This window comes from Eretmochelys imbricata, chromosome 2 (assembly GCF_965152235.1).
Source record: "Eretmochelys imbricata isolate rEreImb1 chromosome 2, rEreImb1.hap1, whole genome shotgun sequence".
In the NCBI taxonomy this organism is placed as follows: domain Eukaryota; kingdom Metazoa; phylum Chordata; order Testudines; family Cheloniidae; genus Eretmochelys; species Eretmochelys imbricata.
The window spans coordinates 268,391,567-268,463,655 of NC_135573.1; the positions used below are offsets into that span (position 1 = coordinate 268,391,567).

At 45.7% G+C, this 72,089-nt stretch overlaps 1 protein-coding gene across 4 annotated transcripts; it reads right to left on the reverse strand.

Annotated features, from left to right (window-relative positions):
* Positions 1-6,997: 6,997 nt before the first annotated feature.
* Positions 6,998-57,687, reverse strand: LOC144260042 (stonustoxin subunit alpha-like). Of its 4 annotated transcripts, none has more exons than XM_077808541.1 (5): positions 57,580-57,687; positions 55,350-55,474; positions 41,104-43,149; positions 10,749-10,850; positions 6,998-8,503 (listed from the first exon to the last, which is right to left on the reverse strand). In XM_077808541.1, the coding sequence occupies exons 2-5, from the start codon at positions 55,447-55,449 to the stop codon at positions 8,415-8,417; spliced, it is 2,337 nt and encodes a 778-aa protein (XP_077664667.1). In that variant the 5' UTR covers positions 55,450-55,474; positions 57,580-57,687; the 3' UTR covers positions 6,998-8,414. The 4 variants fall into 4 exon arrangements, with proteins under 4 accessions (XP_077664667.1, XP_077664668.1, XP_077664666.1 ...); XM_077808543.1 differs by lacking the exon at positions 6,998-8,503 and adding an exon at positions 32,977-33,050 and having other exon boundaries at positions 10,766-10,850; XM_077808542.1 differs by lacking the exon at positions 10,749-10,850.
* Positions 57,688-72,089: the final 14,402 nt, after the last annotated feature.

A 72,089-nucleotide genomic window follows, 5' to 3' on the forward strand; every position in this document is an offset into this window, starting at 1 on the left:
CATGGGCATAGGGGTCTGGGCATACGAAAATTCCTGGCTGCCATCCAGTATGAGAAAGGAGTCCCCTGACCAAACCCAGATGGCTAGAAGGGAGAGGGGGAGCCTCCTGAAAGGCCCGATTCTCCTGTGGGCAGTTGGCCGTTTCTGCCAAGGCCTTCCATTTATGGATTATTCCTATGGGCAGGCATGGATGGCAGGCACCAGTGACAGGAAAAAAGGGGGCTACCAAATTGACTATCCCAGTGTGGATAAATGGAGTGTGGGGACCCAGAAACCCCCAAAAGCCCCGCTAGTCCCGCTCCCAATAATCAGGTTGCCATTCGAAAGGATCAGGATGGATCTGTTGGGACTGCGGAAAAGACAACAACTGGCTATGAATATTCTCTCAGAATATCAATGGTGAGGAACACCCCATACTATACCTCAGTCAGAAGATGTTTCCACAGGATATTTCCTATTCAGTCACCAAGAAGGAAGCCCCAACCGTAAAATGGGCTGTGGATGTGCTGAGGTGTTACCTGCGGAGGAACTCCTTCAAGCTAGTGATAGTCCATGCCCCGCTGTGCTGGCTGAACCCTGTGAAGGACACCAATCACAGGGTCATGAGATGGCGCCTCTCGTTAGAGCTGTATAGTTTTGAATCCTTCACCGGGCCAGGAAGGACAATAAGAAAGTGGATTTCTTTTCATAGAATCATAGAATATCAGAGTTGGAAGAGACCTCTGGAGGTCATCTAGTCCAACCCCCTGCCCAGAGCAGGACCAATCCCCAACTAAATCATCCCAGCCAGGGCTTTGTCAAGCCTGACCTTAAAAACTTCTAAGGAAGGAGATTCTGCCACCTCCCTAGGTAACGCATTCCAGTGTTTCACCACCCTCCTAGTGAAAAAGTGTTTCCTAATATCCAACCTAAATCTCCCACACTGTAACTTGAGACCATTACTCCTTGTCCAGTCATCTGCTATCACTGAAAATAGTCTAGAACCATCCTCTTTGGATCCACCTTTCAGGTAGTTAAAAGCAGCTATCAAATCCCCCCTCATTCTTCTCTTCTACAGACTAAACAATACGAGTTCCCTCAGCCTCTCCTCATAAGTCATCTGTTCCAGACCCCTGATAATTTTTGTTGCCCTTCGCTGGACTCTCTCTAATTTTTCCACATCCTTTTTGTAGCGTGGGGCCCAAAACTGGACACAATACTCCAGATGAGGCCTCACCAATGTCAAATAGAGGGGCACGATCACGTCCCTCGATCTGCTGGCAATGCCCCTACTTATACAGCCCAAAATGCCATTGGCCTTCTTGGCAACAAGGGCACACTGTTGACTTACATCCACCTTCTCATCCGCTGTCACCCCTAGGTCCTTTTCTGCAGAACTGCTGCCTAGCCATTCGGTCCCTAGTGTGCAGCGGTGCATGGGATTCTTCAGTCCTAAGTGTAACCCTTCTGCCCGTCAGAGTTGGCAGCAACAAGGGCCGGGTTCAATATCTAGGGGATCCATTCCAATAACACAATGCAAACCGGCTCGAGCCCCCACCCAGTGACCTGGGACAAATATATACCACCCCCGCTGGGCGCCTCCAAGAGGCAATACTTCCCCTCTCGCAAGCACATAGTCTGAGTGTAGCAAAAGCCTTTTAATAACAGAGAGAAACAATGTGGCATTATGTTGGGGAAACACCACCAACAGGATTCATAACACAACCCATGAGCAAAAAAAAAAACCCACCCCAGGCAAATTGGGGCATGCCCTTTTCCCTTTGGTTCTTGAGTCCAGCAACCCCAAATCACCCAAAGTCCCAAAAGTCCAATGCCCCAAAAGTCTCTGTCCCTGGTCAGGGCAGCCCCAGAGTTCGAAAGTTTATCTGCGGAGCTTTACCTCCCAACCTGGGTGGAAATGGGACGGGGGTAAGAGGCACCTTACATGATCTGAAGCTGACCGCCCCATAGCTCCATAGCGGTGCTCCGCTCCGCTCCACCAGCCGCCCCACGAACTCCTTCGCTCAGCTGCGCTCCGCTCCGCCAGCCGCCCCACGAACTCCTTCGCTCAGCTGCGCTCTGCTCCGCCAGCCGCCCCACTAACTCCTTCGCTCAGCTGCGCTCCGCTAGCCGCCCCACGAACTCCTTCGCTCAGCTCCACAGCCCACAAGCAGCTCCTGCCATCCACACGCTGCTCCGCGTCGAACTGCTTCACCAGCCGTCCCACAAACTGCTCCACAATATATCTTCAGGCTCCCCCACTACTTAACACAACACTCGGTGATTTCAGCTCTTAGGTGAATTCAGCTTGTAGTAGGGGAGCCCCAGTGCTGGTGCACTGTCAGCCCAAAGTGAGCTCAGCAGCCTATAACTAGACTTCTAATGAAATCAAAATTAGCTCTGATATTCCACAGTGGAGAGAGGAGGAAGTGCAATTAGCATGTAAGGCCCTCACCAAGGGGCCCATGCCACCAAGTATTCATACTTGTCCCCAGCCTCTCTCCCTTCACACAGTTTTGGAACCCATGACCCTTGCCTAGCGAGTGCTACTTAGTTGATGGTGAATCCCTCCATCATAACAAAAGGCCACGTACAGTTCCAAGCACAGTTCCCATAATCAGGGTAATAACAATTTATTCTTCCTGTCCCAATAACAGAGACGCTGGGGATCCCACAGCAGCCAAAGTGACCATTTGGGCAGCTATGGTCTCATTCTAGGCGTGGTGGGTGTGCCTATGCAAATGAGATCGGCCCCTGAAGTTCTTTTCCACAACTTGCCACACCTCACCACCAGATGTCAGGGTGGAGCTCATCCTGACACTGCTTACATAAGTGCAGGACTCTGCACTTGTCCTTGTTGAACCTCATCAGATTTCTTTTGGCCCAATCCTCCAATTTGTTTAGGTCCCTCTGTATCCTGTCCCTACCCTCCAGCGTACCTACCACTCCTCCCAGGTTAGTGTCATACGCAAACTTGCTGAGGGTGCAATCCACACCATCCTCCAGATCATTAATGAAGATATTGAACAAAACCAGCCCCAGGACTAACCCTTGGGGCACTCCACTAGATACTGGCTGCCAACTAGACATGGAGCCATTGATCACTACCCGTTGAGCCCGACAATCTAGCCAACTTTCTACCCACCTTGTAGTGCATCCATCCAGCCCATACTTCTTTAACTTGCTGACAAGAATACTGTGGGAGACAGCGGCAAAAGCTTTGCTAAAGTCAAGGAATAACACGTCCACTGCTTTCCCTTCATCCACAGAACCAGTTATCTCATCATAGAAGGCAATTAGATTAGTCAGGCATGACTTTCCCTTGGTGAATCCATGCTGACTGTTCCTGATCACTTTCCCTTGGTGAATCCATGCTGACTGTTCCTGATCACTTTCCTCTCATCTAAGTGCTTCAGAATTGATTCCTTGAGGACCTGCTCCATGATTTTTCTGGGGACTGAGGTGAGGCTGACTGGCCTGTAGTTCCCAGGATCCTCCTTCTTCCCTTTTTTGAAGATTGGCACTACATTAGCCTTTTTCCAGTCTTCCGGGACTTCCCCGGATCACCATGAATTTTTAAAGATAATGGCCAATGGCTCTGCAATCACATCTGCCAATTCCTTTTCAAGAGACCGGGGGGAGAAGAATTGCAAAAAGGCACCCCAAGCCTCCAAAAGGGATCTCAGGAGGAGGGTGTATGAGATGGGATGTATAGACACCTCACTGGCCAGGAGGAGATTAAGGAACAGTTATGGGCTAAGGAGGCCACACCCCTTAGCCCTTGCTGAGCATGCTCAGACTGGAAGTGGGGTTTAAAACCAGCCACTCAGCTCAGTCTAGGCCTGATCAGTCAGGGAGATGCACATACCCTGAGAGCTCCTGGGAGGACTGGATCTGAGCCTAGTCTTCTGCTGGCAAGCCAGAGAGATACAGCACCGGGTGGCAGGAACAAGGGCTGGGAACCCCAAAGGTGACATTCCTTAGCCATTGGGTGGCAGCTAGATGGGATGCAGACTGGAGTAGGAAGTGGCCCATGGAAGTTGACAGGAAGCTGTGCCTTTGCTAATGTCTTTAGCCCTGTCTCTGGACTAAGTCCTCATACTCTTCCGGGCTACCTATAAGTCCATGCCTGCCCTGGTATGCGGCAATGCCCCCAGGGCCTTCTCTCTGGAGACTCTGTGCCTTATCAATTCTTATTACCCCAGCTTTCCAGCCAGGTCACTTCTTCAAGTTCAGTCCCTGTTTAAATTCCATCCCTTTTTTTGGGCTCCAAAACAAAACTTATTCCCTCCTCAGGGCCAGTGGGTGCCCACTACTCCGGATCCCAAACCAGGGACCTTACAAATAGCAGCCACATGCTGCTTTCTTTAACAGCTGCTGCTGCTGCATTCCCTGGGCTGCTGCCCATTCTGTCCCACAATCTTTACCCATTACTTTAGGATTACGGTCCTTGGATTCTGTGTCTGTTCCCAGTTTGCGCAGAGTTTCTCCCCCGTCCTCTTTGCCTGGAGATTCCTTCTGTCTTATCCCTTCTGATCCTAGGCAGGAACTGACCTGCTCAGGCCCAGCAATTCCTTTTAACTGAGCTTGCTGTGCTCTGATAGGCTCCAGGGAAGCAGCCATTCTAGGCAGGTCTGGAGGACTCACCTTCATTGCTCCTTTCCTGGGACAGGGTGTGTTAGGAACCCCGAGGTCTCCAGCAGGGGGCCTCAAAGGTCCTGGTACACCCATCACAGAAGGTCTAGGCTTACTTGGTCCTTTCCCAACATGGGGGAATGCACTAGATGATCTCTCGAGATCCCTTCCAGCCCAACATTTCTAAGACCATGTTCAAGAGAGGGCATATCAATGATAATACAATGAGCATAAATAAGATACTACCACTCACCCCACTATCCACCGAACCTGCACAAGGGACTATGCTTGCGGACTGCCTCTACCCACTACTGGCTCTCTTGTTTTGCCTTGTGCCTAGTATTCACCTAAGACCACTGTTTCCCTCTTTGTGCCTCCGCTCAGGGGTTTATGCACTGTGGCCAGATTTATAGAGGTATTTTGGCATTGCACCATGCAGCATTGTGAGGCCTCAGAGACTTTGATCGTAGAATCATAGAAGATTAGGGTTGGAAGAGACCTCAGGAGGTCATCTAGTCCAATCACCTGCTCAAAGCAGGACCAACACCAACTAAATTATCCCAGACAGGGCTTTGTTAAGTCGGGCCTTAAAAGCAGCCAAGGATGGAGATTCCTCCACCTCCCTAGGTAACGCATTCCAGTGCTTCACCACGCTCCTACTGAAATAGTGTTTTCTAATATCCAACCTTGACCTCCCCCACTGTAACTTGAGACCATTGCTCCTTGTTCTGTCATCTGCCACCACTGAGAACAGCCTGAATCCATCCTCTTTGGAACCCCCCTTCAGGTAGTTGAAGGCTACTATGAAATCCCTCCTCCCTCTTCTCTTCTGCAGACTAAATAAGCCCAGTTCCCTCAGCCTCTCCTCGTAAGTCATGTTCCCCAGCCAGCTAATCGTTTTTGTTGCCCTCTGCTGGACTCTCTCCAATTTGTCCACACCCTTTCTGTAGTGGGGGGCCCAAACCTAGATACAATATTCCAGATGTGACCTCACCAGTGCCGAATAGAGGGGAATAATCACTTCCCTCAATCTGCTGTCAATGCTCCTACTTATACAGCCCAAAATGCCGTTAGCCTTCTTGGCAACAAGGGCACACTGCTGACTCACATCCAGCTTCTCATCCACTGTAATCCCCAGATCCTTTTCTGCAGGACAAGCGGCAAAGAGTCCTGTGGCACTTTATAGACTAACAGATGTATTGGAGCATAAGCTTTCGTGGGTGAATACCCACTTCGTCGGATGCATGTAGTGGAAATTTCCAGAGGCAGGTATAAATATGCAAGCGAGAATCAGGCTAGGGATAACGAGATTAGTTCAATCTGGGAGGATGAGGCCCTCTTCTAGTAGAGGAGATGTGAACACCAAGGAAGGAGAAACTGCTTTTGTAGTTGGCCAGCCATTCAGAGTCTTTGTTTAACCCTGAGCGGATAGTGTCAAATTTGCAAATGAACTGAAGCTCAGCAGTTTCTCTTTGAAGTCTGGTCCTAAAGTTTTTTTACTGCAGGATGGCTACCTTTAAATCTGTTATTGTGTGTCCAGGGAGATTGAAGTGTTCTCCTACAGGTTTTTGTATATTGCCATTCCTAATATCTGATTTGTGTCCATTTATCCTTTTAGGTAGGGACTGTCCAGTTTGGCCGATGTACATAGCAGAGGAGCATTGCTGGCACATGATGGCATATTTTACATTGGTGGACGTGCAGGTGAATGACTGAGGCCCTTGTGGCCAGATTTTTGAAGGTCTTTAGGTGATTATAGATGCAGACAGGTATCAAGATGGATTTTCAAAAGTATCCAGGCACTTAATTTCTTAACACTCCAAAACTGTTCGAAGGAAGCTACAGGGAAGCAGTGGGACACTATGGTAGCTCAATTTCACTGCCCCAGGGGGTAGGAAGGAAAGGTTTATGCACATGGCTAGTGGACATGGCTAGTCAAAAGATTCTGGACTCGTGCACATGAGGCACACACACACCTAGTGGGGTCTGTGTGGACAAACACTCAAAAAAGAATTCTCCTTGAGCCCCCCAAAGAGGACTTTATGACCCTGTGTGCTCCCACAGAAGTATCCAAGGGCTGTAGTAGAAGGGAGGATCCCTTCACTCATTTATAAAAGAAAGCAAATACTAATTTTAACTATAAGGAGGCAATAACTGATCCATAGTAAATGTCGCCTTTTACTTTATTTAAAGTGAATTTAGTGATGTTGTTTGGCTCTGGTTGCTACAGTTTCCACTTCAGAGTAAAATTCCCTCTGGAGTTTTTATCAAATGTGGAGGCTCTCAAGTCTAAGGATAATGGCCACAGACACAATCACAAGTACAAAGTCTTATATGTACTACAAGTTTTATTAAAATGATAAGTAAAGTTACAATTACCCATGTGTGATGGATTCAGTCACAGAGACCCCCTTGAGACTGTCATGTGATGTGCTGAAAATACCTCTGAGCCCATTTTGTATGCCAGGCTGGGACTTCCAGAATCCTGCCTTGTTGATCCAGACATGCTATCCTGCTGCAACACAGACCCAGGGTCCAGATCACACCCCCAAAACTGCAGACTTTAACTAAAAACAGCTCAGCAGGTTATCTGTCTCCAGCACCCAGACACCCAGCTCCCAATGGGAGGCAAACCCCAAATAAATCCATTTTACTCTGTATAAAGCTTATACAGGGTAAATTAATTAATTGTTTGCCCTCTATAACACAGATAGAGAGATATGCATAGCACTTTCTTCCTCCAGGTATTAATCACTTACTCTGGGTTTACTAATAAACAAAAGTGATTTTATTACGTATAAACAGTAGGATTTATGTGATTTCAAGTAATAACAGACAGAGCAAAGTAAGTCACAAAGCAAAATAAAGCAAAAAACACACAAGTCTAAGCCTAATACGTTAAGAAACTGATTACAGGTAGTATCTCACCCTCAGAGATGTTCCAATAAGCTTCTTTCACAGACTAGACTCCTTCCTAGTCTGGGCCCAATCTTTTCCCCTGGTACAGTCCTTGTTAGTTTCAGCAGATATCTTAGGTGGTAAGCAGGGGCTCTCTCATGACTGGCCCCTTTTGTCCTGCCCCCCCCCTTTATAGCTTTGGTACAAGGTTATAATCTTTTGTCTGTCTGGGTCCCCACCCCTCCTTCTAAATGGAAAAGTACCAGATTTAAGATGGATTCCAGTACCATGTGCCATGGCCAAATGTCCTGTGAGACCCCAGCCTCCATTCTTCCCGGGCTGGCCCACATGTACACAGGAAGGTTTGCAAGTAAACAGAGCCATTTACAGTTAATTGATTCTGAAGCACCCTTAACGGCTTCCACTTAATATGTTTACTTCAGTAATACAAGTTTATATCTTATTCTCCTAACTCCAGACATAGAAATAATGCATGCAAACAAATAGGATGAACACACTCAGTAGATTATAAGATTTGTAATAATACCTTACAAGAGACCTTGTGCATAAAGCATATTCCAGTTACATCATATTCACACTCATCAGCATATTTCAATAAAACATATGGGGTGCAACGTCACAACATGCATATAGAAAGCCTACAAAAACCTACTGAATAATTATAACTGTAATGAGACTCACATCCTGAAAAATATTCTAGGGTCCGACGACCTTCTCACCAACTGATCATCAGTCGAGGGATAGTTCCTGCTGGGATTTTTCCCGTGGGTGTTCCCACTTTTACTTAACCAGGGAACCCTTTATATATTGCAATTCTAACTGCACCTAACACCTTATGCATATGTATGAAGGTGTCAGTCCTCTTTCCCTTACCTGTACTTTTACATCTCATAAATATTGGGGTCCCCATTTTTCATAGGTTGTTTGTAGTTCCTCTTATTCTCATTAGCATCTATGCATGACACGTACCCTGTGATCAAGAGAGACATTCAAAGATGTTACAATCATGTCTCTCATAGTCTCGGACAATACATTGCAATCTATTGCAATCACCTATTGGCACATCTTAACAGTAACCTTGGGACCTTTGGGGCATAGGGTTATTCATTGGTCAACCACTCATGTCAAGGATTCTTAAGTGTATGGCCTAGTGTGGTTAAGATGAAAACTTACAAGTCTCAGTCAGTAGGCCATGCATTTCAGTCATGTTTTATTTATATACCTAGTACACATTCATTACTTGTAAATACTTATCAGTCGTATACCTCTGTAATCCTACAACTTTAATCTATTTAGCATACATTGATTGTATATGAAATAGCATATAAATTGATCATAACATGACATAGCACAATGATACATGGAAGAGAAAATTAACTAATTGGCTACAGAAATGATACCTGGGTTAATGTGTCTTAAAATTCAGCATAAAACTACATAATGTCATCAAATTCTATAACCCCAAGTGCTGACATATGCTTAAATGTAAATAGAATTTATTTTTATAACATCATTTATAATTAATGGAAATTATCACATGACATTTCACAGCAAATCAGAAGCTGAAACAGGAAAATATAGAAGTACATTACATAATTATAGGTAGGCTATATCTATAGGTAGATGTGGTAGAACTGTGAATATTTTTAAAGCATTTAGTCACAAATAGTTTAGTGAATAGAAGTGCTGATTTGAATGTGAAAAAATATTTGCAAACCTTGAAGGTTTCATGAATTTTCAGATTATTGATCGGAAAATCCACATCATGCATCATTGATTATTCTCTTGTTTACAAAATTTTAATCCAGAAGCATAAACAATATCATGTGACTTGGGTGGCCAGTCATAATTACAAATACTGAATACTGACAAGTCTGAATGAACTGCTTGTGAACAACCAATGAGCTGAGAACTGTTCATCCAAACTGATGAGTGAATACTTATGAATGGTTATTTTTATGAACAGATTGATTTCAGTAAGTGATTCCTGAACAGAATTAACATCTACATTTACAACCATATTGTCAAGAATAGTAGTCACAATTAATATATTATATCAACCCAGGGTTATTCCAACTCATAGTTCAGAAGAGATCAAATAACTGTAGCTGGAACCAGCACCTAATGTTAAGAAAGAACAAAAGCTAATAGCTTCATATACTCATGCTTTGTATGCATCTGCTGTAGGGTATGAAAGTATAAGCCTGACTATGAAGCTGATACAAATATAAATTTCAATGCAGAAAAAAATTAGGAGGTTAAATGGTTACAAAGCACTTAAATTTAATTTATGACTATTGAAAAACTGGCAAAGTGACAAGAGAAGGAGAAATTATAGTAAGTCAATCGTTATTAAAACCAGCGTTTGATTTTTGAAAATATATGCCTGAATTCTAATAAAATGGCTTCTATTATAGAAGCATCGTCAGCTTGTTCCCTGAGTTTACGTAGCTCTTCCTGGTAGTGGTTATTTATTTTCTCTAAATCTTTTTCCAGTTTTTGTCCTAGGGCCTCCTTCTGTTGGGTCTTTTGTTTCAAAGTGATTTCATCATGTGAGCCTTCCTTCTTTAGTTCCTTATCTATATTTTTACATTCCTCATCATGCTCGCTTTCTTTTCTTTCCATCTCTTCCTTACAGCTTTCTCTGAGTGGCTTGATTTTTTCTTGAAGTTTCATGTGAGCATATTTATAGATGTTATTAGTATAATGTAAGCCTCTTTTCTTTTGCACCATTTCATCAGTTATTGCAATTAGCTCTGAAATCTGGGCTTCCTGGTCCTGTCCTTTTGCTTTGTTATTGAAAGTGCAGCATCGATTCCCGCACTTTTCCATCAACTTCTGAAGATCTTTGTCATCCAAAGCTTTTAAATATTCATCTAAAGTCATGTCACCTAAGTCATCTTTTCTGGTGAACAAGAAGATCATGTACTCCAAAGCTTTTTCCCCAAAAATGTCTTGTATTCTTTTAATTGTTTTTTTCTCTTCTTTAGTGAAACGACCCAGCTGCATCACCAGAACTATAGCATGGGGTCCTGGGGAGGAGACTACAACACAACGCCCTATTTCTTTCATAGTTTTTTCTAAAGGAACTTTTGTGTCAAAAAGACCAGGAGTATCAATGACTGCAATGTCCCTGCCATTCCAATCTCTTTTCCTGACAGTACATTTGTCTGTTACTGATTGTGCTGTGATTTTAGACTCAAATAATTTCTCACCGAGGATGGTGTTTCCCGTTGCACTTTTCCCAGCTCCAGTTTTGCCAACAAGAACAATCCTCAGTTCGGATTTCTCAATGTAATGTCTGGCAGCTCTTGGGCCTGGAAGAAGTAAGTTTGACAATGTCATGGTAAAGATAATAAAGTAACAATGTGTGAGTTTGGGGGAATTTCCCTTTCTGTAATTATATCTGTTGTAAGGCCCTAGTTAATTGGCATGGAAACATTTTGCATGTTGGAGCGGAGCAGCAAAGTGGGTGGTTAGCACTGACAGCCGGTCACCTTTGGAGGCCTCGGTTCAGATTTGAGTGAGTTCTAAGCACACAGCAGGCTTCGGGCTGGAGGGGGCCAGCACAGGGAGCAGGTGTTGTTTCTGGGAGGGATGCTAATCTGGATCCTTACTGTTCTGTTTTGGAATCACTGCTCATGGTGCAGTGTTGCCACCAGGTCTCATTAGCTCCCTGTCCAGCCTCTACTACATGCAGAAAGGAGCAGCAGTCACCAGGAGCCAGCCCAACAATGTGGGAGCAGCAGAAAGAGCCAGGGCAGACTAGAGAATGGGTCCCCTAGTTGCCAGAAGATGCCCAAGGAGTTTAACTTGGACCTGACTTCCAGAGAAGTGGAGCACGCCCAGCTCCCCCTGACTTCAGCTGGAGTTTTGGGTGCTCAGCACCTCTACAAATCAGCCCCTCCGTTTTATTTTTGGGGTAATGAGGTAAAAAGAGAAAGGAAGGAGACTAGGGAGATAAAGAATGGAATTAAAAAAAGATGAAAAGGGAAATGGGACAAATAATTGGGACAGATGGATGAAAGGGGAAAAGAGTGAAGCCTGAAGAGCAGGAGAAGAAAAACAGGAGTGAGGAGGGAAAACAGTGAAGGAAAAGAGGGCAAGTCAGGAAGAAAACACTGTAGAAGAGGTACAGACAGTAGAAGTAGATAGAGAACATGCACCATGCCCACAATAGCAGCTCTTGACACTCTTAGTTAGGGGAGCTGATTAACACACCCGGGGAAATAAAATGCAATAGAGCTGCATTGCCCGGCTTTAGAACCAAATCCCACCTTCTCCGTGGCATGGAGCCCTTAGGACCTCCATGGGTAGCCGGTCTGCACAGCAGCAGAGGAGCAATGGGATCCTAGAGAGGAGCCCTCTCTCGGCAATGGCTACAGCATCCCCCTGGCTCTTCCCCTTGCATGGAGTCAGCATGGCACTCAGCTAGGGGGGACTTATACCAGGGGAAATGGTGCCTTCCCGACTGTTTCAGCCAGTAAGGCTATTCATCATCTGGGTAACAGCCCAGGACACTGAATGGGTGAGCAGCCCAGAGAAAGCCGCTCTGGCTGACAGGTGCTAAGTGGAGCTGTCAGCTGGGGAGGGTGGGCCTGTCAGGGTGAAGAACAGCCACCTAGAGAAACTGGCCTGGGAGGAAGACAAAATGGCCCTTGGTGATTTCATTAAAACTCCCCTTCCAGGTCCCCTCTCCCTGTGGTGTTGGGCTGCACTGGGTCAGTAGTAACTGCCCTGGCCCCTGAATGGGGGAGAAATGGGGAGTAGGATCAGTGGAAGGCTCATTGGAGGAAGGGAGCTAAGTTGCATGGGAGCAGCTGGCCTGCCCACAAGTGACCCCCTCACTCTTGGTCAGGGAGGAGCTGCAGAGTCCCACCAAACCTGTGTCCACATCAGCATGACTGCCCTCAGACCAGCAAGATTGGTGCAGAGATGGAGTATGCCACAGCCCATCATTCCTACCATGCCAGGAAGCCGAGATTGTCTGTGGAGCTGGCAGTGCAGCTTGGGAAAAGTCTCTTTGCAAACTCAGAAGAAATGCAGGGACAGGATATGGAGAATTAAGAAAACACTGAGAAAACTGGAAAAGAATTATTTAAAATTTGGGGGTTTTTTTGAAGGCATTTGTGGGAGTGACTGCAACCCTCAAAGGCGTGGGATTGAGTGAGAAAATGTTTAGCCAAGTACAGTGTGAACTATGATCATTTCCAGTGTAAGGACTGCTCTTCAGTAAACCTATGTTGGTTCCTCCTTGAATATAGAAAACAATTTCCCACATCACAAAACCACTGCATGATTTGGCTTGATTGTTAGTCTTCATTCAGGAGAAAACTGGGACCGAAACACCAGGGTCTATTGCAGGTCAGGACTAAGGTGCATTGGCAAAGATTTGAAGAGGCAGCTGAACACACACCAACAGTATCAAACATTTATCTGCACATGCAAAGACATTTCAAACAGTATTGTATCTAAAATGTAAATATGTTTCTTTAACCCAAACACCAAAATCCCATCAGTACTGTCAGAAGTAGAGCTGGTCAGAAAATTTTTTTTTTTTTGGACAGAAAATTTCAAATGTTCATAAAAAACAAGAGAGTATTCAGCCTAAATCCATTGGCCAAAAGACAACAACTTTTTGGTTTTCTGATGAAAAGTCCAAATTTGCCATGGACTTCTCATAAAAAGTTTTGTTTAGTAGAAAACCCAATTTTTTCATCAAGAACCCAGCTTTGATGGAAACTTTTCGACCAATCCTGGTTAGAATCCCACAGCACCCAGCCAGGTGACCTAGCAACTTCTTCTCTTGTTTTTAAAACAATTGCATCTGCCCTTGCTGCTGAACAAAGAAGCCAACCTCGGGAGTGGGTACTATTGAGCCCTGTCCAAACCTGCTGAGTGAGAGGAAAAATTTCTGGAGTATGGATCAAACTCCCAATGCTAGTGATGCTCTCAATTTCATTTCAGAAAAATCTGAGCTGATAATTCCTGCAGAAATAAGGACAGCAGAGGAGAAATGTCATTTTCTTATCCTTTTCTCCTTCAGTTTTCTTTCCTGGATCACACTTTGACTGAAATATTTGATTTTTTTAAAATGCAATTATTGCAAAATGATTAGAATGCAGACATAAAGAATGCATGAAATAGCAATTGTTAATATGTAGGCTTGTTTGTCAGCCTCAGATAGAATTTTGAGTTTGACTTTTTGATACTCGTATATATTATACTAATATGTGAGAACAAAGACACTTTGTATGTTGCTTTGGCCTAGCCTAGGGTTGCTAACTTGGTTGGACCGGATGATATTTGTGGCAATAGCATCCAGTCCATCTGATCCAACCGAGTTAGCAACCCTTGCCTGGCCAGATGGGTTTGTTAGTATATTGGGAACAGATAAGAACAGTTAAAATATTACTGGGCATGGTGGGAGAATAATATACAAGCTCACATTTTAAGACTCCCGCAACTCCTATATCAAGCAACGAATTAGGATGGGCAAGGAGGGCTCGGGGTGGAGGCATAAGAAACACTAAAAGCCAAAGAAAAGCCTGGCGTTGGCCAGAGCAAAACCTCATTCCTTACCCCCCCCCCCCCCACGGGATACAAAAGAAGTGGGATGAAGACCCCAGACTCACAGCCCTCCGAAACGGAGCATGACCATAAGTGTTAAGGTGTGTGAGTAGGGGCGTGCACTGCATGTATATTTGGGGCTGCTAAGAAGGAGGAAGTGGGAATAGAGACTGGGGAATGGGTAACAGAGACATGGACAAAGGCTCTGTGGTGTCAGAGCTGGGAAGGGGACATGGGATAAACACTCTGCGGTGTCAGAGCTAGGAATGGAACCCTGGGAAACAGACTCTGCCGGCATGTAGAGCTATGGATATGTTTGCTTGGAACTATCCCCAATAAACATTGCATTGCCTGCACTTCAGACTTCTTGGCACTTCAGACTTCTTGTCTTCTGCTTTCTGTCTGCATTACAAAAACCAGGGAAAGGGGTTCAGAGAAAGCCCTCTAACAGCAGTGTATCAACCTGAGCTGCCATCGCCCACTTTGGGCATAATGCAATTACATTTGGCAAAGCTTCTCTGCTCACAAACTGAGAAATGAATGTATCTGAGAATTAAACCATACCCCAGCTCTCATGCTTACTTCCTCAGAAAGGCCCTGCTGCGTCACTTCTCTCCCCCATGAAGACCCCACTCCCCTGGCCAGGACAGCAGCTGGAGCCTGGGCGGGGATCCCTGGCAGCTGTGGGGCACTGCACCATGGACCCTCCACCTGCCCTGGGTTGGGAGGTCTGCAGGGTGGGGACATGGGCGGGGGAATGCTCTTGGTCCCTGTCAAGGTTCCTCCCCCACTCTGAACACTAGAGTACAGATGTGGGGACCTGCATGAAAACCTCCTAAGATTATCTTTACCAGCTTAGGTCAAAACTTCCCCAAGGGACAAAATATTCCACCCTTTCTCCTTGGACTGGCCGCTACCACCACCAAACAAATACTGGTTACTGGGGAAGAGCTGTTTGGAAATGTCTTTCCCCTCAAATACTTCCCAAAACCTTCACCCCACTTCCTGGACAAGGTTTGGTAAAAAGCCTCACCAATTTACCTAGGTGGCTACAGGCCCAGACCCTTGGATCTTAAGAACAATGAACAATCCTCCCAACACTTGCACCCCCCCTTTCCTGGGAAATGTTGGATAAAAAACCTCACCAATTTGCATAGGTGACCACAGACCCAAACCCTTGGATCTGAGAACAATGAAAAAGCATTCAGTTCTCTTACAAGAAGACTTTTAATAGAAATAGGAGTAAATAGAAGTAAAGAAATCCCCTCTGTAAAATCAGGATTGGTAGATACCTTACAGGGTAATTAGATTCAAAACATAGAGAACCCCTCTAGGCAAAACCTTAAGTTACAAAAAAGATACACACACAGAAATAGTTATTCCATTCAGCACAATTCTTTTCTCAGCCATTTAAAGAAATCATAATCTAACACATACCTAGCTAGATTACTTACTAAAAGTTCTAAGACTCCATTCCTGGTCTATCCCCGGCAGAAACCAGCATATAGACAGACACACAGACCCTTTGTTTCTCTCCCTCCTCCCAGCTTTTGAAAGTATCTTGTCTCCTCATTGGTCATTTTGGTCAGGTGCCAGCAAGGTTACCTTTAGCTTCTTAACCCTTTACAGGTGAGAGGATTTTTCCTCTGGCCAGGAGGGATTTCAAAGGGGTTTACCCTTCCCTTTATATTTATGACACGCCCCCCAAATCTCAGCTAGGGTGAAACACTGGCTGGGATTTCTTCCTGGAGCTCTAGGAAAAACAGAGTTAATAAGACACATGCATCTCTAAATATACTACCAAGTACATAAAGACTAACAATATTTTCCACATCTCAAGGATGATTTTAACCAGTTGATTCTGGGAAACTTTCACGGGAGAGTGCATCAGCCACTTTGTTAGAAGCTCCTGAGATGTGTTGGATGTCGAAATCAAAATCTTGGAGAGCTAAATTCCACTGAAGAAGTTTTTTCTTAGTTTCTTTGACGATGTGAAGCCACTTCAGTGCAGCATGGTCGGTTTGCAGGTGGAAATGCTGTCCCCAAACGTAGGGGCATAGCTTTTCCAGAGCGTAGACAATGGCGTAACATTCTTTTTCACCGACTGACCAGTTGCTTTCCCTCTCAGACAGTTTTTTGCTGAGAAACACTACAGGGTGGAATTCTTGATCAGGTCCTTTCTGCATTAAAACTGCTCCCACACCATGCTCGGACGCATCTGTGGTTACTAGGAACGGTTTGTCAAAGTCTGGGGCCCTTAGTACAGGGTCAGACATGAGTGTTGCTTTAAGCTTGTTAAAGGCCTTCTGTCACTTTTCAGTCCACTGAACAGCATTTGGCTGTTTCTTTTTGGTTAGGTCTGTCAGTGTGGCGGCGATTTGGCTATATTGCGGTACAAATCGTCTGTAATAACCGGCCAAGCCTAAGAAGGATTGAACCTGTTTCTTTGACTTTGGGACAGGCCACTTTTGGATAGCATCCACTTTGGCCTGTAGGGGGCTGATAGTTCCTTGACCCACCTGGTGTCCAAGGTAAGTCATTCTGTTTAGGCCTATCTGACACTTCTTAGCCTTAACAGTTAGTCCTGCCTCCCTTATGCGCTCAAAGACTTTTTGTAGATGTTCCAGGTGGTCTGCCCAGGAATCCGAGAATATGGCCACATCATCAAGGTAGGCGACTGCATAGTCTCCTAATCCCGCTAGGAGACCATCTACAAGTCTTTGGAAGGTGGCGGGTGCATTTCGCAGCCCGAAAGGGAGTACATTAAATTCATACAGCCCGAGATGTGTGGTGAAGGCTGACCTTTCCTTGGCAGATTCATCTAGCGGTACCTGCCAGTACCCCTTGGTTAAGTCCAAGGTAGAGATGAACTGGGCCCGTCCCAGTTTCTCTAATAGTTCATCTGTGCGTGGCATTGGATAGTTGTCTGGGCGAGTTACAGCATTTAGCTTATGGTAGTCCATGCAAAAATGTATTTCCCCATCTGGTTTGGGAACTAGAACCACTGGAGATGCCCATGCACTTCCAGAGGGGCGGACTACACCCATCTGTAACATATCCTGGATCTCCTGGTCTATAGCAGTTTTAGCTTGAGGAGACACCTGGTAAGGTTGGACCCTAATTGGCGAGCATTACCTGTGTCAATGGAGTGGTATGCCCGTTCAGTCAGTCCTGGGGTGGCTGAGAACGTTGGCGCATAGCTAGTACACAGCTCCTTGATCTGCTGTCGCTGCATACGCCCAAGGGTCATGGAGAGGTTCACCTCTTCCACACCACCAGCACTTTTCCCTTCATAGTAGACACCTTCAGGCCACTCAGCGTCATCTCCTCCCTGGGCTGTAAACTGACAAACCTTTAATTCTCTAAAGCCCTTTTCTTCCTGAGAATTAATATGGTACACCTTAGGCTTTTGGTTGGAGGTGGGGAATGCTATGAGATAATTAACAGCTCCCAGATGCTCCTGGACCGTGAATGGCCCTTCCCACGATGCTTCCATTTTATGGGCCTGGAGCGCCTTTAAGACCATGACCTGGTCTCCTACTTTGAAGGAACGCTCTCTGGCATGTTTATCATACCAGGCTTTTTGCTCTTTTTGAGCATCCTGTAAGTTTTCTTTAGCAAGGGCTAAAGCGGTTCGGAGGGTGCTTTGTAGGTTGGTTACAAAGTCCAGAATGTTAGTTCCTGGAGAAGGTGTAAATCCCTCCCATTGCTGCTTCACCAACTGCAATGGCCCCTTAACCTCATGGCCATATACAAGTTCAAATGGGGAAAACCCTAAACTTGGGTGTGGTACAGCTCTGTAGGCAAAGAGCAACTGCTGCAACACTAGGTCCCAATCATTGGAGTGCTCATTTACGAATTTACGTATCATGGCCCCCAAAGTCCCATTAAACTTCTCCACCATGCCATTTGTTTGATGGTGGTAAGGAGTGGCAACCAAGTGATTTACCCCATGAGCTTCCCAAAGATTTTCCATAGTTTCTGCCAGGAAATTAGTCCCTGCATCTGTGAGGATGTCGGAGGGCCAACCTACCCTGGCAAAAATGTCTGCTAGTGCCTGGCACACACTTTTAGCCCTGGGGTTGCTTAGAGCTACTGCTTCCGACCATCCGGTGGCAAAATCCATGAAAGTCAGTATGTACTGCTTTCCTCTAGGTGTCTTTTTTGGAAAAGGACCCAGAATATTCACAGCTACTCGCTGAAATGGAATTTCAATGATGGGGAGTGGCTGGAGAGGGGCTTTGACCTGGTCTTGGGGTTTCCCCACTCTTTGGCACACCTCACAAGACTGGACATAGGTAGAAACATCCTTGCCCATTCCCTCCCAGTGGAATGACCCCCAAAACAGTCTTTGGTCCTGATCACCCCAGCATGGCCACTAGGGTGATCATGGGCTAAGCTCAAGAGCTTGGCCCGGTATTTAGTTGGAACTACCAACTGTCTCTGAGGATGCCAGTCTTCCTGGTGTCCACCAGAAAGAGTTTCCTTGTAGAAAAGTCCTCTTTCTACAACAAACCTGGATCGATTAGAAAAGCTGAGAGGCGGTGGGTTGCTCCGTGCCGCCGTCCAAGCTCTCTGGAGGCTTTCATCTGCTTCCTGTTCAGTTTGGGACTGTTCTCTTGATGCTGGAGACATCAGTTCCTCGTTGGATTGTGGACCTATGACTGGTCCCTCTGGAAGCGATGTAGGGGATGGGGCTGTTTCCGTTGACTGTGAACTGCTTTCCACTGGTGCACTATGTTGGGATTCAGGCTCCGGCTGAGCCTCTTGTGTAGGGTTATCGGTTGCTGCTGGTTCAGGTTCGTTGGGGCCCTCTGGTCTTGAGGTTGCAAGTACTGGATTCAGTGCTGGCAATGGGTCTGGTGTTGGTTGTTCGGCTGGTTCCGGTTCTGGGATTGGTTCTGTCTGGGTCCTTGGGACTGGATCCACTACTGCTGTTGCAGACATTGGCCTGGGGTCTGGGTCCATCACCTCTGACTGGGTCCTGATAGAAGTTTCCGGAACAGAGCTAGGCCTCACGGCTTGTTTAGCCTGGCTACAGGTGACCATTCCCTCCCTCTTGGCCCGCTTCACATGATTGGCCAATTCTTCCCCCAACAGCATGAGGATGGGATAATCATCATAGACTGCAAAAGTCCACGTTCCTGACCAGCCCTGGTACTGGACAGGCAACTTGGCTGTAGGCAAATTGAATGAGTTGGACTTGAAGGGTTGAATTGTCACTTGGATCTCTGGGTTGATTAAATTGGGGTCCACTAAGGAAGCATGGATAGCTGACACTTGTGCTCCGGTGTCCCTCCACGCCTTGACCTTCTTCCCGCCCACACTCACAGTTTCCCTCCGCTCCAAGGGTATCTGGAAGGTATCTGGGCCTGCGGACCTCTGGTGTGATTCCGGTGCAATGAACTGTAATCTGTTAGGGTTCTTGGGGCAGTTGGCCTTTACATGCCCCAGCTCGTTACATTTAAAACATCGTCCAGCTGACGGGTCACTGGGGCGAGATGGGTTGCTGGAGAATGGGGTGGTGGGACAATAAGGGGTCTGGAGGGTTCTTTGGGAGGTAGGTGGGGCCGTGGGCGGCCCCCGGTAATAGGGTGTGGTCTGGGGTTGTCCCTTCTGGTCTCCGCTCCAACTGCGACCAGTTTTCTTCTTCTCTGCCACCTCCACCCATCTGGCTCCAAACTCTCCTGCCTCGATTACAGTTTTGGGCTTCCCATCTAGGATGTATCTTTCTATTTCCTCAGGAACACCCTCTAAGAATTGTTCCATTTGCATTAGGAAGAGAAAATTTACTGGTGATTCAACACTTGCTCCTGATATCCAGGCATCCCAATGTTTCACAATGTGGTAGGCATGTCAGGTAAATGACACGTCTGGTTTCCACCTTAGAGCTCTGAACCTCCGATGAGACTGCTCGGGTGTTATCCCCATTCTGACTCTCACCTTGGATTTAAACAGTTCATACTTGTTCATGTGTTCTTTAGGCATTTCAGCTGCCACCTCAGCTAAGGGTCCACTGAGCTGCGGCCTCAGCTCTACCATGTATTGGTCAGTAGAGATGTTGTACCCAAGGCAGGCCCATTCGAAGTTTTCTAGGAAGGCTTCAGTATCATCGCCTGCCTTGTAGGTGGGGAACTTTCTGGGATGGGGAGTGGTACCTGGAGAAGGATTGCTAGGGTTTGTTGGTATATTCTGCTGAGCCTCTATCTTCTCCATCTTCTCCACATGCTTCCTCTTTTTCCTTCTCCTCCAGTTCTTTGGCCCTTGGCTCCATTTCTTTGGCCCTTGCTTCCATAGCTCTCCTGTGAGCAGCCGCTTGGTGTTGTTCTGCCTCTTTCGCTGCCTCCCTTTCTTTTTCCTTCTCCTCCTTCTTCAGCCGCATGAGTTCTATCTGTCTTTCATGTTCCCTTTGTTTTTCCAGCTTTTGTCAAGCCGTGGATTTTGTCATTCTAACCTCTCTGTTTTTAACTAACTTTATACCCGAGGTTTAGAAATAAACAAAACTTGGCTGTAAAATTTTGCTGTGCTGGAATAGAATACCTATTCTCTGATAGTGATTGTCAGCCTACAGAAAAAGACAATTCCCTTGTCTCTGCTCTGAGCCCAAATCAAAGCAAAAAACCTCCAACTACTTGGAAACCTGCTTACCAGCAGCCTAAAGGAAAAACAAATTCCTTTTCAAACCGGTGCTCCTTGTAAAGAAATCAAAATTCTAAAAAAAACCCCCACATTTACGTTTAGAGCAAAAAAAACTCTGGGTTGGAAGACTGTGAATTTCCCTGCAGGAGTTAAGTACCCTGCCTCCAGGCAAAGAAAACCTGCAATTCACAAAGATAATCCCCTTTTGTCTCTGCTTGGCCACAAAGCAGAGAAAAAACAAGCTGCTTTCAGTTTCAGCTGCTTTCTGGACTTCCTTTCCAAAGGAAAAAAAAAAATTCTTTTTTAAAATCTGTATTTCTAGTTCAAAAAAATCTCAACTGGATCTCAAAATGATTTCAGGTTAATCCCACTGCTCTACCACCATATCAAGGTTCCTCCCCCACTCTGAACACTAGGGTACAGATGTGGGGACCTGCACGAAAACCTCCTAAGATTATCTTTACCAGCTTAGGTCAAAACTTCCCCAAGGGACAAAATATTCCACCCGTTGTCCTTGGATTGGCTGCTACCACCACCAAACAAATACTGGTTACTGGGGAAGAGCTGTTTGGAAACGTCTTTCCCCTCAAATACTTCCCAAAACCTTCACCCCACTTCCTGGACAAGGTTTCATAAAAAGCCTCACCAATTTACCTAGGTGTCTACAGGCCCAGACCCTTGGATCTTAAGAACAATGAACAATCCTCCCAACACTTGCACCCCCCCCTTTCCTGGGAAATGTTGGATAAAAAACCTCACCAATTTGCATAGGTGACCACAGACCCAAACCCTTGGATCTGAGAACAATGAAAAAGCATTCAGTTCTCTTACAAGAAGACTTTTAATAGAAATAGGAGTAAATAGAAGTAAAGAAATCCCCTCTGTAAAATCAGGATGGTAGATAAATTACAGGGTAATTAGATTCAAAACAGAGAATCCCTCTAGGCAAAACCTTAAGTTACAAAAAAGATACACAGACAGAAATAGTTATTCTATTCAGCACAATTCTTTTCTCAGCCATTTAAAGAAATCATAATCTAACACATACCTAGCTAGATTACTTACTAAAAGTTCTAAGACTCCATTCCTGGTCTATCGCCAACAAAAACAGCATATAGACAGACACACAGACCCTTTGTTTCTCTCCCTCCTCCCAGCTTTTGAAAGTATCTTGTCTCCTCATTGGTCATTTTGGTCAGGTGCCAGCGAGGTTACCTTTAGCTTCTTAACCCTTTACAGGTGAGAGGATTTTTCCTCTGGCCAGGAGGGATTTTAAAGGGGTTTACCCTTCCCTTTATATTTATGACAGTCCCCCATCCCAGGCAGGTGGAGAACCTGTCGTTCCCGGCCTACTCCGGCTTTTGGCTTGGCAAGGGCAGGGACTCGGGTGGAAGAGAAGGGGTAGGGAGCCCCGCCCCCCCCCTTTTGGGCAGGTTCTGCCATTCTTGCCATCAACAAAGGGGCGAGAAGACCTCAGCCTACATACAGAGGCTGGAGAAACTGCTTCAGAAAGCTGTCAAGAGGGGAGCAGTAACTGCTGAGCAGATGGAGCTGACCAAACTGGCTCAAATTGTAAGAGGAACTGAATATCAGAACCATAGTCCAGTGTGGCCAGGATGGACATGGAGCTGCCAAGTGTCATAATGAAGAAAATCCCTCCTTAGTATATGGAAAGCTGAGGACCAGTTAGGAGATGAGGAACTGCCAAAGGGGCTTGGGAGTGGGGCCACCCAGGTCCACAGGACTTGAAGGCTTCCCTGGAAAAGGCTGCCTAGCTGGGATAACAGCAGGACTGATAGGGCCTTGAGCAGAGGTGAGGATTAAAGGGACAGAATGTAAGGCATTGCTCGACAGTGGATCTCAGGTGACTATTATATTTCAGTCCTTCTACCAACAGATGCTTAGGCACCTGCCTATACAGCCACTGACTGGCCCTGGTCTGTGTGGCCTCAGCATATATGAATACCCCTGCCAAGAGTACGTGACAGTGCACCTGGAATTTTCAGAAGATGTTGCCAAAGTAAGACAAGATGTGGACACCACTGCACTGATATGCCCCAACCCTAAAGGAGATTCTTATGTGTTTGTGCTGATAGGGATTGTCAAGGTTCCTTCCCCACTCTGAACTCTAGGGTACAGATGTGGGGACCTGCATGAAAACCTCCTAAGCTTACTTTTACCAGCTTAGGTTAAAACTTCCCCAAGGTACAAATTATTTTACACTTTGCCCTTGGATTTTCACTGCCACCACCAAACTTTATCTGGGTTCCTGAAAAAACAGAGTTTGGACACGTCTTTACCCCCAAAATCCTCCCAACCCTTGCACCCCACTTCCTGGGTTAGGTTTGGTAAAAATCCTAACCAATTTGCATAGGTGACCACAGACCCAAACCCTTGGATCTTAGAACAATGAAAAAGCTTCAGTTTCCTTACAAGAAGGCTTAATAGAAGTAAAAAGAAAAGAATCACCTCTGTAAAATCAGGATGGTGAATACCTTACAGGGTAATTAGATTCAAACATAGAGAATCCCTCTAGGCAAAACCTTAAGTTACAAAAAAGACACACAGACAGGAATATTCATTCTATTCAGCACAGCTATTTTCTCAGCCATTTAAAGAAATCATAATCTAACACATACCTAGCTAGATTACTTACTAAATTCTAAGACTCTATTCCTGTTCTGTCTCTGGCAAAAGCCTCACAGACAGACACAGACCCTTTGTTTTTCTCCCTCCTCCCAGCTTTTGAAAGTATCTTGTCTCCTCATTGGTCATTTTGGTCAGGTGCCAGCGAGGTTACATTTAGCTTCTTACCCTTTACAGGTGAGAGGATTTTTCCTCTGGCCAGGAGGGATTTTAAAGGGGTTTACCCTTCCCTTTATATTTATGACAGGGATCAACTCCAGTATCTTCAAGGTACCCTCTGAGTACTGCAGCTAGTCAGCAGGGGACCAATACCAAAGCATCCTGAGGATCCATACGCTTTGTGCTTCAGCCTATAGAAAAACCAAGAACCCTAAAAAGGAAAGGTCTGAGCTATCAATGAGAGTGTTGAAGTACAGGGCCACAACTCTGTTAGTAGTCTCTGCAGTGATGGAGAGAGAAGTGCTTGCTATGAGTACCTATCTAAAAGGCAGGAAAGGGATATTAGCAATGGTAGAGCAGCTGGCTAAGGGGGGGCTCCCTGAAGAAGTGCTGGTTCTCAGTGGAGTCATAACCCTACCTGCTGAAGCCCAGGAAAAGGTGATTATACTGATTGCTAACGAAACAAGCCATGATGTTGTTGTGAAATATGGACTGAAGATAGCAGACCTCTTTGAGCCTGAAACCATTGTGAGACTCAATGTGAAGCTGGGGGTCCACCAATAGACCTGACAAAGTTTGACTTTGGAGATTCCCCATTGTCTGAGGAGTGGAAGGATCATGTAAGGAAGGAACTTTGGGAAAAAATCCAAGTATTTTCATGCATGCGTAGGATGTGCAAAGGGAGTGGAACACAACATCAGACTACAAGAGTCCATAACCCTTCTGGGAGAGATCCAGGAAGACTGCTCTCTCAGAAATGGAGAATGTGCAGCATCATCATCAGGAGCTTACCGTGATCATATGCCTGAAACCCATATTCCTCCCCCATTGTGGCATCTGTTAGAAGAGTGGGAAAATCCAGATGTGTTTTGACTACTGCACTCTAAATAGGTGTACTGTAGTTGACCAGCACACCATGCCTCAAGTACAAGAGGCCTTGGACTGTTTGCTGGTGAGTCAGTAGTTCCTAGTGTTGAATCTTCTAAGTGGATACTACCAGATTCTGCTGGGAGCAGAAGATAGGGAGAAGACAGCCTTCATCAGCCCATTAGGTTTCCATCAGTGTGAATGCATGCCCCAATTAATTTCTGGAGTCCCTGCCACGTTTCAATGTCTTATGGAGATAGTTGTGGGAGACATGAACTTACTGCAAGTCTTTGTTTATTTGGATGACCTGATTGTGTTTGGAAGAACCTTGGAGGAACATGAAGACAGACTTCATAAATTGCTAGAACAGCTGTAAGCCTATGGACTGCAACTTTCAGTTGATAAATGCCAGTTCTGCAGGTCAAATCCATGGGTCACATTGTGTCCCATGCAGGCATGAGTATTGATCCAGATAAAATAGAAAAACTCACTACCTGACCACAGCCACATAATTACAGAGAACTCAGGACCTTTCTAGGATTTAGTGGCTACTATCACTATTTGTGAAGAAGTATGCTACCATTGCAAAGCCTCTGATTGATCTCACCAGGAGATACCTGTCCAGCAAGAGTAACTCTAGGACCAAAGGTAAGGCCATCCTGAGCAGTGACATTATGGCCCCTTAGAAGCCTTTGGACCCTGATGGGATGAGAGATGTGAGGAAAAGCTTCTCAATAAATCATTAATTGCCTAGCTCATGCTCCAGTCCTCGTCTTTGCTGACTCAGGCAGCTGATGCCAGTTTGGAGGGCTTGGGAGCAGACTTATACCAGGAAGTTGAAAGTAAAAGTTAACCTGTGGTCTTTGGCAGAAGCAGACTCTGTGATAGCAAGACTCACTACCCCATTCACTAGCAGGAGTTCTTGGCCTTGAAATGGGCTGTCACTGAGACGTTTCAAAACTACTTGTATGTGCTCAGTTTCAAATGTGGACAGACAACAATTCATAGACTTACATGTTAACAAGTGCTAAGCTGGATGCTACAGGCCACCTTGCCTAGCTATGAGTTCAGCATTCAGTACCAATCAGGGAGAAATAATAGAGATGTGGATACATTGCCCCAGCATCCACAGACATCAGAAATTGCTGTGAATCCTATAGGTGGAGTGAGAGCTATTTGCACTAGGTCATCAAGAGTCAGAGGTGCATGAGTCTCCATGGTTGTGTTTCTCTGGGGCTGTCCCCTGAAAGTATGCCATTAGCCATGGTGAATTACATTGTATTGGACCAATCTCCATTGCCTAGGCTCAATGTTGTTGACTGGCAAGAAGCCCCACTGTAAAATAAGGACGTTCGTGAAACACTGCTTCCTGAAAATGAGGGTCAAGCTGTGATTATTCCATCTACCACTGAGGGTAAATTACCATTGAGAGAATGGAGCAAACTAAAACTGATTCAGGGAGTGCTGCACCAAATCAGAGCAGATCCTTTACAAAATCAATGAACACATCTAGTACTACCAAAAAAGTGCACACTCATGGCCATGAGGGCTCTGTATGATGACTTTGGACATTAGGGAATGGAGTTATTGTTAGTAAACAGTAATACTTTTAGTTCTCTTTCTGTATATTTGATTCATATATACATTAACTAGTCTTTAGAATCTTTATCTTCAACAAAGAGTGTCTGAATTCTAAGGCCTAGAACACTGGTCTGTTGACCAATAAGTAACCTTATTTAGGAATTTATTCATTATGCTGTATTTAATAACTGGGATGCCTTCATGTCTTTAAAACTCCAGATATTCTTGGAAAAGATCTCCTGAACATATATATATCGTGACAAAGCTCTGTCCTTGTCTACATGGGTCCCGCGTTTCCTGGCAGATTTCGCTAGCCTCAGAGACTCACTGTAACCCTCCACGTAACCCTTCTCTCTCTCTAGAGCCATTTTCATCATAAGCCAATGAGGGAGGTGAGGAGAAGCTATCCTCCCTTGCTCAGTCTCTGTTGTCTCCCACACTCAGTGATTAATCTGGGGGTGGGGGGCAAAGAGGGGAGCCCAGGCCCACCCTCTACTCCAGGCTCCAGCCCAGGGACCCTAATAGCATCAGTTATGGTAGCTGACCTTTTAGAAACATGACACATACAATTCCCTGGGCTACTTCCCCCACAGCAGGCCCCGCTTCCTCAAGCTCCACTTCACCCTTACCTCAGGGCCTCCTTCCTTTCACCTGATATGGTGTGTACTGCTCAGTCTTTCCAACAGCACAACTTCCTCCCACAGCTCCTGACATGTGCACCCACCTGACTAACTGGGAGGCTTTTAACCAGCTCCTGATTGGCTTCAGGTGTCCCAATCAAACTAGCATTTTCCCTGCCTTCTGGAAAGTTCTTAATTGGCCCCAGGTGTCTTAATTGACTTGGAGCAGCTGCCATTTAACGTATCCTGGTACCAGGAATTTGTTTAGCCTGGAGCTAATATATCTATCTCCCACTACTTTTCTATAGCTCTCTGACCTTGCCCCGTCACAATATATAAAATGCTGACATAAGCATACATAGACTTGGGGAACTAATAAGAGATTTTTGTTTGCCAGATGTTTTCAATGGGGGAAATCAACATGGAAGAATGATTGTGGGGTAAGAACAAACCTCAAAGAGATATTAGTTTGGAGAATTGTTAGTGCTCTCACCTGTAAATAATCATGCCTTCACATGAGTTAGGTAAAGTGAGACTGTATAGAAATGACATCACAACATATGTTTCTGGGAGACTATTCTTGGCAACTTTCCTTTGTCTGAAACTCCATATAATGATAATGATATGAAAACTTAGGTTGGGGGAATGAAAATTGCATGTCTCTTCCAGATGCGGGAAAGACACATATCCAGTACTCAGTCTGCTAACAAAAGGTGGTAATGTGTCTATTTCTGTATTCTGTAGTGGTGTACTAATCTCAGATTAATAATCTTAGATTAAATACTTTTAACTGAGCCTGTTATTTTGACAATCTGAAATCATTAACTCAGACACTGAATGGGGGAGGTGACATACTGACAGATGATGTTGAAAAAGATGAAATACTCAATGCCTTTTTTGCCTCGGTCTTCACAGACAGAATCAGCTCCCAGACTGCTGCACTGGGAAACACAATATGGGGATGAGATGAGCAGCCGTCAGTGGTGAAAGAACAGGTTAAGGACTATTTAGAAAAGCTGGACATGCACAAGTCCATGGGTCCAGATCTAATGAATGCAAGGGTGTTTAGGGAGTTGGCTGATGTGATTGCAGAGCCATTGGCCATTATCTTTGAAAATTCATGGTGATCGGGGGAGGTCCAGGATGATTGGAAAAAGGGAAATACAGTGCCCATTTTTAAAAAAGGGAAGAAGGAGAACCCAGGGAACTACACACCGGTCAGCCTCACTTCAGTCCCCAACAAAATCATAGAGCAGTTCCTCAAGGAATCCATTTTGAAGCACTTGGAGGAGAGGAAGGTGATCAGGAACAGTCAACATGGATTCACCAAGGGCAAGTCATGCCTGACCAATCTGATTGCCTTCTATGATGAGATAATTGGCTCTGTGGATATGGGGAAAGCAGTGGATGTGATATATTTTGACTTTAGCAAAGCTTTTGATATGATCTCCCACAGTATTCTTGCCATCAAGATAAAAAAGTATGGATTGGATAAATGGCCTATAAGGTGGATAGAAATCTGCCTAGATTGTCAAGCTCAACGGGTAGTGATCAACAGCTTGATGTCTAGTTGGCAGCTGGTATCAAGCGGAGTGCCCCAGGGGTTGGTCCTGGGGCTGATTTTGTTCAACATCTTCATTAATGATCTGGACGATGGAATGAATTGCACCTCAGTAAGTTCGCAGATGACACTAAGATGAGGGGAGAGGTAGATACACTGGAGGATAGGGATAGGGTCCAGAGTGACCTAGACAAATTGGAGGATTGGGCCAAAAGAAATCTGACGAGGTTCAACAAGGACAGGTGCAGAGTCCTGCACTTAGGAAGGAAGAATCCCATGGACTGCTACAGGCTGGGGACCGACTGGCTAAGCAGCAATTCTGCAGAAAAGGACCTGGGGATTACAGTGGATGAGAAGCTGGATATGAGTCTAGAATGTCCCTTGTTGCCAAGAAGGTCTATGGCATATTGGGCTGCATTAGTAGGAGCATTGCTAGCAGATAAGGGAAGTGATTATTCCCCTCTATTTGGCACTGGTGAGGCCATACCTGGAGTACTGTGTTCAATTTTGCTTCCCCCACTACAGAAGGGATGTGGACAAATCGGAGAGAGTCCAGCGGAGGGCAACAAAAATGATTAGCTGGCTGGGGAACATGGCTTACGAGGAGAGGCTGAGGGAACTGGGGCTATTTAATCTGCAGAAGAGAAGAGTGAGGGGGGATTTGATAGCAGCCTTTGACTACCTGAAGGGGGGTTCCAAAGAGGATGGAGCTCAGCTGTTCTCAGTGGTGGTAGATGACAGAAAAAGGATTAATGGTCTCAAGTTGCAGTGGGGGAGGTCTAGGTTGGATATTAGGAAACACTATTTCACTAGGAGGGTAGTGAAGCACTGGAATGGGTTACCTAGGGAGGTGGTGGAATCTCCATCCTTAGAGGTTTTTAAAGCCCAGCTTGACAAAGCCCTGTCTGGGATGATTTAGTTGGTGTTGGTCCTTCTTTGAGCAGGGGATTGGACTAGATGACCTCCTGAGGTCTCTTCCAACTCTAATCTTCTATGATTCTGTGATTCAAATGAGCTCTCCCCTGTCATAGACACACCCATGGTCACAGTGTTGTTGTAGCCATGTTGGTCCCAGGATATCAGAGACACAAAGTGGATGAGGAAATGTCTTTTATTGGAGTAGGTTATGTTGTTATTTTTGTTGAATCAGCTGTGACACTCTGAGTACATTTCCCAAACCTGAAGAAGGGCTCTGTGTGGCTCAAAAGCTGGTATCTGTCACCAACAGAAATTGGTCCAATAAAAGATATCACCTCCCACACCTTGTCTCACTAATAGACACACCTACAGTGCTTCAGTGATCAATTTTGGCTGGTATTGGGTTACTATTCACTTTAGCATTGCATGCAAGGGTAATGCATCAACTACTTAACATGCCCTGATTGAGGGTGTCATAAATATAAAGGGAAGGGTAAACCCCTTTGAAATCCCTCCTGGCCAGGGGAAAGCTCCTCTCACCTGTAAAGGGTTAAGAAGCTAAAGGTAACCTCGCTGGCACCTGACCAAAATGACCAATGAGGAGACAAGATACTTTCAAAAGCTAGGAGGAGGGAGAGAAACAAAGGGTCTGTGTCTGTCTGTATGCTGGGTCTTGGCTGGGGATAGACCAGGAATGGAGTCTTAGAACTTTTAGTAAGTAATCTAGCTAGGTATGTGTTAGATTATGATTTCTTTAAATGGCTGAGAAAAGAATTGTGCTGAATAGAATAACTATTTCTGTCTGTGTATCTTTTTTGTAACTTAAGGTTTTGCCTAGAGGGGTTCTCTATGTTTTTGAATCTAATTACCCTGTAAGATATCTACCATCCTGATTTTACAGGGGGGGGTTTCTTTATTTCTATTTACTTCTATTTTTTATTAAAAGTCTTCTTGTAAAAAACTGAATGTTTTTTCATTGTTCTCAGATCCAAGGGTTTGGGTCTGTAGTCACCTATGCAAATTGGTGAGGCTTTTTATCCAACATTTCCCAGGAAAGGGGGGGTGCAAGTGTTGGGAGGATTGTTCCTTGTTCTTAAGATCCAAGGGTCTGGGTCTGTAGTCACCTAGGCAAATTGGTGAGGCTTTTTACCAAACCTTGTCCAGGAAGTGGGGTGCCAGGTTTTGGGAAGTATTTTGGGGGGAAGGACGCGTCCAAACAGCTTTTCCCCAGTAACCAGTATTAGTTTGGTGGTGGTAGCGGCCAGTCCAAGGACAACGGGTGGAATATTTTGTACCTTGGGGAAGTTTTGACCTAAGCTGGTAAAGATAAGCTTAGGAGGTTTTTCATGCAGGTCCCCACATCTGTACCCTAGCATTCAGAGTGGGGGAGGAACCTTGACAGAGGGGGTCACCTAAACTGAAGCTCACTTGCTAAGCAGGGGGTAGAGATGCCAAATCCCAATGAAGGGCGGGGGGGGAGGTGTTCCTACCTGATGGAGTGAGTTTTGCCTGAAGAGTCCTAGACACCATTTGACCCTCCCCTGTGCAGTGTTGACAGGGCTGATTGGATTCACCTGAGAGCACTTGTTTCTGTTCAGTGGTTACTAGAGCTGACATCATTGAAGAGCAGGTGGAGGGACTAAGCCTTAGGTCTGGTCTGGGGACAGTGTTGCAGTAAAAGACAGTGAAGCAGCCCAGTAGCAGAGAGGTTCCCCACCACCTGCTAAAATCACTAAGAGCTGGACTAAGCAGGAGAGTCTCAGAACACGACAGCGCAGAAGTGGCAGTGAGCCACGAGCAGCAGCCGTGAACAGCAGCAGAGATGAGTGGTGGCAGCAGTGGAGGCATTGGTCAACACCCACCTCCCATTTCAGGGAGGGGAGGTGGGCCCAGGCAAATGCACCTCTGAGCTCTGCACCTTCGTGACCAAGGACAACCAACTTTGAGTCGGGTGGAGGAGAGGGAAAGGGGAGGGGCATGTAAAAGGGACAGTTATTTGTTGGACTTTCACACTGTAAGGTGGGAAACTGAGGCAAAGGACACTGCCCAACGTACTGGGGGTGAGTATTCACTTAGGGTTTCATGCTTTTAAATCATGATTGTGGTGTTTTCCCAAGCGAATGCTGAGTTCCTTTTTTAATAAAAATTTTCTTTTGCTATACACAGACTCAGTGCTTGCTACAGGGGAAGTATTGCCTCTTAGAGGTGCCCAGATCTTTAGTTTTCCCAGCTTGCTGGGTTGGGGTTGTTCTGGTTCTGCTTTGTTTTTTTTAAGTGTCAGGGGTTAAGAGGCTGTGATATACACCAAACATGCCTGTTCTCAGCTCCCCTCCAATAGGGGCAGGACTTATTCAAATGCCTGCTCATGGGGTGGGGGGGGAGAGAGGGAGAGGCTCACACACTTTCAGAGGGCCAGGTCCCCCAGGACCATGGATCACATGGGGAGAAGGGCTCTGACCCCCTTAATAGAGATGGGCTCCTCCAGATCCCAGACACACACAGGGACTCAGACCCCTTCAAAGGGACAGACAGACATATGTAGGGGGCAGGGAGAAGGACTCAGACCCTCCAAGAGATTCAAGGTCCCTCCACATTCTCGCTCCTACATGAAGGGGTGACAGGGTGAATGGTGGAGATAACCCAAGAAGGGAAGCCCACCACAGATCCCAGCTCATGTGAGGGGAGCAGGAGGAGTCAGACCCTCATAGAGAGGTAGAGGCTCCCCATATCCCAACACACACATAATGGCAGGGAAATGGGCCCAGACACCACCAGAGAGGCAAGGCCCCTAGGTCCAAACTTCCCTGGGGAGGGAAAAGGAGGTCAGACTTTCTGACCTCAGCTAGTATTTTTCATAATGACATATTGGATTAGATCAGCAGTTCTCAAACTGTAGGTTGGGACCCCAAAGTGAGTCACAACTCCATTTTAATAGGGTTCCCAAGCCTGGCATGATATTTGCTGAGACCCAGGGAGAAAGATGAAGTCTGAGCCCCACCACCCAGGGACAAAGCCAAATCCCAAGGGCTTCATGCCCCAGTGGTGGGGCTCAGGTTACAGACCCCCGCTCCCTCACCCAGTGAGATGGGACTCAGGATTTGCTCCCCTCCCCCACCCAGAGCAGTGGGGCTGGGGTGGGCTCAGGCTTCGGGCCCCCCTCCCTGGTGTGTGTAGTAATTTTTGTTGTTGCCAGAAGGAGTCACAGTGCAATGAAGTTTGAGAACCCCTAGATTCGATCAATTCATGGTGCTGCTGTAGACACCCTGGAAGGAGAAAGGGCAGTGCAGCCAGCTTTCCTGTCTCCCCACCTTTTGGGCAAGGTCAGGCCCCATATCACAGAACTGTCTGTCTCTGAAGAAGGAATGGATTTCATGAGTATTATTGCCCTTGTGAAGCAGAGCCAGAGTGAGGGAGAGCAGTAGCCTCAGGAGGAAAATGCTCTCTTGGATTATGGACTATTTTCTTTAATATTAGCTTCTGTATGCTCAATATTTCACTTCTCCCTGATTTCCTAGCCCTGTGGGCAATTCTACTACTGTCAGTCCACAACCTGGGCCTTGTTTTCATCTCCTTTCAAGCCTCCTCCCCATTGCTGCTGATGCTGTTGTCTCCTGAAAGGTTTTTCCTCTTGAACATCATTTCAATGTCACTTCAACTCAGACCCTTTCCTAGCGGCTGTGTATGCACAGCCTGTTGCCTTAGATTCTATTTAGTTGCTTTGGTGCCAGGGACAATGGGGGTGGGTGTGGAGAGAGGTAAAACTGGCTCAGCCAAAGCATTCTTGGAACAGGGCTTGGTTTTGTGTTCTAAACATTTCCCAAAAACACAGAGTGTTGTGCCAAGGAATTTCCTGGGCTTGTCCCCTAGCCCTACTCCACATACCTGGGACTGCCACCTGACTCATCCCTGAAGCTAGACAAACATCAGTGGGGAAGATGTGGGGAGATCATTGGGAGCTGAAAGAAAAATATACAGGAGTGATGGTTGTGGGTGCTCCTCCGGAAAGTTTTGGAATTCCACATTAACGGATCTGAGAAGCAACTAGTAAAGAAACAAAAAGTAACAACAAAAAAAGTTTTAAGCATATCAGAAGCAGGAAGTCTGCCAAACAAATAGCGGGGCTACTGGCTGGTCGATTTACAAAATGAGCACTTAAGGAAGACAAGGCCATTGCAGAGAAGCTAAATTAATTCTTTGCATCAGTCTTCACTGCAGAGGATGTGAGGGAAATTCTCAGACCTGAGCCATTCTTTTTAGGTGTCTGAGGAACTGTCCCAGACTGAGGTGTCAATAGAGGAGGTTTTTGAAAAAAAATGATAAATTAAACAGTAATAAGTCACCAGGACCAGATAATATTCATCTACAAGTTCTGAAGGAACTCGATTTTGAAATTGCAGAACTGTGGTATTTAACCTTAAATCAGCCTCCTTTCTAGATGACTGGCACATAGCTAATGTAATGGCAATTTTTCAAAATGGCTCCAGAGGCGAACCTGGCAATTACAGGCTGGTAAGCTAACTTCAGTGTCAGGCAAATTGTAAAGAATAGAATTATCAGACATACAAACTAATACAATTTGTTGAGGAAGAGTCAACATGACTTTTGTAAAAGGAAATCATGCATCACCAATCTATTAGAATTTTTTAGAGGGTCAACAAATATGTGGACAAGGGTGATCCAGTGAATATAGTGTATTTGGACTTTCAGAAAGCTTTTGACAAGGTCCCTCACTAAAGGATCTTAAGCAAAGTACGCAGTCATGGGATAAGAGGGAGGGTCCTCTCATGGATCAGTAACTGGTTAAAAGACAGGAAACAGAGGGTAGGAATAAATGGTCTGTTTTCATAATGGAAAGACGTAAATGGCAGGGTACATCAGGGATCTATACTGGGTCCAGTGCTGTTCAACATATTCATAAATGTTGTGGGAAAAGGGGTAAAGAGTGAGTAGGCAAATGCGGCAGATGATACAAAATTACTCAAGACAGTTACGTCCAAAGCAGACTGTGAAGAGTTACAAAGAGATCTTACAAAACTGAGTGACTGGGCAACAAAATGGCAGATTAAATTCAGTGTTGATAAATGCAAAGTAATGCACATTGGAAAACAATCCCAAATATTGTTAAGGAAAAGTTAGCACATGTGACTCCATTTTGGTTTGGGGCCCACCATTGTCTAAAAGCAAGCACATCATACACCAGGAGGAGTGATCCTTAGATACTGAATCCCTGTGAAAATCCTCCTCCTTGTCTCCAGCCTGCCTTGACTCCCAGTATCTGTTTTTTGTCAGTCTCTAACTCCCTATCTCTTGGCCTTTGATGTGAGGCCTCCCATCCTGATAATAAAAGTTACTGATGCATGGCTTTAGGACCATGCTGTGTAATTAACATACTGGTTTAGCACGAGGAATGCACCAAGCAGGGATAGGTGGTAGATAAGAAAAGGGTTTGTTTATTGGCTAAGGTTTCCGATGCACGAGGGCAACATGCTTTGCTAAAAAGTATATAACCTTTGTATAATCTGTATTCAGGGTCCCCTCCTGGCTAGCAGGGGGGCACCACGCTCAAGCGTAATAAACTTAGTGTCTTTTGGGAACTCTGCAGTTGTGGACTTTGTTTATGTGCCTCAGCCTAGATTCGAACTGTGCGTGACCTATCAGGTATAATTTGCAGCATTTGTGTGCGTGTCCTACCAGGTGTAATTAGTAGCATTTGTGTGCGTGTCCTACCAGGTATAATTCGCAGCAGTTGTGTGCGTGTCCTCTCAGGTGTAATTCGTAACAATATACATAGAAAATGCTGTGGTGTAAATCAGTGGTTCTCAATTAGGGGTATGTTTACTTTGGGGGGGTACACAGAAATCTTCCAGGTGGTACTTAACCTCATCTTGATATTTGCCTAGTTTTCCAACAGGCTACAAAAAATGCAGTAATAAAGTCAGTACAGACTAAAATTTCATACATCTTGTTTATACTGCTCTATTTAGTTGGGGATTGGTCCTGCTTTGAGCGGGGGTTTGGACTAGATGACCTCCTGAGGTCCCTTCCAGCACTGATATTCTATAATTCTATATACTATACATTGAAATGTAAGTACAGTATTTATATTCCAATTGATTTATTTTATAATTATATGGTAAAAATGAGAACATAAGCAAATTTTAAAGTAATTGTGTGCTGTGACACGTCTGTATTTTTATTTCTGATTTTGTAAGCAAATAGTTTTTAAGTGAGGAGAAAGTTGGGGGTAGGCAAGACAAATCAGGCACCTGAAATGAGTACAGTAATCAGGAAAGGTTGATAGCCACTGGTCTAAATTAACTGTTACTCAAGAAAGAGACTTTGCAGTCATTGTGGATAGTTCTCTGAAAACATCCACTCAATGTGCATCGGCAGTCAAAAAAACTAACAATGTTAGGAACCACTAGGAAAGGGATAGATAATAAAACAGTAAATATCACAGAGACACTATGTAAATCCATGGCATGCCCACATCTTGAATACTGCATACAGTTCTGGTCACCCATTTCAAAAAAGATAAACTGGGACAGGAAAAAGTACAGAGAAGGGCAACAAAAATGATTAGGGGAATGGAACAGCTTTGGTATGAGGAGAGACTAAAAAGACTGGGACTTTTCAGCTTGCAAAAAGACAGCTAAGGGGGCATAGGATAGAGGTCTATACAATCATGAATGATGTGGAGAAAGTGAATAAGGAAGTAAGTGTTATTTACTTCTTCACAGAACACAAGAACCAGGGATCACCTGATTAAATGATAGGCAACCAGTTTAAAACAAACAAAAGGAAGTACTCCTTCACAGAATGAACAGTTAACCTGTGGAAATCGTTGCCAAAACTATAACTGGGTTCCAAATACAATTAGATAAATTCATGGAGGATAGGTCCATCAATGGTTATTAGCCAAGATGATCAAGGATGCAACCCCATGCTCTGAGTGTCCCTAACCTCTGTTTGCCAGAAGCTGGGAGTGGATGAATCATAGAATTCTATGGATGGATCACTTGATGATTCCCTGACCTGTTCATTCCCTCTGGGGCACCTGGTATTGGCCACTGTAACCTTTCCAGATTACTGTACTCATTTCAGGTGCCTGATTTGTTTTGCCTACCCCCAAGTTTCCCCTCACTTAATAACTATTTGCTTACAAAATCAGAAATAAAAATACAGAAGTTTCACAGCACATGATTACTTTAAAATTTGCTTATGTTCTCATTTTTACCATATAATTATAAAATAAATCAATTGGAATATAAATATTGTACTTACATTTCAATGTATAGTATATAGAACCAGCTGAGCGGCGAACAACAGAGAGGGAGTTTGCCTGGGATCTGCCAGAGAGGGTACGCTAAGGGCTGCATTAGGGAGGCTGTGTTGGTGAGTATCTGAGTGTCTGTTGTGGGGACAGTTTGACCGTGTGCTTGATTGGTTGTTTGAAAAGTGTGAATTGGGAATGCATTGTTCCAGGTGAGCCTTGAGTGGGCCCGACTGTTATAAAAAGCCAGTCAACTGTGAACCAGCTGAGCAGTGAACAGCAGAGAGGCTAACAGAGGGAGTTTGCCTGGGAGTTTGCCTGGGGAAAGCCCACTGAGGCTGACATCTTGCCGGCTTCTCTGAGTAGTTACTACAACTCCTGAGGAAGCTTGTAGAAAGAAGGTAATATGGATGGGGAGTGTTCAGCTGTTGCGACCTGCACTGGATGTGCCATGTTTGTCTGTACAAAGTGCAAGCTGGTCTCCATATTGGAAGAGAAGGTTCAAGGTCTGGAGCAACAGGTTGCATAAGAGAATCTGAAGATTTCCTGGACAGACGTCAGGATATGTTTCTACAGACACAACGTTCTGAAGGTTCAGAGCAGGCTGCACTGCGGGGACAGGAGGACGGTGAAGAAATTTGGCAGCATGTGACCTCCAGAAGAAGAAAGGGGAGTGTCCATGTACCAGCAACACAGATACAGATAAGTAACAGTTTTCATGTTCTCTCCACAGGTACTAATGCGGAGAGTGGACTAGATGATACCTCTGAGGGAAGGGAGCAGAAGGAGACTCTGCCGATTGGAAGACATGAGATCCACTGTCCTAGGGATGGGGGTTCCACGACCACCACTCCCAAGAGGAGGCGGCGGGTGGTGGTAGTCGGGGTCTCTCTCCTCAGGGAGACTGAGTCATCTATGTGCCGCCCTGACAGGGAAAACCAAGAAGTCTGCTGCTTGCCAGGAGCTAGGATTCACGATGTGACGGAGAGACTGCCGAGACTCATCAAGCCCTCGGATCGCTACCCCTTCCTGCTTCTCCACGTGGGCACCAATGATACTGCCAAGAATGACCTTGAGCGGATCACTGCAGACTAGGTGGCTCTGGGAAGAAGGATAAAGGAGTTTGAGGCGCAAGTGATCTTCTCATCCATCCTCCCTGTGGAAAGAAAAGGCCTGGGTAGAGACCGTCAAATCGTGGAAGTCAACGAATGGCTACGCAGGTGGTGTGGGAGAGAAGGCTTTGGATTCTTTGACCATGGGATGGTGTTCCAAGAAGGAGGAGTGCTAGGCAGAGACGGGCTCCACCTAAGGAAGAGAGGGAAGAGCATCTTCGCAAGCAGGCTGGCTAACCATAATGAGGAGGGCTTTAAACTAGGTTCATCGGTGGAAGGAGACCAAAGCCCTGAGATAAGTGAAGAAGTGGGATATCGGGAGGAAGCACGAGCAGGAGTGCGCGAGAGGAGAGGGCTCCTGCCTCATACTGAGAAAGCGGGACAAACAGCAAGTTATCTCAAGTGCCTATACACAAATGCAAGAAGGCTGGGAAACAAGCAGGGAGAACTGGAAGTCCTGGCACAGTCAAGGAATTATGATGTGAGTGGAATAACAGAGACTTGGTGGGATAACTCACATGACTGGAGTACTGTCATGGATGGATATAAACTGTTCAGGAAGGACAGGCAGGGCAGAAAAGGTGGGGGAGTTGCACTGTATGTAAGGGAGCAGTATGGCTGCTCAGAGCTCAAGTCTGAAACTGCAGAAAAACCTGAGAGTCTCTGGATTAAGTTTAAAAGTGTGAGCAACAAGGGTGATGTTGTGGTGGGAGTCTACTATAGACCACCGGACCAGGGGGATGAGGTGGACGAGGCTTTCTTCCGGCAACTCATGGAAGTTACTAGATCGCAGGCCCTGGTTCGCATGGGAGACTTCAATCACCCTGATATCTGCTGGGAGAGTAATACAGCGGTGCACAGACAATCCAGGAAGTTTTTGGAAAGTGTAGGGGACAATTTCCTGGTGCAAGTACTGGAGGAACCAACTAGCGGCAGAGCTCTTCTTGACCTGCTGCTCACAAACCGGGAAGAATTAGTAGGGGAAGCAAAAGTGGATGGGAACCTGGGACGCAGTGACCATGAGATGGTTGAGTTCAGGATCCTGACACAGGGAAGAAAGGAGAGCAGCAGAATACGGACCCTGGACTTCAGAAAAGCAGACTTTGACTCCCTCAGGGAACTGATGGGCAGGATCCCCTGGGAGAATAACATGAGGGGGAAAGGAGTCCAGGAGAGCTGGCTGTATTTTAAAGAATCCTTATTGAGGTTACAGGGACAAACCATCCCGATGTGTAGAAAGAATAGTAAATATGGCAGGCGACCAGCTTGGCTTAACAGTGAAATCCTTGCTGATCTTAAACACAAAAAAGAAGCTTACAAGAAGTGGAAGATTGGACAAATGACCAGGGAAGAGTATAAAAATATTGGTCAGGCATGCAGGAGTGAAATCAGGGAGGCCAAATCACACTTGGAGTTGCAGCTAGCAAGAGATGTTAAGAGTAACAAGAAGGGTTTCTTCAGGTATGTTAGCAACAAGAAGAAAGTCAAGAAAAGTGTGGGCCCCTTACTGAATGAGAGAGGCAACCTAGTGACAGAAGATGTGGAAAAAGCTAAAGTACTCAATGCTTTTTTGCCTCTGTCTTCACAAACAAGGTCAGCTCCCAGACTACTGCACTGAGCAGCACAGCATGGGGAGGAGGTGACCGGCCCTCTGTGGAGAAAGAAGTGGTTCGGGACTATTTAGAAAAGCTGGACGAGCACAAGTCCATGGGGCCGGATGCGCTGCATCCGAGAGTGCTAAAGGAATTGGCAGATGTGATTGCAGAGCCATTGGCCATTATCTTTGAAAATTTCATGGCGATCGGGGGAAGTCCTGGACGACTGGAAAAAGGCTAATGTAGTGCCCATCTTTTAAAAAGGGAAGAAGGAGGGTCCTGGGAACTACAGGCCAGTCAGCCTCACCTCAGTTCCTGGAAAAATCATGGAGCAGGTCCTCAAGGAATCAATTCTGAAGTACTTAGAGGAGAGGAAAGTGATCAGGAACAGTCAGCATGGATTCACCAAGGGCAAGTCATGCCTGACTAATCTAATTGCCTTCTGTGATGAGATAACTGACTCTGTGGATGAGGGGAAAGCAGTAGACGTGTTGTTCCTTGACTTTAGCAAAGCTTTTGACACTGTCTCCCACAGCGTTCTTGCCAGCAAGTTAAAGAAGTATGGGCTGGATGAATGCACTATAAGGTGGATAGAAAGTTGGCTAGATTGTCGGGCTCAACGGGTAGTGATCAATGGCTCCATGTCCAGTTGGCAGCTGGTATCAAGTGGAGTGCCCCAAGGGTCAAACCTGGGGCCGGTTTTGTTCAATATCTTCATAAATGATCTGGAGGATGGTGTGGATTGCACCCTCAGCAAGTTTGCAGATGACACTAAACTGGGAGGAGAGGTAGATACGCTGGAAGGTAGGGATAGGATCCAGAGGGCCCTAGACAAATTAGAGGATTGGGCCAAAAGAAATCTGATGAGGTTCAACAAGGACAAGTGCAGAGTCCTGCACTTAGGACGGAAGAATCCCATGCACCGCTACAGACTAGGGACCGAATGGCTCGGCAGCAGTTCTGCAGAAAAGGACCTAGGGGTTACAGTGGACGAGAAGCTGGATATGAGTCAATAGTGTGCCCTTGTTGCCAAGAAGGCCAACGGCATTTTGGGATGTATAAGTAGGGGCATTGCCAGCAGATCGACGGACGTGATCATTCCCCTCTATTCGACATTGGTGAGGCCTCATCTGGAGTACTGTGTCCAGTTTTGGGCCCCACACTACAAGAAGGATGTGGAAAAATTGGAAAGAGTCCAGCGGAGGGCAACAAAAATTCTTAGGGGACTGGAACACATGACTTATGAGAAGAGGCTGAGGGAACTGGGATTGTTTAGTCTACGGAAGAGAAGAATGAGGGGGGATTTGATAGCTACTTTCAACTACCTGAAAGGGGGTTCCAAAGAGGATGGACATTAGGAAAATCTTTTTCACTAGGAGGGTGGTGAAACACTGGAATGCGTTACCTAGGGAGGTGGTGGAATCTCCTTCGTTAGAAGTTTTTAAGGTCAGGCTTGACAAAGCCCTGGCTGGGATGATTTAGTTGGCGATTGCTCCTGCTTTGAGCAGGGTGTTGGACTAGATGACCTCCTGAGGTCCCTTCCAACCCTGATATTCTATGATTCTAAGACAGGATACTGGGCTAGATGTACCATTGATCTGACCGAGTATGGCCGTTCTTATGTTGATCCACTCTGTGATCTGGGTCTGGGGTATCGATCACCTAAGCCAGTGTTTCTCAATCTTTTTGATACCAGGGACCAGCATGCTGCCTTCCTAAACTGTGTCAAGGAAATCTCAGGGACCAGCAAGGAGGCTGCCACAGAATGGCACCGGTCCATGGACTGGTCATTGAGAAACATTGACCTAACCCATCTAGTCCATGCATAGGAACCAGCTTGGGTGTTTAAGTGGATGCTAAGATTTATTTGTAATTTTATTCCTTATTTGAATCAAAGCTGATTCTGCATTATACACTCAGGATATTTTAGATTCATTCCCATGATAAGGATTCTCTTACCTGATCCAGTAGCTCCAGGCACTAGAGGGCTTTAATTGAGGGGAAAATAGGCAGATTTATTTATGTTTACCTTTCTTTAGGGTTGAGATGCAACTCTCCTCACTTGCGTCACTTACAGCCCCGTCCGCACACACAGCTGACACTCGAAATCTGTAGGGCGTCTCAGGCTTCAGTTCATCAATGTTACAAGATCCAGTTCTGTCTCCTGTCCTCCGTTCCAGCCATTTGTCTTTCTGCTCATTTCTTTCACCTCCAGCCTCCTCTTTATATTCTACCTTATACTCCCTTATACTGACTCCATCTTCAATGACACTTGGACTCTGCCAGGTGAGGGTGATGGAAAATATTTCTACCGTAGCCATTGCCAGGTTTCCAGGAGGGCTGGTAGGGGGAAGAGTCTTCACAGTATGACTCATGTCACTGCTTTCGCTGAGCCCTGGTTTGCTCACTGCTGTGTATCGGAACTGGTACTCGGTGTTTGGACGTAGCCCTGTTACTGTGAATGGCTCTTGTGTGTTATTTACATTCACAGCCGTCCAGTTCTCCTCCCCTACAATTCTGTACTCTACCAGATAGCCAGATATTGCAGCCCTTCCAAAGTCTGATGGGTTAAATGTGAGCTGCGCACAATTGTGTCTGATTCCATCAATCAGAGGAGGGAGAGGTTTTGATGGGGGCTCAAAGTTGGTGCTGACCAGCTCTCCATCTGCATACAGGTAAATTGAAGCTCCTGGATTGTCCTCATCTGGAACAGAGGCCACAATGAACTGGGTGTTTCCATGAGATTTATTGACGTTGGTAAAGTCTAAGAAGGACTTTGTGATTTTTTGTGCTTTTCTTCTTATCTCTTCATCCTCAAACCACTGTTTGGAGTTTGATTTCTCATGGGGAGAACTGGCTGAGGCTGAATCATGAATTTTCTCCAGAAACTCTCTTCGAAGCCAGAAGTTCAAATCTGATAAATATGGTTCTTTGTTGTGTAATGAAGTAAGTGTGAAAGACACAACAGAATCATGCTCAGGGCTGAGTACTATTTTTTCTAGTTCACTCTCAGAGGATATGACTTCCACATTCTGTAGCCTAGTAAGGTAGGAATCCACTAAATTCATCTCTCGCTCCTTTGTATCCAGAAATTCATTGAGTCTCTGTGTATTGAATAGTGATTGATTTTTGCTTATTAAAATGTCCACCAGGACTCCTTCCTCTGCTCCACCGCCACGGATAGCAGGTAAGATTCCTGCTAGTTGTTTCTGGAAAGTCTGTCTGTGTTGCTGACACTGATCTCTGAATTGCTGGATTTTCTTTTTGAATTCAGGGAAGGTTGTGGCAATTGGATTTTTCATCATGTCATTGCATCGCATGTCCAGTTCTGTCAGTTGCTCCAAGGCTATTTGAGTATCAAAAATCAGTACGCTGCTGATCTCACTCACCAGCTTAGCAGCTTTGGAATCCAGCAGCTGCAATGGGTACAGCCAGGCTCTCACTGGTACAGCCATATCCCAATGGTCACCCAGCAGCTTCGGGAGGGTGGAGTATGTTTCCATGGCATCTAGATAAGTAAGTGGATTGTTCTTAAGAGCAAAATCACCATAGAATGTGCAACTGAAGTCTTCAGCATTTGATGCTTTCTTGTACTCGGGCCCCTCTCCTCCTCCTGCAATTTTTGGTAATTTTTCTATCATACGTTTCATGTTTCCCTGTATCTCTTCTATACTCTCTGATGAAGAAACTTCCCTATCAAACACAAAGAAAGCCTGAGCCCCATACAGCACAGCTGTGACCACATGGGTGGCTTTCTTTTGGTCATATACAGCAGGATAAGAGAGATTCTGGCACTCTGAATGGCTTATAGCCAGCTGCTCAAACCTGGTTGTTGCTGAATATTTCAAAGTAACTCGGGCTTGATTTTTGGATTTCTTGGTATCATTTAAAAATCCTGCTGCTCCACTCACTTCTACTAGGCCTCCCAGGAAACTTGCCTTCAGGGATCCTGAGAGACTGAGAGCAGAGGCCTTATCTTCCATGGTGTCAGATGCAATGATCTGAAATTCAGTCTTGTGCTGCATCGTCATCCCCACTTGTTTGTTAAGGGTATCAGTGTTCCATAAAGCGATACCTGAGAAATTCCACACAAACACTCAGTTAGTGACAGATTAATATGATATGAAATCCTTCTCATTTAATTTAATTGTCTCATATTAAAGTAACATGCAACCAGTGAGAGGTGTCGAATGACAGTGCTCTCTTGGAAGGTCTGTCCGTTGGTCTGAGGCTTTTATTTAGCATCTATTTTGTGTCTAAGGGCCAATAATAGAACTCCTTGACAGAACACGGAGTAATGGTCTCAAGATGCAGTGTGGGAGGTTTAGGTTGGATATGAGGAAAAACTTTTTCACTAGGAGGGTGGTGAAACACTGGAATGGGTTACCTAGGGAGGTGGTAGAATCTCCTTCCTTAGAGGTTTTTAAGGTCAGGCTTGACAAAGCCCTGGCTGGGATGACTTAGTTGAGGTTGGTCCTGCTTTGAGCAGGGGGTTGGACTAGATGACCTCCTGAGGTCCCTTCCAACCCTGATAGTCTATAATTCTATGACCGCCTATCAATACCATATTAGGGTTATAATGAGTTTGGGGTGCTGAGTATAACAGTAGTTAGCACATGAAGAATTCAAACACCATCTGAGGCAATTTAAAAGGAGAGATTTTATTTCACATCATCTATAGTACATGTCATGAAAGTATTGTAGTGTTTTATATTTACTGTATCATCCTTTAAAAACAACAGAGCTCTGTGATTTAAATGTCTAACGACTACTTCAGCAAATGAAAAAAGACCTGGAGTTGTGGGGGGAGTATGCAATTTCTTGGCGGGGGAGAATAGCCACAGTCCAAATGAATATTCTGCCAAGGATATTTTTCTTATTTTCAAAATCTTTCTGTGATTATTCCAGATAAAATCCAAGCAGGAACACAGAGGATGTTGTTAGAATTTATATGGAATAAGAAAAGACCAAAAGTGAGACCAAATACATTACACAGACCTATTAAGCAGAGTGGACTAGCTGTTTGAAATATTCTGTGGTACTGTCAAGTCAGCCAGCTCAAAGCAGTAGTGGACTGGGGGCCCTTTAACCTAGCCAAACACTGGGTCTTTATTGAACCAGAAAATTGTGGCAGTGTACACATCGTTAGGATACCACGGATTAATAAATAAATCACACCTGCCAGAAATGGACACGCATCCTTAATAAAGGTTACTCAATGGGTCTGGAATAGAAGTAGAGATAGGATCAGTTCTCACCAATGATACCCAATGCAAATAATCCCAATCTGAACCCAAATCAAGAACCAGAGGGCTTCAAAGTTTGGGAAAGCAATGGAATACACACAGTTGGCTGGTTATTCAATAAAGAAATGTTCTAATTTATTTAGAGATTAAAACTAACTTTAACTGGCCCACTGTCCCCTGGTAGCAGTACTTTCAAGTCAGGCATTAATGTTTCTCAACTTTCTAGAAAACCTGTCTGTTACAGAAAGCCAACTTTAATAGAAGCGATAGCATCTGGTCAGTTAAGAAACAAAAAAATAACTAATTTATCAATCTTTGCAGACAGCTTTCCTGACCCAAAAAAAAAGTGTCCCTACATGACACGCAGGGAAAAAAATGTGGATAGACAAATTATCCCAAAGGAATGGGATTTGATCTGGAAAAGAGGATGAGAAACCGCAGTCTGTAGCACAACAAAAGAGAAAAAAATAAGATACTGTTTCAATGGTACCTCACACCAGTCAGGTTAAAAAATATAGAGACACTAAATGGGGATAAATGTTGGAGAAATTGTGATGAAAGATTTTTATGCATGTATGGTGGATATGTCCAGTCATCAGAGTATTGGGATGTAATCAGTAACCAAATATCACAAATTGTTGGATATTTATTTACAAATGATCCTCTGGTAATCCTCTTGGGGCTTCCTAGTAGAAATGGTCATACAGAAGGAAACTAATAATATCTCATCTGCTAATAGCTGCTCAGTTATTGGTATCCTCTCATTGGAAAAAAAAATAACCCAACCATTGAGGAATGGTTCTAAAAATATGGGAGGTTGTGTTTATGGAAAAATTAACAGACCATGACGTAGCCAGCAAAGTAGACAGACGACAGGTAGATACTTAGATATTTGGTTACCTTTCATTCAGTACTCAGACAAAGTAAATTTACCTGCCCCCCTCCCCCCAATAAAAAGTACATATATCCATTTTTTTGGAATATTAACATTTCATAGATATGTCTGATCTGTCAAATGAGTATGTCATAAATATAAAGGGAAGGGTAACCACCTGTCTGTATACAGTGCTATAAAATCTCTCCTGTCCAGAGGCACAAAAACCTCTTACCTGTAAAGGGTTAAGAAGCTCAGATAACCTGGCTGGTACCTGACCAAAAGGACCAATAAGGGGACAAGATACTTTCAAATCTGGCCCGGGGTGGGGGGGAGGCTTTGTCTGTTCCTTGTGGCTTTTGCCGGAGACAGAACAAGAAAGCAAGCACTCCAACTACTTAGTAAGTATTTAGCAAGGAAATGCATTAGATTATCTTTTGTTTTGGCTTGTGATTTTCTCTGTGCTGAAAGGAAGGTGTATTCCTGGTTTTTCTTTTTGTAACTTTAAGGTTTTGCCTAGAGGGAAATTCTCTGTGTTTTGAATCTAATTGCCCTGTGGAATTATCTCCCATTCTAATTTCACGGAGGTGCTTCTTTTACCTTTTTTCTTTCTAATAAAGTTCTGATTTTTTTTAAGAATCTGATTGGTTTTTTTAGTATCCTAAAAAACCCAAGGTTGGTCTGTGCTCATCTTGTTTATTCTCAAGCCACCCCAGGAAAGAGGGGGTGTAGGGCTTGGGGGGATATTTTGGGGAATTAGGACTCCAAGTGGTCCTTTCCCTGATTCTTTATTAAATCACTTTGTGGTGGCAGCATTTACCTAATCCAAGGTACAAGGGAGAATTTGTGCCTTGGGGAAGTTTTAACCTAAGATGGTAGAAATAAACTTAGGGGGTCTTTCATGCGGGACCCCACATGTGTACCCTAAAGTTCAGAGTGGGGAGGGAACCCTGACAGAGTACCTAGAGATTTAACTCAATTTAATAAATCACTAGAAACAATGTACATTTTGTAATGATGCTCATTCTGTAATGTGGTAACACCGTGTTAAACAGAAAGATGTGATGACTATATTCCTGTATAATGTTTCTTTAAACAAAAGATAACTGTTGTAATGATTGTTTTGTTTTGTTTCTGATATTTACATGGCAAGGATTTCTAAACTTGTTAAAACTTCCTAAATAAACAGTGTAAAAAGTGAAATTTTAGCATACCAAAAGAAACAAAAGTAGACATCCCTCCCCACCCCAAATGAATTTTTACAAAAATGTAAAACTAAACCTTTTTTTTCCTCAAGTAGGGCTTGAAGTTCCTATTTAACAAGATAAAACAACTGAGGTGTCCACGCCAAGCTATTGCTGCTACTAAAGAGAAAGAACTGTACCAAGACACCTACACTGAATTTTAGCATTGCATTACTAGGATTATAGATCAATTGAAAAGTGAGCTATAGAAAATCACACTAATTCACCTGGTAAAATCCCAATATAGACTAATTTTATTCCATGCACAAAAACTATATTAAAATGAAAAAGTCACTAAAGCAGGGGTCTCAAACTTAAATCACCAGGAGGGCCACATGAGGACGAGTACATTGGCCTGAGGGCGGCATCACTAACACCCGCCCCCTGCAGCCCCCGGCCCTTCCCCCCACTCCACCCCTTCCATGAGGCCCCGCCCCTTCCCACCTCTTCCCACCCCTTCCCTGCCCCCATTCCAACCCCTTCCCCAAATCCCCGCCCCTGCCCCGCCTCTTCTCCACCTCCTGCCCTGAGTGCACGGCTCCCTTCTCCTCTCCCCTCCCTCCTGGAAAGTGCTAAGCGCCACCAAACTGTTTAGGGGTTTGGAACAGGTCCCATATGAGGAGAGATTAAAGAGGCTAGAATTTTTCAGCTTGGAAGAAAGGAGAATAATGGGGGATATGATAGAGGTCTATAAAATTATGAGTGGTGTGGAGAAAGTGAATAAGGAAAAGTTATTTACTTGTTCCCATAATATAAGAACTAGAGGCCACCAAATGAAATTAATGGGCAGCAGGTTTAAAACAAATAAAAGAAAGTTCTTCTTCATACAGTGCACAGTCAACCTGTGGAACTCCTTGCCTGAGGAGGTTTAAAAGAGAACTGGATACATTCATGGAGGTTAAGTCCATTAATGGCTATTAGCCAGGATGGATAAGGAATGGTGTCCCTAGCCTCTGTTTGTCAGAGGGTGTAGATGGATGGCAGGAGAGAGATCAGTTGATCATTACCTGGTAGGTTCACTCACTCCAGGGCACCTGGCATTGACCACTGTCGGTAGACATGATACTGGGTTGGATGGACCTTTGGTTTGACCCAGCTCGGCCATTCTTATGTTCTTATGTAACAGTGGTTTGTAACCTATCATTTAAATCAGATTCTGAACCAGATGACTGGAGGATAGGTAAAGTGATGCCAATTTTTAAAAAAGGCTCCAGTGGTGATCCCAGCAATTACAGGCCAGTAAGCCTAGTTTCAGTAATGGGCAAATTGTTTGAAACTATATTAAAAAACAGAATTATCAGACACATAGATTTGTTAGGGAAGAGTCAACATATTTTTTGTAAATGGAAATCATGCCTCATCAATCTACTAGAATTCTTTGAGGGGGTCAACAAGAATGTGGATAAGGGTGATCCACCTCGCCAAAGGCTCTAAAGCAAAGTAAGTTGTCATGGAATAAGAGAGAAGGACCTCACAAGGATCAGTAATTGGTTAAAAGATAGAAAACAAAAGTAAGGAATAAATGGTCAATTTTCAGAATGGGGAGAGGTAAATAGTGGTGTCCTCCACTGGTCTGTACTGCGACCAGTACTGTTCAACATATTCATAAACAATCTGGAAAATGGGTAAACAGTGAGGTGGCAAATTTTGCAGATGATAAAAAACTACTGAAGATAGCTAGTGAGCAGGACAGCAGGTATGGGCTCAGGGGCTAGTGTGATGATAGCAATGAGCCAGGGGCTTAATGGTGGGGGGGGGCTCCAGGGCCACATGGGGATGGGGGTAGGTGGTGCAGGGCCACAGGGGGTAGGGGGATGCTGGGTCACATGGGAATGGAGGAGGAGGGCTGCAGGGCCTCATGGGAATGGGCGTGCAGGGACACTCAGGAACAGAGGCAGAAAGATCTAACTGAATGTGAGACTCTCTGGGTCAGCAAGGGTCTGCATGGGGAAGGCTCCCCAACACTCTAACAATCACTCTTCCCCCAACCCCCTCCCCCCCGTTCCACACATCTTCCACCCACACCCAGCAATCCTCCGGGATCACTCCCATGCTCCTTCCCTCTCCCTCAGCACTTCCGTTAACCCTGACTCCCCTGAGCCTTTGCACTGCTTCTCAGGGGTGTGGGAAATACATGTCTGTATTGTATCTTAAATGAATTACTCAGTGTTCTGTAGCAATATGTCTAGTAAGGAATATATTTGTAAAATAAAAACAAAACAAAAAAAACCACCTGTTGCTGAATTTTTGTTTGTATTGTTACAGACATACTTGCCGATAAGTATTTTGAAATAAATTACCAAAGTAATTGAAACTGGCGTGGTTATATTGTGTTATTTTGACAAATAAAATATACCATATTTTAAAATATTGTGCGCAGAATTTAATGTTTTGGTACAGATGTCCTCCAGCATAATTTAATCATTTTCAGTACTACTTTAGCCAACATTTATATGAAAATTCATATTGATTAACCTCTTTTTGATTGCATTAAGAGAGCATTAGCTTACTAAGTTTAATGCTGGTTTCCTTTTTTGGAAAAACTTCTACTTTGGAGAGTACTCTCAAATCAGGACACTTTGATTTAAAAACTACCAAGTGTTTATTTTTATATATAATTGTAACTATATGATGAGATATATATCAATCAGTTGAAAAATGACTTATGAATCAAGTCTGGAGGCATGTGAAGTTTCATAGAATTTATGGCCATAAAGGGCAGTTAGATCATCCAGTCTGACCTCCTCCAACATAGTTCTAGGCATAATTTACAGAGTTTGTATTAAGGCTAAATATTTCTATAGAAATAACAGTTAATTTCCACATTTGTTTGTAACCTTCAGTTATTAAATATCTCTCGTAATTCTAATAGTCCAACCATGCAACACAGTAACTCTCAAAGGAAAATAGGTTACACTGTCTTAACGTGGCAAGAAATCATAATGTTTCCTTATGTTCTTAAACTGGACATTAAGAACATTAATTGACATGGAGGATGTGGCACTGGATGATCTAGTGTTAAGCTTCTTGCTTTATGCAGATGGCACTGTATAACTGACAGACACATTTGAAGTAATAATAATACTTTGGGACTAACAATAAATCCCAAGATAACAAAGTGGTTGCATCATGGAAAAGAGACAATAAAAATTTTGAAATCTAGCAGCGATGAATTTGTAGAATGAGCACATAAGTTTGGCCATACTGTATGGGGAGATGTCAGCAAACCAGTAAAGTGCCTAAAACCACTATGGCTTATTGCTAAAAGCAGCCAACTCAGCGGGCTGTAAATTGAGCATGCTGCAGCCTCACCTTGACCCAGGCAGGAGGGGAGAGGATTTTGGGTGCCACAGAAAGGGCAGCTTGACCCTGCGTCCTTCCTGATAAGAATTGTGTTAAAGTTGCTGATACATGGATTTTAGAAGAGCAGGATGTGCCCCCAGGATTGTCTATTAGGGTCTCAAGGCTGCAAACTCTGGAAAAACCCACACCTGGTTAATCAATGATCAGAAGAAAACCTCTTGCTGACCATTGAAACGGAATGCATCCAATGAAGTGAGCTGTAGCTCACGAAAGCTTATGCTCAAATAAATTTGTGAGTTTCTAAGGTGCCACAAGTACTCCTTTTCTCCTTGCTTAACAAGTTTTCTTTAAGGGACATGTCATTCTATTAATAATGTATAAATAAGGGGGGGAAATTTGAAGTAGTTGGACTCTTCTGGACTCTCCCTCTGGATACATCTTGCAGTCCCCACCAGCAGATTGAAGATTTGGCCACCGGAAGCCTGCTGCTGTGCCACTCAAGAGCCACACTCAGCTTTGGTAATTATCAAGGGTTGGGGGTATCTTACTAACCTGTTGCGGACGTGTGTATAAGTGCTTGAGACTAAGTAAAGTTTAGCTTTAAGTGAAAGCACTCTTGTGTTGTCCTGTTTGTGCCAGCCATCGATCGGTCGGACAGCCATGTCTCCCCTGATTTATTTCCTTACACTACCTCTCACAGAGTGAAAGTTACCAAGAGCTTTGGGTTCAAAGAAAACTGGGTAACAATACTGGGTCAGACCAAAGGTCCATCTAGCCCACTACCCTGTCTTCCAACAGTGGCCAATGCCAGGTGCCCCAGAGGGAATGAACAGAACAGGGAATCATCAAGTGATCCATCCCCTGTCACCCATTCCCAGCTTCTGGCAAACAGAGGCTAGGGACACCACCCCTGACCGTCCTGGCTAATAGCCATTGATGGACCTATCCTCCATCAATTTATCAGTTCTTTTTTGAAACTTGTGTGTCCTAGGAAGTTTGATCAGTGCTAATCGTTCCATCGAGGATGAGGTTAAAAAGAGATATGTTTTAGCTACAAGTGCTGCACAGAAATTGATGAAATTATGGACTGGTAAAAGTTATGTTTGCTACCAAAGGGAAAATTTATCAAACCAGTGTAGTAACAATATTACTCCATGGTCTAGAAGCTGCTGCATTAAATGAAAAAAATCAACAAAAGGCTGGAGGCAGTAGAGATGAGATGGTAGATAAAAAAGTGAAATGATTTTAAGAGAAATGAAGAAGTTAGAAGGAGAGAAGAGTGGGAAACCAAGGTGTGGGACTGGCTAAAATCAAAATGATTATGGTGGTGGAGATTTTCTGCTCCACTAACAGAGGATAGGATGCCAGAGAAGTAATGCAATCATGATTAACATCAGTCTGACCTAGAGGCTGATCACTGACTAAATTGTAGAACATATTATTTAGTGATGTAACAATTCTGGACTTAATGGAGGAACAAGCCAAGGACAGGAAGGGATGGTGATGCTGTATAGCTCCCTATGTCTGCAAAGATGCTTGGGAATGAAAAGAAAGAAGGGGAGGAGGTTCCTAGTCCTTTTGGCTGTGATCATAACATGGAAAACATGAACCAAAAAATCAGCCAGTGCCTGGATGCCTGCCCAAGTCTCCAGAGAGCCTGAAACAACAGCTCGAAGAGGTGTGAACTGCTCCATTCATCTCTATCATTCCGTGTCTACAGAATCTGGCATTTTTATATCAAATTAGATAGACAGATAGATAGATAGATTAGATTAGATAGAAGGGTGTATGGGGATAGACAGATAGGAGGGGTGTATGGGAATAGATGGATAGAGAGGGTATATAGTGATAGATGGATAGATTCATGGGGGGGATAGGTAGATATTGGGGGTGTATGGGGATAGATGGAAAGAGATAGAAGGAGTGTATGGGGGTAGATAGATAGATAGGTAGATTAGATAGATAGATGAGTGGTGTATGGGACTAGATGGATAGATGTGGTGCATGAGGATAAATAGATAGATGGGGTTTATGGAAATAGATAGATAGATCGATCTTGTGTACGGGAATAGATGGACGGATAGATAGATAGATTAGATGAGGTGAATCAGAATAGATGGATAGATCGATCTTGTGTACGAGGATAGATAGATAGAGGAGGTGAATGGGGATAGATAGATACATACATACACGGGCTGTATAGGGATAGATGGATAGATGGGGGGTATGGGGATAGATGGATAGACAGACAGATTGATAGAGGGGGTGTATAGCGATAGATGAATAGACTGATAGTGGGGTTGTATGGGGATAGATCGATAGACAGATAGAGGGGGTGTATGGGAATAGATAGATAGACAGATTAGATGAGGTACATCGGAATAGATGGATAGATCGATCTTGTGTATGGGGATAGATAGATAGATGGGGTTTATGGTAATAGATGGATAGATAGATAGATAGATTAGATAGAGGAGGTGTATGGGGATAGATAGATAGATTAGATAGATGGGGCGCATGGGAAAAGATAAATAGATTTGTGTATGGGGATAGATAGAAGAGGGGGTACATGCGGATAGATGGGGTGTATTGGGATAGATGGGGTGTACGGGTATAGATAGAGGGGGTGTGTTGGGAGAGATGGAAAGCTAGATAGAGGGAGTGTATGGAGGTAGATAGATAGATAAGATTAGATATAGAGAGAGTATATGGGGATAGATAGATAGATGGTTTGAGGATAGATGGGGTGTATGGGGATAGATAGATAGATGGGGTGTATGGGGATAGATGGATAGATGGGGTGTATGGGGATAGATAGATAGAGGGGGTGTATGGGGATAGATAGATAGATGGTTTGAGGATAGATGGGGTGTATGGGGATAGATAGATAGATAGATAGATAGATAGATTAGATAGATGGGGTGTATGGGGATAGATGGATAGATGGATTGATGGGGTGTATGGGATAGATGAAAAGATTTGGTGTATTGGGATAGATGGGGTGTATGGGGATAAATAGATAGAGGAGGTGAATTGGGATAAATAGATAGATGGATAGAGGGGGTGTATGAGGATATGTGGGAAGATAGATAGATGTGGTTTATGGGGACCGATAGATAGATGGGGTGTATGGGGACCAATAGATAGATAGATAGAGTTTATGGGGATAAATGGAAAGATAGATAGAGGGGGTGTATTGGCATTGATGGATACATAGATAGATGGGGTGTATGGGGATAGGGTCAGATAGATAGACGGGATTGTGAGGCAAGAGATAAAATTTTGGGTGATCCATCCATCCCCTGTCACTCATTCTCAATTTCTGGCAAACAGGGGCTTGGGACACCATTCCTGCCCATGCTGGGTAGTAGCCATTGATGGACCTATCCTCCATGAATTTATCTAGTTCTTTATTGAACCCTGTTATGGTCTTGGCCTTCACAACATCCTCTGGCAAGGAGTTCTACAGGGTTGACTGTGCATTGTGTGAATCCATGAGAGTATCTTCCCTCTTGTCCTGTGTCAGCTTACTTTGCATAAGAGCCTTTAGTGAGGAACCTTGTCAAAAGCTTTCTGAAAATCTAAGTACACTATATTCCCTGGATCCCCTTTGTTCACATGCTTGTTGACCCCCCTCAAAGAATTCTAGTAGATTGGTGAGGCATGATTTCCCTTTACAAAAGCATGTTGACTCTTCCTCAACAAATTATTTTCATCTATATGTCTGACAATATTATTCTTTATTATAGTTTCAAATTGTTTGCCTGGTACTGAAGTCAGTCTTACTGGCCTGTAATTGTTGGGATCACCTCTGGAGCCCTTTTTAAAAAATGGCGTCACATTAGCTATCCTCCAGTCATCTGGTACAGAAGCTGATTTAAATGATAGATTACAGACTACAGTTACCAGTTCCGCAATTTCACATTTGAGTTCCTTCAGAACTCTTGGGTGAATATCATCTGATCCTGGTGACTTATTACTGTTTAATTTATCAATTTGTTCCAAAACATCGTCTAATGATACCTCAATTTGGGACAGTTCCTCAGATCTATCACCTAAAAAGAATGGCTCAGGTTTTGGAATCTCCCTCACAGCCTCAGTCATGAAGACCAATGAAAATAATTCATCCTTTTTTTAAAATAACCAGTGATGGAGAACACAGCATTACCCTTGGTAAACTCTTTCAATAGTTAATCACTCTCATTGTTAAAAAGGTATACCTTATGTCAAGGTTCCTTCCCCACTCTGAACTCTAGGGTACAGATGTGGGGACCTGCATGAAAACCTCCTAAGCTTACTTTTACCAGCTTAGGTTAAAACTTCCCCAAGGTACAAACTATTTTACCCTTTGCTCTTCGACTTCCACTGCCACCACCAAATGTCTAACCGGTATTATTATTAGGAAAGCGTCCGTTTGGAAACGTCTTTCCCCCCAAAATCCTCCCAAACCTTACACCCCTCTTCATGGGGAAGGCTTGATAAAAATCCTCACCAATTTGCAGAGGTGAACACAGACCCAAACCCTTGGATCTTAAGAACAATGAAAAAGCATTCAGTTTCTTAAAAGAAAAACTTTAATAGAAGAAAAAAAGTAAAAAAGAATCACCCCTGTAAAATCAGGATGGTAAATACCTTACAGGGTAATTAGATTCAAAACATAGAGAACCCCTCTAGGCAAAACCTTAAGTTACAAAAAGACACAAAGACAGGAATACACATTCCCTCCAGCACAGCTTATTTTTCTCAGCCATTTAAAGAAATCAGAATCTAATGCATCTCTAGCTAGATTACTTACTAAGTTCTAAGACTCCATTCCTGTTCTGTCCCCGGCAAAAGCATCACACAGACAGAGAGAGAGAGGCTTTGTTTCTCCCTCCCCCCAGCTTTTGAAAGTATCTTGTCTCCTCATTGGTCATTTTGGTCAGGTGCCAGAGAGGTTATCCTAGCTTCTTAACCTTTTACAGCTGAAAGGGCTTTTCCTCTGGCCAGGAGGGATTTTAAAGGTGTTTACCCTTCCCTTTATATTTATGACACTTTAATATAAACTAATTAATAATAAATAATAATAATAATAATCTGGACAAAACAGAGAGAAGGAGATCAAAGTAATAATATAAGCATGTATTAATAACATGAAGCGATTGCTGGGTGGGTCAGAGCTGGTCCATGGGACAGTGATGAAGCTGGTTCAGGATGGACGCCTGAGGTGAGCTGGTCGGGACCCGGAAGGACCAGAGCTGAAGGTGGGGGAGATCAGAGTTGGACCAGGCCAGAGATCGGTATAAGAACTGGGATTGGGGGATCTGAGCTGGGTGGGGATGCACAGAGGAAAGTGGGTTTGCACAGGGGCCGTTAAGGATGAAAATAGGGCTGTGCGGGGGAGGAAGCAGAGAGCCATGTACCTCAGCCTGTACTGTCCTGCCTCCTTGCTTCCTTCTCTTCTAACACAAGAGGCTGATGTTAATGGGAACACATTAGGATTTACTTTGAGTGCACTAACAAGTGACCTGGGATCTGCTGTTATAAAGATCCTGCAGTGTGGGTAAGTTGGCAAGATGGATGGATGGGAGCTACCATAAAGAGGTGTTTGGTGCAGCTCTAACCGTACCTGGTATGAGACTGTCGCTGCGGCAGTCGTACAGCATCCCCAGACGGAGAGGGCGGCCCAGGGCTGGCATCTCAATTGCTGCAGTTTCAGAACAAGCCATGGTGGCAACAGAAGTTCAGGCAACCCTAAAACACAACAGTAACACTATTATACTGAGGATGTGATCTGCTCTTATTCCTGCTCTCCCTGTTTGATTTTTATCCCCTATTCATTTTCTACTTGCTACACATTAATAACAGAAACACTAAAAGTTCTGTTCTCTAATCAGCAAACAATTGTACTGAAACTGAGGCAGCTACACAATATACTGCTTGTGGCAATGGGATTTATCTATTTTTAAGCGTATTTTAAAAATGCTCTTTTTAAACAAATCACAGAACAAACATACTGCACAAAATCTAACTGAGTAGGGCTGGCCAGAAAACAACAACTGTGTTTTGTGAAAAATGTTGAGGGTTTGAAAGTAAGCTGGAGCTACAGTTGTTGCAGAGCAGTGCTTTGTGCTCCTCTTGCCCTTCCTCAACGAAGGGAGGAAGCAGAGCTGGGGAACTGTAATGAGAGCACTCCACTGGTCAGTGCTTCTCCCTGGGCAAGTGACTTCAAGTTTGCCCCACAGACTCTGCTGGGCCCAGAACTGGCACAGCAGTTTTTCAAACCTATGTCTGTTGACCGAAGGGAGGAGTGACAATTCGGATTTCAACAGTAACCATGTTATAACCTTAAATATGGTATGAATAGTCACCACCCCATAAAAATGTATGATTGGTCTGTAATGGCCTAGGTGATCTACAGCTGACTCTATGCAGACCCCTTCTATACTGTACACAACTGAAAATAATTTAATTTATCTGGTACCAGGGGATGGTGCAATAAAATCCTGCTAAGATACAGAAGTGGGGGTAGAGTAAAATTGCTGACAACACTGCATTAAATAACCCCATACGAACTATCAACCATTTCCTAAAGCTGTATCTAGAGGGCAAGTTACTTTAATAGCTGCACAAAGGGATTTCTGACCAAAAACACAGCAGAGACAGAGGACTCGTCACGTACAAAGAGAAACCAACCAGGGAAAAACTAAACAAACTAAACACTTAACTGAAGACATATCAAAGCAAATGAGCTGGAGTAAACCATATTCTTATGGCAGAGGAGCAGACGCAGACATATGACTTGCTTTATTGAATCTGGAGACAGTCAAAGTAATACAATGGGCTTGGGAGGGTGCTGGTCTCTTGAGAGTGCCCCTTGGTGTGTTGATGGGGTTGTAAACCCATTCTGGAACTGGCCTCTCTAGTGGGGAAAAACTGTAGCACTGCAAAGGGGACAGAGTCTCAGCCCTCCCGCCCTCTGGGTGCTCACCCTGTGCAGGTTCCCAGGATACAGACAAGTTAGCAGCAGGAAAACGAACAAAAGAAAAGGTAATATCCAAACACTCCCAGCTGGACCACTGGCCTCTTTTCCAGAAGGGCCTTGGATGGGCTGCAGTCCAGCTCAGTGTCTGCTGTTTCACCAGCAGAGGAATATGGTACAATCCCCTTCACATCAGGAGACTTAGCCCTACTTTCAGGCCCGGGCATAGGCTCTGCTCTCCACCAGGTCTCTTGCTTAGAGCTCAGCACCCAGCTCTCCTCCTAGAACTGCTCACCGCTGAGCTTGGCTACCCCCATCTTGAACTCCCACTCCGCTCTTGACATGGCTCGTGGGTGCGCTGGGGGTGGGTTTGCTCCATCCCAGAGCAGCTCATTGACCACTTCTTCCCTGGTGCAAGGATTAAACACCCCCTCACAGAGCTCAGCCTAACACACAAAGGGCATCAGGATGATCAACACACACACAATAAACGGGATTTTAATGGGCTATATAAATAATACTGCTCCCGTAGGAATCCCGACCCTCCCCACACAGAGAAGCTTCCAGAATGTATCCCATCCAGCACTCAATACACGCCCTCCGGCTCAGTTAAATAATATCATTTTTACAACTGAGAAAAAAAGCACTTTGGCAGCACCTGACACTTACCCTGTAGATTTCTATTCAAAATTCAAACCCCAGTTGCTTGCCCTCTAGCCCTTGAGACTACATTTAACAGCTCATCTCCAAGGCTGACAGGCTGAGACACAGCCCTGGAGACAAAAGTGTCACCAGAAAAAGAACAAATAAAGAATTCTGAAGTTTGTACAGGCCAATATCGTTCCATTCTGACAAAGAGATTTGCTTAAATCCTTACCTGGAGGATGGATTCCCGGGCTCTAATAACATAAATTAAACAGGAGAGTTCACAAAATGTCACCACTTTATCCAACAGCTTCACACAGAATCTCCTCGGAGAATGAGGTGAAACCTGAAAGTGAAATCAGCTCTGATTGCTGCATTTCTTAAATGCAGTCAGCAATAGACCACTCCCATCCCAGAGACCAGAGGCTCATCTACAGTAAACCAGGCACTTTTGCAGAGACAGACTCTAGTGAGATAAAAGCAAATCTAGAGACAAAAATCCTGTTTGAAGAGGGCCACACTGTAGAATGTGTCTAGGTACAAACCCCAAATCACCATCTTACACATAAACTAGTAGGGTTACACATCCAGCTTCCCAGCAGAAAGCGGAGATTCACTGAACAATGTTGGCAGAGATCGAAAAGACAATCTTCTAATTGAACACTGACTGACACTGGAGTGTGGGAAGAGCTTCAGCACAAAGGTGTGTCCGCTGTCAAGAGGCAGAGAGAGAAGAAATTATTTAACTGCCTGTATAGCACAGATATGAGCCTGGGTAGTAAACGAGGCTTTGTGAAGGTATAAGGGTCAGCCACAGCTAGCTGGCTGACTGATTAGCCCTGTCCACTGCACCTGAGAAAGAGCTGGACTTTAATTAGCTCACTTTTATAAAAGAGGGTAGCTGGACATGGAGGGGGTGGGGGTGGACCATTCCCCAGAAAATGGATGCACGAGGAGTTATTGCTCTCAATGGACTACCACTGGAGTCACCTCACATCGGAATGGCTCCAGAAACCAAGTGATCATAAGGTGTGTGTGTAAGGTCCTTTACGGCTAAGACTCTGCGATAAAAGCCAGGGAACTTTGGTTTCTGTAGTTACTGGTGTGAGGGAAAGACTTGGGAAAGGGACTGCTGGGCTTGCACAGACCGGGAGGACAGAGTCTGCAAGGTTTTTGATTTGTTTGCCTTAAAATAAAATGTAATGTTGATGTAGATATGTCACTCAGAGGTGTAGGTTTTTTTACACCTCTGACCAACATAGCTATGCCAATATAACTTTCAAGGTTAACAAACGTATTCACAGAATCATAGAATATCAGGGTTGGAAGGGACCTCAGGAGGTCATCTAGTCCAACCCCCTGCTCAAAGCAGGACCAATCCCCCACTAAATCATCCCAGCCAGGGCTTTGTCAAGCCTGACCTTAAAAACCTCTAAGGAAGGAGATTCCACCACCTCCCTAGGGAACCCATTCCAGTGCTTCACCACCCTCCTAGTGAGATAGTGTTTCCTAATATCCAACCTAAACCTCCCCCACTGCAACTTGAGACCATTACTCCTCTTTCTGTCATCTGCTACCACTGAGAACAGCCTAGATCAGGGGTGGGCAAACTTTTTGGCTTGAGGGCCACATTGGGGTTCAAAATTGCATGGAGGGCTGGGTAGGGAACGCTGTGCCTCCCCAAACAGCCTGGACCTGCCCCCTATCTGACTCCTCCCACTTCCAGCCCCCTGACTGCCCCCCTCAGAACGCCTGACCCATCCAACCCACCTGCTCCTTGTCCCCTGACTACCCCCTCCAGAGACCCCCTGCCCCAACCACCCCCCCAATACCCCACCCCTATCTAAGCCTCCTGCTCCTTGTCCCCTGACTGCCCCAACCCCAAGCCACACCCCCACCCCCTGACAGGCCCCCTGGGACTCCAACGCCCCCGTTCCCCCTCCGTTGATCGCCCCCCGAGACCCTCTGCCCCTTACCCAACCCCCTGGCCCCGGCCCCCTTACCATGCCACTCAGAGCAGAGTGTCTGTGTGGAGCCAGACAGGCTGCCGCGCTGATCTTCCGGAGCACGCAGCCCCACCTCCCAGGGCACTGGCAGCGCGGCACGCTGGGGCTGCGGGGGACAGCGGGGGATGGATGGACAGACTGCCGAGACTCATCAAGCCCTCGGGTCGCTACCCCTTCCTGCTTCTCCACGTGGGCACCAATGATACTGCCAAGAATGACCTTGAGCAGATCACTGCGGACTACATGGCTCTGGGAAGGAGGATAAAGCAGTTTGAGGCGCAAGTGGTCTTCTCGTCCATCCTCCCCGTGGAACGAAAAGGCCTGGGTAGAGACCATTGAATCGTGGAAGTCAACGAATGGCTACGCAGGTGGTGTAGGAGAGAAGGCTTTGGATTCTTTGACCATGGGATGGTGTTCCATGAAGGAGGAGTGCTGGGCAGAGACAGGCTCCAACTAACGAAGAGAGGGAAGAGCATCTTTGCGAGCAGGCTGGCTAACCTAGTGAGGAGGGCTTTAAACTAGGTTCACCGGGGGAAGGAGACCAAAGCCCTCAGGTAAGTGGGCAAGCAGGATACCGGGAGGAAGCACAGGCAGGAACGTCTGTGAGGGGAGGGCTCCTGCCTCATACTGAGAATGAGGGGCGATCAGCAGGTTATCTCAAGTGCCTATACACAAATGCACAAAGCCTTGGGAACAAGCAGAGAGAACCGGAGGTCCTGGCACAGTCAAGGAATTATGAGGTGATCGGAACAACGGAGACTTGGTGGGATAACTCGCATGACTGGAGTACTGTCATGGATGGTTATAAACTGTTCAGGAAGGACAGGGAGGCCAGAAAAGGTGGGGGAGTTGCATTGTATGTAAGGGAGCAGTATGACTGCTCAGAGCTCCGGTATGAAACAGCAGAAAAACCTGAGAGTCTCTGGATTAAGTTTAGAAGTGTGAGCGACAAGAGTGATGTAGGATGGGAGTCTGCTATAGACCACCGGACCAGGGGGATGAGGTGGACGAGGCTTTCTTCCGGCAACTCACAGAAGCTACTAGATCGCACACCCTGGTTCTCATGGGCGACTTTAATCTTCCTGATATCTGCTGGGAGAGCACTACAGCGGTGCATAGACAATCCAGGAAGTTTTTGGAAAGTGTAGGGGACAATTTCCTGGTGCAAGTGCTAGAGGAGCCAACTGGGGGGAGCTTTTCTTGACCTGCTGCTCACAAACCGGGAAGAATTAGTGGGGGAAGCAAAAGTGGATGGGAATCTGGGAGGCAGTGACCATGAGTTGGTTGAGTTCAGGATCCTGACACAGGGAAGAAAGGTAAGCAGCAGGATACGGACCCTGGACTTCAGGAAAGCAGACTTCGACTCCCTCAGGGAACGGATAGGTAGGATCCCCTGGGGGACTAACATGAAAGGGAAAGGAGTCCAGGAGAGCTGGCTGTATTTCAAGGAATCCCTATTGAGGTGACAGGGACGAACCATCCCGATGTGTCAAAAGAATAGTAAATATGGCAGGTGACCAGCTTGGCTTAACGGTGAAATCCTTGCGATCTTAAACATAAAAAAGAAGCTTACAAGAAGTGGAAGATTGGACAAATGACCAGGGAAGAGTATAATATTATTGCTCGGGCATGTAGGAATGAAATCAGGAAGGCCAAATCACACCTGGAGTTGCAGCTAGCAAGAGATATTAAGAGTAACAAGAAGGGTTTCTTCAGGTATGTTGGCAACAAGAAGAAAGCCAAGGAAAGTGTGGGCCACTTATTGAATGAGGGAGGCAACCTAGTGACAGAGGATGTAGAAAAAGCTAATGTACTCAATGCTTTTTTTGCCTCTGTCTTCACTAACAAGGTCAGCTCCCAGACTGCTGCGCTGGGCATCACAGCATGGAGAGTAGGTGGCCAGCCCTCTGTGGAGAAAGAGGTGGTTAGGGACTATTTAGAAAAGCTGGACGTGCACAAGTCCATGGGGCCGGACGCGTTGCATCCGAGAGGGCTAAAGGAATTGGCGGCTGTGATTGCAGAGCCATTGGCCATTATCTCTGAAAACTCGTGGCGAACGGGGGAAGTCCCAGATGACTGGAAAAAGACTAATGTAGTGCCAATCTTTAGAAAAGGGAAGAAGGAGGATCCTGGGAACTACAAACCAGTCAGCCTCACCTCAGTCCCTGGAAAAATCATGGAGCAGGTCCTCAAGGAATCAATCCTGAAGCACTTGCATGAGAGGAAAGTGATCAGGAACAGCCAGCATGGATTCACCAAGGGAAGGTCATGCCTGACTAATCTAATCGCCTTCTATGATGAGACTACTGGTTCTGTGGATGACGGGAAAGCAGTGGATGTATCGTTTCTTGACTTTAGCAAAGCTTTTGACACGGTCTCCCACAGTATTCTTGTCAGCAAGTTAAAGAAGTATGGGCTGGATGAATGCACTATAAGGTGGGTTGAAAGTTGGCTAGATTGTCGGGCTCAATGGGTAGTGATCAATGGTTCCATGTCTAGTTGGCAGCCGGTATCAAGTGGAGTGCCCCAAGGGTCGGTCCTGGGGCCGGTTTTGTTCAATATCTTCATAAATGATCTGGAGGATGGTGTGGATTGCACTCTCAGCAAATTTGCGGATGATACTAAACTAGGAGGAGTGGTAGATATGCTGGAGGGCAGGGATAGGATACAGAGGGACCTAGACAAATTGGAGGATTGGGCCAAAAGAAATCTGATGAGGTTCAACAAGGTTAAGTGCAGGGTCCTGCACTTAGGACGGAAGAACCCAATGCGCCGTTACAGACTAGGGACCGAATGGCTAAGCAACAGTTCTGCAGAAAAGGACCTAGGGGTGACAGTGGACGAGAAGCTGGATATGAGTCAGCAGTGTGCCCTTGTTGCCAAGAAAGCCAATGGCTTTTTGGGTTGTACAAGTAGGGGCATAGCCAGCAAATCGAGGGATGTGATCATTCCCCTCTATTCGACATTGGTGAGGCCTCATCTGGAGTACTGTGTCCAGTTTTGGGCCCCACACTACAAGAAGGATGTGGAAAAATTGGAAAGAGTCCAGCGAAGGTTAACAAAAATGATTAGGGGTCTGGAACACATGAGTTATGAGGAGAGGCTGAGGGAACTGGGATTGTTTAGTCTGCAGAAGAGAAGAATGAGGGGGGATTTGATAGCTGCTTTCAACTACCTGAAAGGGGGTTCCAAAGAGGATGGTTCTAGACTATTCTCAGTGGTAGAAGAAGACAGGACAAGGAGTAATGGTCTCAAGTTGCAGTGGGGGAGGTTTAGGTTGGATATTAGGAAAAACTTTTTCACTAGGAGGGTGGTGAAACACTGGAATGCGTTACCTAGGGAAGTGGTAGAATCTCCTTCCTTAGAAGTTTTTAAGGTCAGGCTTGACAAAGCCCTGGCTGGGATGATTTAATTGGGGATTGGTCCTGCTTTGAGCAGGGGGTTGGACTAGATGACCTCCTGAGGTCCCTTCCAACCCTGATATTCTATGATTCTATGATTAAGTGGGAGGAGCCTCCCCAGTCAGGAGCTCAGGGGCCGGACAGGACGGGCCTGTGGGCTGGATGTGGCCTGTGGGCCATAGTTTGCCAACCCCGGTCTAGATCCATCCTCTTTGGAACACCATAATAGAGGCTCAAATTCAATGTATACCCCAAATTAAAAAAAAACATAATGAAGACAAAAAAAGTGCCATGGTGCCTAAACAACAAGGTAAAAAGTAGTTAGTGGCAAAAAGGCATCCTTTAAAAATTGGAAGTCATATCCTGCTGAGCAAAATACAGTAGAAGCATAAACTCTAACAAGTCATGTGAAAAGTATAATTAGGCAGGCCAAAAAAGAAATTGAAGACCAACTAGCACAACACAAACTAACAGCAACATTTCTTTTATGTATATCAGAAGCAGGAAGCAATCATTTGGACCACTGGATGATCAAGATGCTAAGTGGAGAAGCTAAATGAATTCTTTGGCATTGGTCTTCACTGCAGAGGATGTGAGGGAGATTCCCACACCTGAGCCATTCTTTTGAGAAATCTGAGGAACTGTCCCAGATTGAGGTGTCAATAGAGGAGGTTTTGGAACAAATTGATAAATTAAACAATAAGTCACCAGACCAGATGGTTCTCGCTCTCGAGTTTTGAAAGAACTCAAATGTGAAATTGCAGAATTATTAACAGTGGTATGTAGCCTATCATTTAAATGAGCCTGTATACCAGATGACTGGAAGATAGCTAATGTGACATCATTTTTTAAAAAAAGGATCCAGAGGTGATCCTGGCAATTACAGGCTATTAAGACTAACTGAAGTACCAGGGAATCGATTGAAACTGTAGCAATATCACTGCAGCATATCACTGTAGGCTATGTGGCTCCAATAAACGAGTTTGAAATGCAAGTGGTGTTCTCGCCCATCCTCCCTGTGGCAGGAAAAGGCCTGGGTAGGGACCATCGAATCGTGGAAGTCAACGAATGGCTACGCAGGTGGTGTCGGAGAGAAGGCTTTGGATTCTTTGACCATGGGATGGTGTTCCATGAAGGAGGAGTGCTGGGCAGAGACGGGCTCCACCTAACGAAGAGAGGGAAGAGCATCTTTGCGAGCAGGCTGGCTAACCTAGTGAGGAGGGCTTTAAACTAGGTTCACCGGGGGAAGGAGAACAAAGCCCTGAGGTAAGTGGGGAAGTGGGATACCGGGAGGAAGCACGAGCAGGAGAGCACAAGAGGGGAGGGCTCCTGCCTCATACTGAGAAAGCAGGACGATCAGCAAGTTATCTTAAGTGCCTATACACAAATGCAAGAAGCCTGGGAAAGAAGCAGGGAGAACTGGAAGTCCTGGCACAGTCAAGGAATTATGATGTGATAGGAATAACAGAGACTTGGTGGGATAACTCACGTGATTGGAGTACTGTCATGGATCGATATAAACTTTTCAGGAAGGACAGGCAGGGCAGAAAAGGTGGGGGAGTTGCACTGTATGTAAGGGAGCAGTATGACTGCTCAGAGCTCTGGCATGAAACTGCAGAAAAACCTGAGAGTCTCTGGATTAAGTTTAGAAGTGTGAGCAACAAGGGTGATGTCGTGGTGGGAGTCTACTATAGATTCAAAACATAGAGAACATAGAGAATCCCTCTAGGCAAAACCTTAAGTTACAAAAAGACAAAAACAGGAATATACATTCCATCCAGCACAGCTATTTTACCAGCCATTAAACAAAAGAAATCTAACACATTTCTAGCTAGATTACTTACTAACTTTTTACAGGAGTTCTGAGCTGCATTCCTGATCTGTTCCCGGCAAAAGCATCACCCAGACAGACAGACCCTTTATCCGTCCCCCCTCCAGCTTTGAAAGTATCTTGTCTCCTCATTGGTCATTTTGGTCAGGTGCCAGCGGGGTTATCCTAGCTTCTTAACCCTTTAGAGGTGAAAGGATTTTGCCTCTGGCCAAGAGGGATTTTAGAGCACTGTGGAAAGAAAGGTGGTTACCCTTCCCTTTATATCTATGTTTTGAATCTGATTACCCTGTAAGGTATTTACCATCCTGATTTTTACAGAGGGGATTCTTTTACTTTTTCTTTAATTAATATTCTTCTTTTAAGAACCTGAGTGCGTTTTCATTGTTCTTAAGATCCAAGGGTTTGGGTCTGTGTTCACCTGTACCAATTGGTGAGGAGTTTTATCAAGCCTTCCCCAGGAAAGGGGGTGTAGGGCTTGGGGGGACATTTTGGGGGAAGACATCTCCAAGTGGGCTCTTCCCCTGTTCTTTGTTTAACACGCTTGGTGGTGGCACCATAGGGTTCAAGGACAAGGCAAAGTTTGTATCTTGGGGAAGTTTTTGACCTAAGCTGGTAAGAATAAGCTTAGGGGGTCTTTCATGCAGGTCCCCACATCTGTACCCTAGAGTTCACAGTGGGGAAGGAACCTTGACAGGGATAAATGCCTGTTTTTGTCAAAGAAGTCAGGATGGCGGGAACAGAGCTTAAAAAGGGAACTGTCCCAGCCAAATGGGGACGTGTGGTCATCCTATTTTCAGGCAAGTGGGTCCTGAGGGAGTCCGGCCAGGGTGGGGGCAGACCCTGACCTGGCTAATCATGCCACTCCTAAAAGGTGGGCATGATTCCCTGCCCTGGCACTGGACCGGCCCTGGCCATGCTGCCAGCTCAGCCTGGCAGACTCCGTCACCTTCCAGCAGGGCCGGTGAGTGTGGCTGGGGGCAGGGTGTGAGGGAGTGGGTCTCTGGAGGTGCGTGCGGGGGTCTGCTGACCAGTGGGGGGTCTCTTGGGCGGCGGTGGGGGATGTCTGTGTGTTGGGATGCTGAGCAGTGCGGGGTCTGAGTGGGGTGCTGTGTAGTTATGGTACTGGGCTGTGGGAAAATGCATTGGACAGTAGTGGTGCAGCTATGGGGCAGGTGCTGGGCAGGGGTGGGGGTGCGCAGGCCACTGTGCATTTGTGGTGGAGGGTCTGTGGGGGGGGGCTACTGGGCATAGCAGTTCCAGGGGACGCTGGGCATAGGAAGTCGGGGGCTGTGTGGCATGGCATGGGCCCACTCCCAAGGGGAAGGGGCAGGCTGGCAGCTCAGGACTGGGTGGGCCAGTGTGCATCTGGCTACTGCTGGTTTTTATGCAGTACCCTTGCATTGGGCTGGGTGGAGCGGGGCTGGCCCCACCATGCTATGTCCTATTGCCCCTGGCTGGTCCCTTGATCTGGGGACCAACCTCCCCATGCCATGCTCCTTTGCCCCCATGGGGGCCCACAAATATGTTTGGCGCTGGGCCCACAACAGGTTAATCCAGCCCTGCATGTGCTTGGTCCCCACTTTTCTCTGTGCATCCCCCCCTGCCCTCCTTGGGGCTGTGTGTGCAGAAGTGCCTGGGCACCAGGCACTTTGAGTGCAGAGAGTGGGAGCCAGCCCCCAAACCTCCCTGCAGCATCCAGTGGTGGCAGCTGAGGCACCTCCTTGCTGCTGTGCAAAGTTTGCTGGGAGCAAGGACCAAAGTTGACAAACGAGAGGCATCTCCCGGCTGCCAGGATGTTTGGGGGTCATCCCCCCCCCAGCCAGGAGCTCTGCTGCTTCCCCACCCTACAGGGCAGTCTCTTGGTCCTGTTCAGCTTTCTGTCCCTTGCTCCTGCCCTGGGGCTGTGTGTGCAGTGGTGCCCAGGCAGCATGCACTGAGAGGGTGGTGAGTAGAAGCCAGCTCCCAAAGTTCCCCACAGCCTCCCAGGAATCCCTGACCCCAAGCAGGGATCAGGGATCCCCGGGGGATGCTGGAGCAGAGTGCACCCCAAGCCTTACCTCTCCGTAGCCAGCAGCATCAACGCTGGAGTGTGTGTGCACTTCTCCTCTGAAACCCACTTTTCATGTCAAACTTCAAAACGAACAGACAAAGAGGAATAAAAACACCTTCTTTGAACAGTCCATTTAACAAATTAAGAATTACAAAGTTTTGTTTTAATAGTTTGCCAGCCCTGGAGGCTGATTTATCCTCAGAAGAGGTGCACATGGGTATTTTCCTGCCAACACGACACAGCCTAGAGCTGGAGAGTCCAGTTCTCAGATTAGATGGTAGTTCAGCTTCTCCAACTGTAGGCATTCTAGAGACGGTCACCAAAGGAGCGAATTGTGCCACCAATGTGCTCTTTGTGGGCCGCCTGAGTCCCATGAACAGCACCATCACAGTGAGGATACAGGGTGGGTTGTAGAGTTTTCCTACAGTGCAACACATTTGAAGGGCTAGAGTGTTGACAGTAGTGAGACGGTGGGAGTGCTACATACCCTGGGGTAGGGTTTCTTTGACACAGTCTGTGCACTGCAGTGTGGATGCCAGAGCCCTAGGTTCAAGCACAGATGAGAAAATCCTTAAGCTAGGGCTCAAATGCAGTGTAGAGGCTCAAGCCCAGGGTTCCCTGAAGTGTTTCATCTTACTCAAGTACCACTAACCCTATGCTTACATTGCTCTGTAGATATACCCTCTTGGGCCAGTTTGCTTGGACTTGTGTAAAGGAGGACACGGACATAGCATTGGCTGGTGGCTGAAATGCAAAATAAAGTTACTTAATGTCTCACTAAAGAGTGTAGAATCAAAACGCTAACCTTCAGTTATTGATATTGTAGATCAGAAGGGGAAATAGTATCTTTGAAATGAAATCTCGGTGCTTCTTCTTATCTTATCCTGATAAGCTGGGAATAAAGGAGAGTCCAGTCCAGACAGCTGGCTTCGGTGTGTGTCAGTCACACTTCTGGATGCTGCAGCTGATTTGTGGGTTCAGTCAACTCTCCTTAGTCCTGTGACCCTGACACGAAGTGGCGGGACTTCCTACCACCTCTGGAGGGTGAGGAATCCCTGTGGGCCAGCCCATATTCCACCCTGGTCCCGAGGCCTGCCAGGGCATCAGCTGGTGGCTCCTTCATGGAGCCGTGAGCACAGGCATGTACTTGGCACGCTTCACCCCCGTCCCGGACACCTGCCTCTTCTGTGGCATGAAGGAGACCTTGGAGCACGTTTACCTGGAGCGTGCTAGGTTGCAGCCCCTATTCCAGCTCCTCTTGAACATCATGTTACATTTTTGGTTGCACTTTTCCCCTCACCTTCTCATCTTTGCACTCCCTATCCATGGCCCCACAATGTCACGGGACCTCCTTGTCAACCTCCTCCTAGCCCTGGCCAAAATGGCCATCTACAAAACCAGGGAGAGGAGGTTGGCCGAAAGGGTCTCCTGTGACTGTGGGGCCTATTTCTGATCCTACATCCGCTCACGCATCCGGGCAGAGTTCCTCTGGGCAGCATCCGCTGGCTCCTTTGACACCTTCGAGGAGCAGTGGGCGCTGTCTGAGGTTCTCTACTTGGTGTCCCTGTTAGGTTCCCTTCATTTAGCCCTCTGACCTCACTCCTGTACTTGTTTTATCTTCAGTTGTCCCCCGTACTTGCTTGGTATCCCGGTCCTGTGGATACTCCCCTTTGGCTGGGGGGAGATCCCAAAGATCACTCTCCTGTAGCCATCTGGCCTTACCCTGTCACACTGGTCACATTCCTCTGTCCAAAGAAAATTGGGTATTTTAGTAGGACCCCTCTGATTTCTCCCTCTGGTCCGGGCTTCCCCTGTAGTTAGTCTGAATAATGGGGCTGCCAATTTGAAGTAGCCTTTGATGTATCTCCTGTAATAGCCAGTGAATCCAAGAAACTGTAACACTTCCTTCCAATCCCTCATCTGCTGTATCTTGTTTGGATCTGTTGCAATGCCTTGGACAGACACTATAAACCAGTCGGAGAACACTTCAATCTCTCTGGTCACGCGATTACAGACATGAAAGTTGCGATATTACAACAAAAAAACTTCAAAACCAGACTCCAGCGAGAGACTGTTGAATTGGAATTCATTTGCAAATTGGATACAATTAACTTAGGCTTGAATAGAGACTGGGAGTGGCTAAGTCATTATGCAAGGTAACCTATTTCCCCTTGTTTTCCTACCCCCCCCCTCCTCAGACGATCTTGTTAAACCCTGGATTTGTGCTGGAAATGGCCCACCTTGATTATCATACACATTGTAAGGAGAGATCACTTTAGATAAGCTATTACCAACAGGAGAGTGGGTTTGTGTGTGTGGGGCGGGGGGAGAGAAAACCTTTTGTAGTGGTAAACACCCATTTTTTCATGCTTTGGGTGTATAAAAAGATCTTGTGTACTTTCCACAGTATGCATCCGATGAAGTGAGCTGTAGCTCATGAAAGCTTATGCTCAAATAAATTGGTTAGTCTCTAAGGTGCCACAAGTACTCCTTTTCTTTTTGTGAATACAGACTAACATGGCTGTTACTCTGAAATATGTGCCCTAGGTATCCTACCTCTTCTCATAGCAAGTGACACTTCCTGGGCTTCAGCTTGAGACTGTGTTGACGGAATCTATCAAAAAACATCTCCAGGCACTGCAGATGCTCCTCAAAAGTACGGGAGAACACTATCATGTCATCAAGGTAAATCAGTACTGCTGAGAAATTTTAATCCCCCAAGACATGTGTCATCAGCCTCTGGAAGGTAGCCGGGGCATTCTGTAGACTGAAAGGCATCTGATTACATTCAAACAGCCCCAGATGGGTGATGAATGTGGTTTTGGGTCTATCTTTCTCTGCCATTTCGACCTGCCAATACCCTGAGGTAAGATCTAGCGTGGAGTAATATCTGGCTCCTCCTAGGGCATGCAGGGCTTCTTCAATACAGGGTAGAGGAAATGCATCTCAAGTGGTTTTAGCTTTCAACTGTCTGTAGCCAATACACACTCGCATAGAACCATCTTTCTTCCTTGCCACCACCATTGGTGAAGCATAAGGGCTTTGGCTCGGTCTGATCGCTTCCACCTCTGCCATCCCCTGCAAATGTTTGCGGATCTCCTGGTATTGTGCTGGAGGTATTCTCTGATAGGGTTGTCTCACAGGAATAGTGTCAATCAGGGGTATCTCATGCTTGACTGCGGAAGTGCAACCCAAGTCAAGATCATTTTAAGAGAATACATCTGCATTCCGCCTCAGCAATTCTTCCAATATCTTCAGTTGATCTGGGTCCTGCACAGCTGTTTGACTCAGGTCCACTTCTGGCACAGCAGCATCAGACTGAGCCACTTCCGTCAGTTCTTATCCTGGAGAATATTTTAAGTTGCTGCTCATTCTATCCATGCTGTAGACTACTGAAGCTGTAACTAGATGTTGGTTTCTCTTTATTATAGCTGTTGTTTGGCCTACATTCTGCAGATAAATATAAGCCTTCCCATGTTCAACATCCGTTATGCCTTCCTCCACCCTCAGATCTTCTGGCAGGTGAGTCTTAACATCAGGTTCTACCAGAATCATGTAAGGTCCCCATTCTGTACCCCAGGAGGGCTTCACAGGTACACGTCTTCCTTTTCCAGCTCTTAACAAGATGGGCTGTTTGCCAGTGTATCTCAAGGATGGCCTCTCTGGGCCAGAGATCACTTGCTTATAGGCTGCACACCAGGCTGGTGACTTCCCTGTCAGGCAGGCTGGGAATTGGTTGCCCCACTGGTTAGCTAAATCCTGCCAGCTGGAACAGATGACATTTGTCCCTAACAACATGGGGAATTCCTGGTGGCACGTGGTCCCAGGCACCACAAGGGCAGGGACTCCCTTGTTGGTTTGGCTAAGGAAAGATAAATCTAATTTAATTGCTCCTTGATGGGAGACTCGTTGGCCACTGGCTCCCTCTATTAGGATATCTACAAGCATGGGATGCAGCTTGCTCAGGGTGGGGTGATTTCTCCAGAAATCCTCTGTGATGGTTGTGACCTGAGACTGTGAATCAATTAGAGCCTTGCACAGGTTACCATTCACTTCCACAATTTCCTCGTTCAAGGGCCCTCCCAGACTGGGATGCCAGGTGCCAGCTGGTAGAGTACGCTGGGAAGTTGTGCACACTGAAATTACTGGGGGGCTTCTCACCCGCTCTGTGCCCTTCACCTGCCCCTCAGTGTCAGGCTTCAGCAGTTTAAAGAAGAGGGAGCCTTGCCTTGCCCTGATCCCGTGAGGTGAGGCTGAGGGGGTCGAAGGCAGCCCCAGGATATGTGGCCTTCTTGACCACAACGGTGGCATATGAAATGGCCTCTGGCACCATGGACACTAACGTCGGGGGTTCTTTGACCACTTTCCCATCTAGAATTTTGGGGTGTCGTCCTCACTAGTGTGTCCTTCTTCAGCACCTGTGCCTCTAGTTGTCCCATTCTCTCATGGCTGTGTCTCTGGAGGACAGTCAGTTCTCGGACTAGCCTGGTCAGGCCCTTGACTGCCTCCAGCATCACATGATCCGGGGTACTGCTGGATGGAGGCACTTCAGGAGCAGCCTGCACAGCGCCATCTGACAGAGCAGCTTGTTGCATGCTGTTTATCCTCTAGGCTGGCCTATCCATTCTACCCTCCACGTTCCTCTCCTGGGCCAGCTGACACAGTCCTCCTTGCAGCTGTCGGAATGTCATGTCACAAGGCCACATAGGTGCCAGCCTGTCCCTTGCTTCTCACTCCCAGATGCCCTGCATGAACTGCTGTGTCAATTTATAGTCCTGACCAGGGAAAGGTTGGCCCTCTTGGAGCTTCTCCTCTACTACCCGCAGTAGGGCCTCTAGCTCGATGGCATAGGATGAAGCTGTCTCTCTAGGGTGTTGGCGTCTCTCATAAAAGTCTGCCATGGGGTCCATCGATAAACGGCAGTCACAGTACTCTGCTCTAAGCTCTTCAGTAGCTCGGGATGGAAACTGCTCCTGAGGAGGAAGGTTAAGGACTAGTTTACACCCCACCCACCCCCCACTTAGGTATCTGATGAGGGTGGGGAACTTCAAAGGCTCAGGAATTCCAGTGGCTGCTAGCAGATACTGTATATCCTTTATGCAGTCCTCTGTGTCTAACATGCAATCTGCACCACCACTGAACACACAAGAACCCCACAGATTTGGTGCTGTGCAGGGAGGTATGGCATTACCATGCCCCCCTGCCCCAAGACTTTTCCCCCACTACCTTCAGCCTTAGCAGAAGGAGTCTCCTGTCTACAACACCCACTGGGGGGGTTTCTACTTTCACTGACACCAAACCATAGAATTATAGAATATCAGGGTTGGAAGGGACCTCAGGAGGTCATCTAGTCCTACCCCTGCTCAAAGCAGGATCAATCCCCAACTAAATCATCCCAACCAGGGTCAGACCAACCCCCCGTGGGCTCCAAACTATGAATCCATGCTGTCCTGT

What these genes read in the sequence shown, in the direction of transcription:
- LOC144260042 (XM_077808540.1), bottom strand. Translation starts at nt 55,449, where the DNA reads ATGGCTTGTTCTGAAACTGCAGCAATTGAGATGCCAGCCCTGGGCCGC. An exon ending in CAGCGACAGTCTCATACCAG is followed by an intron (nt 43,150 to 55,349) that starts GTACGGTTAGAG and finishes GGAATTTCTCAG; the next exon opens with GTATCGCTTTATGGAACACT. An exon ending in CATCTCAACCCTAAAGAAAG is followed by an intron (nt 10,851 to 41,103) that starts GTAAACATAAAT and finishes TACTTCTTCCAG; the next exon opens with GCCCAAGAGCTGCCAGACAT.